The sequence below is a fragment of the Cupressus sempervirens genome, chromosome 3 (assembly GCF_028749045.1).
Source record: "Cupressus sempervirens isolate cs-2001-9-10 chromosome 3, ASM2874904v1, whole genome shotgun sequence".
Taxonomy (NCBI): domain Eukaryota; kingdom Viridiplantae; phylum Streptophyta; class Pinopsida; order Cupressales; family Cupressaceae; genus Cupressus; species Cupressus sempervirens.
In genome coordinates, this window is record NC_143120.1 from 476,679,132 (window position 1) to 476,751,220 (window position 72,089).

Consider the following 72,089-nt stretch of genomic DNA (forward strand, 5'->3'; position numbering starts at 1 on the left):
GACTTAACTCCCATCCTTAGAAATCCCTGTAAAACCAAAAGGGTCTCCTACGATACTCATTAGTCCACCTGTAAACAATGAGATGTGTTATCCTATCTGTACTCCATGGCGCTACTTTATCGTGATATTATATAATGTGTTTTTAGCCGCAAGTCTGTATTCTATCAATTGGGTATGTACGACTACCACCCAAAGACTTACGCACACTCTTCTTGTTGCAATGTTGACTATTTGTAGTCTCAGACTATTAGTTAGATAGGTTATAATAACCCTCATCTAAATTTAGGCTAAAGCATAAAATAGTTGATTACCTTGGACAGTTTTCTTGTTGAATTAGATCAGGTCTCAGAAGACCATTTTTGCCATTCATAGCAGAGTCACAAACCTGTTTGCGAAGAATACACAGTCTGATTCAGAGTAAGTGTTTATAGCATTGAAGGAGTTGATGCAGAATAGGAATTCGTAACTTAAAGATGAATTTTGGCATAATAGAGAAGATAAGAGGAAATTGCTTGATTTTATGTATGATAGCAAACCTTAAATAGAAAGGCTGCTTAGTTGTCATCTTAGTCAGAAAAGATGAAGATGTATAGATTCAAATTAATTAATTCATTATTCTTTTAAGTGGAATAGACTTTATCAGCTATGTGGATTTAAGATGATAAAATGATTCAATTTTAGTTCATTGGTTTTGTGAACTCAATTATAACTCTCCCTATAGGAAGGATAATTTGCATTGGAAACCTGTGTTGATGTGCAAATTAAATTAGCCACTTAATGTTTTTATTGTTCTAAATGATCGCCATATATTTGTCATTGGCTCCAAGATATTTTCGTGAATAGATTTCACAATTTCTGATTAGTAAAATCAAGCAAAATCATAAATCGTACAATAGGAAAAAGTTGATATGTTTTGTAATGTTTTTCTGAGAAGGTAATTGAAGTTTTCAAATTTCTTTTGCATGGGCAGCTGAAAGGTAATCTTGCACGTAGCAGACTGGTGTAGGCCATTAGAAATAGATATTATATTACTAAGCCAACTTTTGAATTGCATGTAAGTTGTTTGCAAGGCCCTTTTAGTTTGTTTTTGTTGCTGCCTTTTTTTGAGGCATGGAGCCTATTTTTGGTGTGCTTTAGTGTTTAGTAGTGAAGTTGGGGTCTAATAATTTATAAGATTTTGTTGGGCCTAGGAGTTTCAAATTTAAGAAATGGGATTAAGATTTTTTTTTTACACAGTTTTTGCTCTATAGTTGAATGGAAGAGATGGAGAATATAAAGAAGTTTTTGAATTATGTTCAACTATTTTCTTGTTTCTTCTTGTTGTTCTTGGAACTGTGTTAGATCTGATTTGTAGGGCAGAGGCCTTTATCTGCATTGAGTAAGAATATATTCATTCACAAGGCAAGACACGCCTTGTATGGTGTTCGATAGGGTTTGAAGTTGCAAAAAGAAGAACATTGCTCTTATCGGTCATCAATCATGAATCATTCAAAATAGACCCTTCATCCATCAACAATTAATCACTCATTAAATCATCCCAAAAATCAATCAGCAAGAATAATATATAAATTATAACATATTAGTAAATTGTAAAAATTCAATAGCTACTTCTAAGTTTCTTTAAAAATTAAAAAAAATTAAATCTAAATGTTGTACTATTGTACTATTGCCATTGCAGCCTGATATGTCAAATTACTTTATAATCTTTTTGATTTTTTATTTGCCTTTTTTTTTTCATTTTCCAGTTTTTCAACTTACTAGCCTCTTAGTTTCATTCACCTGCATGCAGAAATTTTTGTTTTGTATGACATCCTGTTATGTCTTTCTTTGACTTGGTGTGTATTGTGTCATCATGTCAGACCTGTATGAGGTTTGCAACTTTAGGTTGATCTTATTTATGTGCCTCCATTGGTAATTTGTTTAATCCCTTATTCCTAGTTGTGACAACCATTATCTTGTGGCTAGTTGTATACCAAATTTGTGACATCTTGGTTTCAGTTTGGATGCTTTTTGTTTCTCCTACATGATCAGTTGAGCTGATCATATGATTTGCTAATTTGGTGATAATTCTTCATGTTATGTGATTATAGTGGCACTATGAGATGCATCAGTTCAATTTAGTCTTGTGCTTCTTCGAAGATTACTACCATGTTCATGGTGACATTTTTCTTATGAAGACATGATTTGATGGTTCCGCTGACTTATGTGTCAGTGGCTTCCTGATTATGATCATTTATCATGTTTATATGTTATCTAATTCAAGGATCATTATGTTTGTCTCGTAATGTTATTATTCCATGATTATCTGTGTTATTTGATCCCATGGTTGCACTATGTAATGCATTCAATTACCATACTTTATTTTGGTTAATAGCACTTGTGATTAAAACAATTGATTTTGCAGCATCATCTCCTTCTCAAACCATGTACACTAAAGAGATTAATTGGAGTGATGGGTTGAAGCCATTTGTTGGGTTTAATATACTAGTCTTCCTAGTAGCCTTTTGATTCACCTTATTTTGATCTAAACAGATCCTGCTATATTATTTTCATTGATTTTTAACTCCATCTTATAAAGTTTATTATAGATCAAAAAACAAACTCTTCTGCAGCAATTTAGTTCAGATATATAAATTTCTTCTACAACAGTTCAGTTTAGTTTGTTTAGTATTTCAATCATTTAATTCAATAGATTCTAGATTGTTTTAGAATAAAGATATAGATAAAGAATAAATATTAAATATTAGTTACGAGAAAGAGATGAATAATATTAAATATTAATTATTTAATAGCATTAATAAGCTTAAGACATTTCTACAATCTATAATGATGTGAGTTTTTAAAAGTTTTTAAAAGGATTGAAGGTCCTACTGTAGCTGGACAAGGATGTTGTAGATGGACAAGGAGGCTCACCATTTGAAGAACTTATTATTTTAGTTTGTTTTAGTAGTTAGAGGGATTGTTTACTCAAAATGAAGGAATAAGTAGATCTTTTAAAAAATGAATTCATAGAGATGAAGAAAATTAAGTTGAAGTGAAAACCATTTTAGAAAAAGTAAACAAAAAACGTAAATTTAAATATGAAAATTGTAGAGTTTGAAAAGAGAAAGTAATGTTATTTAATAAGATTATAAGGACTAGAAGGAATGAGGATTTAAAATAAATAGCAAATTTGTTTGATGGTTTATAAGCTAAATAAAATATATTAAAAGAGCACAATGCTTTTATGACTAAAGGATATTAAAGACGAGGAGGGAAATCAAAGTTTAAAAATAATTAGTAGCATATAATCAATATATGAAGTAAATTCAATTGGTGTATCGTGTTTTATGAGTCAAACTATTTTGAGATGGAGATAAACATGTTAATTATCTTGAAAATCTTGTTAGATGTGATGCTAATGTGTTTGATTATTTAAAATTTTCTTGTGCAATAGGCTTCTTTTCAACTTTGTAGTTGTTCTCTGTTGCTTCTGGCATTCTCCATGAAAATTTCAAATGTTAGTAAATGTAGCTTTCTCATTCTTTATTGGTTCTCAGGAAACTGATTACTTCCACTTAATATAGAGACCTTATCTTCTTTCTTGGATCTATGGATGTTTTGGCATTGTTTTTTGAATAAGAGTAAGTCTTATTCACCCACCAAAACAGGCTATATGTTATTTAAAATCATAGTAACAGAAAGTACATTTGCAAGCTTTGAAATGGCTTTCCTCACTTCTTCAGTGTTTGTAAATTCTAGATCGAATTCATTTCTAGCAATGAAGATTACACCCATTAAAATGACTCCTATTTTGAAGACTATTCCAAGAACAATTATCACTGCAAATCTTGCAGCTCTTGGATGCCCAGCTCCCAATTCATTGGCAACTCTTACGCTAAAGAATCATTTAAAAAATGGGTTTCTTAAATTCCTTTGCTTTGTAGTCCACATGATATTTAATATTATAATTGCTTATTTGAAGTACATACAACACATTATTTTACATACATAAATCCATGTAAAACTAATGAGAGCATAGCTGATGGCAATATTTATCATGGTTTCCCATCCCATTAGATTCAAACTACATTGAGGAAAAAATAGCAAGGCCTGCCAAATGCCAAAGCTTTCCTTGAGGAGGCCTCTCCATCCCTCAATGGCTGCAAGATCTGCGCCATTGTGAATAGATTTTCTTGCATCTAAAAGAAAAATGATGTAAATGTGTTTTGTGATCTCCATATAAGCATATTACATGTATAAATAAAATAAATAATCAGTTATGTACATTTTTATTTGCATGCTTGTATTATATAAGGATTTCATGCTATTGTCTTTGATTATTGAAAGAAAAATATGAAGTTTATGTTTTACTTTGATCTACTTGCATTGTTTTTATTTGGCTATCTTACTATGGTTTTAAACCCTGAAACATATACAATAGTGCAGTATCTAGCTTTATGAACAATCTGTGTATCTTAATAATGTGCATTTATAGTTCGTCATTGCTATTTACACCATCTTCAACAACAATAGCAACAAGGAGGAGTGTAATGTTGTTATATCCCCTAGCTCCATCCAGAGATTTGCAGCTGTTGTAGCCAGTGGAAGATAATCTTCCTCTCCTTCTGCTATTAACACTCAATCTCCTAGTACTAGTACCTCTAAGTCTTCTTCTCCTATTAGTATTAGTGCTGATACACAATCTGATGAAACAGTTAGCCTTAATATTAGTCCCAATACATAATCTGATGAAACTATTAGCCCCCCAATTCAGAGCCCCCCTGAATTACAGAATGTTGTTCCTGAATCAGACATATGTTCATGGCTTAGACCATGGTGATCTGATATCGATGCCCAACCACACCCAAATCTTGATGATAGTGACTATGCAATCACAAAATCCATCGTTCATATGTCTTGGATCCCCACATATTTTGTGGTTTTCTGTATAGATTATTAATAGTTTTGGTTTTCTTATTAATAGATTTTCAATAAAATTTTGGATTGGAATGCTCATTCAATTTGTGGTAAATATTTTATTTAATTTTCAATTTTTTAAAATGTTAAGGTCCTTGGATTTGATTGTGTAATATTTGTGGTTTTATGCCTTCTTTTTATGATTTTAAACAACAATGTTGGTTGGCATGGGTTTTTTGTGCTAGACAAAAGAATCATATTCATATAAATCATTTATTTCTATCATTGTAGGCATAACTGTTGATGGTGTTGAATATGAGTCAGTCCCAATTTAATTGGAGTTCAGATATCTCCAAAACATTCTCCTCTAGTGCTGGAAATTGACATGGATTTAAATTATCCCAAAATGAAGGAAGACAACTTTGTTGATGTTAGTGCTATAAAGGCTACTGATCTTCTATTATTTGAGAGAACTTAATTACTATTATATTCTTGTTATCTGATATCTTATTTCAATTATAGTACTCTACTATTGTAACTGAATGAGAACACTATTATGAAGAGTTATAATTTTTATCAATTTGTGAATAGAAAAATTTAGTCCATAGACCATTATAAATTCTATTTGTTAACTGTAACATGAAAGAATTGTTGCTCCAAGAAAACTGTTAGCATAAAATTCTATATGCTGCTCCATCAGTCATATGTCGTGGATCCGACCCACCCCTGGTAGATGATAGCCATATGATACAGGCTACCAATGACACAACTAAATCTTCATCGCAGTAGCTATGCAGCCATGAAATCCATGAATCATATCTAGTAGAATACTTAGCTTAGTTTTTTCTTTGGAAAAGTTGTGAATTGTCTTATAACAAAAGCCAAGTTTATCAGATTTCATTGCTTTAACTACGTCATACTGGTGAAAGAATCTTATGCTCATATGCAACATTTAATATGTAAAGATTGACCAAAGTACGTCAAGCAACTTCCATGGAATGAATATTTTTTCAGTCCTTGCACTTGTACCTGAAGCAGTGTTAGCTAGCACTCATGCTCCTATTCTAAATGGGAAAACAAACTCATGAATAGTTATAAAATCCTTCAAAGAAACTGAATTGGGATAAGGCGACAAAGTTCAAAGTATTAAAGATTCAAGGCTTTATAAGTTCATAGGATTATCAAAAAAGCCACAGCATAAGGATAAGATTGTTGAAGAAAGTTCACTCACTCAAAAGCTGAATACCTTGTACATATAAAAATTCCCAAGTGATAATTGTTTTCAAAAATTACATGCCAGTTCAAAAATTGAATAGAAACTTAGATTTAAAAACCAAAGTATATCAGTTCTAGAATATGTTTTTATCAAGAGAATGTAAGCCTGCTGTGCAATGTCAGTTATAGAATGGCTTTCATATTTTTAGCACCAGCATTGAAAGCAAGCCATAGCTAAAGGATTTTCCAAAAAGCCTCTTTTTAATTTGTATAGATAAATCAAAAGAATCAACTCCATGTACAAAAATCTCAGTTTAAGTCTGAATATAAACATAAAAATAAATTTGATGAGTACATGAACAAACATTTTTCAATGCTTTCTAATTCTAACTCTAGAAGCTGAAATTTTAACATTGTTCAATGTATTTCATAATATTTTATTCATTGTTTGATACTGTATCTGACACTCTTATGTAATATAAAATTATTAGGTCCTACTTGCACTTGATATTGCTGCCTCCTATATCGCTTGCGACCTCAAATTGGCGTCTGATAAGGTAAATTCATAGTCATACCTTCTTCTTATCGATGGATATGTATTAAGGTTTGATTTGTAAGATGTTTATATATATTCAATTTCCATACAAACTAGTGAATGTCTTTGATAGATACCTTCACAAATTAAATGAAGTAGATGCTTAATACAATTTATGTTGTTTGCTATTTTGGTTCAAATGGATCAACATTTGCTCTTGTCTCTCTCTTGGTGTCTTTTCTATTTATTTTTCTTGTTCTGTAATTGAGTAGTTTGCCTGATGTATTGTCGAAATAGATTAATCACCTCATATATGTTGCTAGCACTAAATGTTGACGATCTGTATGTATACTTTATGGTTACTAGCACTACCTTCCTTCACAGGAGTGAAGTTTTTAACTTCTTTTTAAACAATGAAAGACTATGGATGTCCATAAGTCATCTTCTGCAACCATGATTCTGAGAAATTTGCAACAAGAGATTGATACATCTTTCTTATCTCTTTTGAGCTTTGTAAAAGAAACTTTTTCTCTCACCTTGATTATTTCAATAGTCTCCCAATAATCTATAGTCACGTCCATAAAGTAAAGCATCATCATCATTCTTAATTGGACTTGTGCCAATCATCACATGACAAACTTGAAGCTGACCATGAACAACAATCAATTTAAGAAGAAGCAAGAATAAGATAAGCTCAAACAATGAATTTCATTGGGTGCAACAACTGCCATAGAACAAGATACACTCAAGGATAGTCATTAGGAATCAAGCACTAGACAACTTCGTAGACACATATATTAAAAGCAATTATTGTGCTTGCATTGATTCTTTTGCAGCTTGTTTGTTACATGATTGAAGTACAACATAGCTAAAGGATTTTCTTTTAAAGAAGTATATTTATTAGTATTATTTTCCAAATGGAAATTTTTGACATTTATATACTAGAAAAATTAGAGTTTGGCTTAGACAGATCTAGGAAAAAAATTGAAGAACTTGTTCTGTGGTCAATATGTTAAAGAAGCTTAATCAAAGTTATAAGGAAACATTAGATTTTAATTATTGTCTTCTTCTTCTTTTAATTTTCTTATGGATATAATTAAGATACATATAAATGAGTATAACTAAATTGCATACAAATCAGTCCATCCGTATAATATGCTAAATGAGTATTTATTTACAACATAAGTATCTTTCAACTTATCTGTCATAATTACAAGATCCATTCCCTTGAATCACAACTAAAGATATAATAGGATTGAGACTACTTATTAATAGTCATTTTGAGTGCTAGCTGTTAGCAGGCTGAAATTATCTCACACCGAAAAAAATGATGGGCAAATGGTCCCCAATCGTTGCATAAAAGTTTACAGTATGTGCAAATAAGCAGTAAAATCAGTGGTGTACATTGCAAAGCATTAATGAGGTGTATGGGCTCATATCATGAGACTTTTACTTATTGCTCTTTTCAGTGAATTTAATAAATCCTTCCTTTAATTGATCTGATATGTCATATATCACTGGCTCTGTAGTGTTTAGGGCTAAAAAGCATATCGCCCATCTTGGTAATCAAATGTATTTTGCGTGTTTTGCAAGTTTCAAAATTCTAAATTGTTTGTACTTTTTGTTAAATGTAGAACTATTGTGGTTTGGATTAATAATCAAACAAGTTCAAGAAAAATGGGGGTATCCTTCAGAAGTGGTCAATACAAAGAAAATAAATGAATGATGCACCCGTAGCAATGGAGACTAGCAATTTCATAATGTTTTGATTGAGGAATTAATCTATTGTTTATAATTATAGTAATACTTTTATATATGATGAAAATATTATTGTTATAATGACTATTATAATAGGTCACAATGATTATATAATTTTATTATTTTTCTTCAAATGTTATATAATTATAATATTTTTTTAATGTTTTGAGTTTTTTTTAAAAACTAGTAATGTTAATTAGAAAACTTATTTATTATTAATTTAAAAATTTAGATCTTTTTTAACTAGTAAATATTTTAGATTGATTGTAGAAAGAATCTTTCATGTGTGAAACTCGCTTTATATTGCAAATTACATTAACATTATCATGGAATGTATATTTTTATTTTAGACAATAGCATTGCTTCGTATCTTGTCTTTCCATTCTTAGCATTCATAGCCTCTTTTGCGAATTATCTTGCAGCGGCTACTTTGGGAGGACTAGACCTAAGCAATTTCTTGTCATATTTTGATCTAGATCTTAGATTTTGTTGCTATCCTGGTACAACAACATTTTTCACTTGCCAACTCATTGTTATTATTATCAAATGCTAGAACGCACCATTTACTTATCTTGAACAAACTACCAATTCATTTTTCCTTTCTGACTAAAACAATGGACAGATACATAGCCACACCACATACATCAGGGCAGTCATCAAAAAACCCAATAATAGCAGAGACATACAAATCAAATGACCTATTTCAAACTGGATCAATTGATGATGCTCTTGAAAATGTTCATTGCTTTCGAATGAACTCTTTTAACTTCAATATTGGTGATTTTTTTTTGACACTATACAAGTCTTGCTTCATTGTTGTTATACATCTACTGAACTTTGTAATGGACTTGTTGACTCCTTCTTGCACTCTCTAAATCATGGATCTGATGTAGCTTCAACTTCTTTGCAACATGAGCTACATCCTACCTTGCTTTATGATTTGCATAAAGTCACCGACCAAGCCACATACTTGTGAAGAATGCGAGTCTCTGCAATTGAAACCAATACTCAAGGTGAAATAGGTCTTTGGGGTGACACATTTTGTATTCATTGATTGTCTCTTTGGCTAAACATACCCATATGTATTTGGTCATTCACATGCAAAAAACCATACCTCCACTTTAATAGAAATGTAGCACATCCTACAATATCAATTCTTTTCCATGATGCTAACCCATTGGCTGGGCACTATGAACCTATTCTTTCAAGAAAGAGTACCTGCAATATGATGCAAATTATGGATCAACTAATGCCCCCTTTATCATCTCCTACAATATATGTCCCACATATAATTGAAGAAGAACTTGCCCGTCTTGGTCTAAAACAAGTCCCTGCATTTACTTTGCCATATGGTGAAAGCATGTTTGCAGCTATTGCCTTCTTGGTTGACGATCGGTTCGACGCTATTGCTTTGCGCTTGTTCATGGCCCAGTCATTGGCCAACGCATTAAAAACAAATAAAATTTTTGCATTGGATTGCTTCCATATGTATAGACAATTTACAATGTCAGATGCTGAACTGCTTTTACAAGCACATGCACTAATCAGCAAAATTGGAATACAATACGTTGATAGCCACTTGGAAGGCACTAAATTTTGCTTCTTATGACTTTCATACATCTTCCATATAGCTATACACATTTGGCAACCAAATCCATTATCTAAAGTTCACGTCCATTGCAATTCCATCCAACCAAGAACAAGTATTAATTTGCTTTGTTACAAAGATGACACAAGTCATTGCCACTATACACTGCTACAAGCAATAGAACAAAGCTTGATTCAACCCACAGTAAATGGCCACAATTTTTTTCAAGTTGCAAATATTGCAACAACACCGAATGAAACAAGACCATCTCTTGTAGAAGTCTCAAACATTGCAAACCTTGAAACTACACCTACCCAGACTTTAAAGTTGTGTTCGTCTTTGAGACACTTGAAAGCAATGATTTGTAATAGGGAAAGAACTTCACCAAACATGCTCATCAATCAACAAATTGCTACCAACAATAGAGCCAAAAATGAACACAAATCTACATTTGATAAGAAAAGATATGTCTTTCGAAAGCCACGTACGATACAGCAAGTGACAAGTTATCCATATCAATCTGCATTGAACAAAAGACAACAAAAATCAATTAGGCTTTATCTACAAGAAATCAACGATACACCAATTGAAGCATGTACACTCTATGAAATGTTATGCTTCAAAAAACACATCTACAAAGTTACTAATGCATTTGTCAATGCTTTCTCTTCGCTCTCTATTCAAATGAATGACAAAATAATTGTCGCAAACCAAATGATTTGCAAACACTGTGTAAATGCCATTGTACATGCCAATCTCCCTGCTTATGCTGCTCCATGGAACATTAGGCAAAATAAACTAATCCCTGTTGTTCAAAACTTGACTAGCCTAGAAGAAAGACTTGTGTCTTTGCGTATTGCTTTTGCACAAATCAGACAATTGGGATACAAAAGAGCACAATATGGCTTGAATGGTACAATTATAAATGTTCCTGTCAATTTCGATAAAGTGCAACATGCATTGCCTAGAGACATAGATGAGACAAATACTATTGCAGTTAGACTAAAATGAAAACTTCAATATGAAAATGTGTATGCATAAGGAAATGTTAGACCCGCCCATGTTATGAATGCTTTATCAATCTTGTCTACGACACCACTATATACAAAGGAAAAGGTCTCAATAAATGAAGAGTGGCAGTTACTATTTGCAAATAAAAGAGCAGAAAATGAAACAGATAGCACCATAGATGCCGAGCTAAATGCAAAAGACATTGGCAATGAAGATGACGATGAACCTGAACAAGAATCACTAATACATTGGTTTAACGAATCACATTCAGTCAATGATCTTTGTACATCAATTCTTGAAATTGCACTAGCTGAAGGCTTCAAACCTCTTGGCATTTTCCAAGATACTTATTCAGAAGAAATGAACTTTCCAACATTGTTTTTTGGATCCCCACGAGCAGAAGACATCACAAAGAAATTTACATTCCAAAAAAATTTTAAGTGGGAGCTCATGCATAAAGACAATGACTTTTCAAGACATATAACCGACATATTTTTTAAAGCCATTAAAATAATTATTCAACAAATATCGTCAATCACATGGGTTTGTATAAGGAAAGCTGAACTAAAAGGTGCAAAACTATATGCTAAGGATGTGCGCAACCCTAGAAACCTTGAACAAATATTGAAATCTCCAATAGGTTTTAGATCTTTAAAGAGTATTCGAACATCTCCAGATTATTTGCAGAATACAAGGAAAAACATATTTGCAATGATTCGTCAACTTGGTCCTCCAACTTTTTTCGTTACACTGACAAGTGTTGAACACTTGTGGCAGCCATTGTGCAATGCAATTCAAAAAATTTCAAAAATGCAACAACATAGACAAAGTGAAAGTTTACAGGATAGAGAGCTAGACTTTGAAATTAGGGCAAATCCAGTCCTTTGTAGTCGCTATTTCAATCATAGACTCAACGCATTTAGGAAGATGATGCTAAAAAATGATACCCTCTTTGGAAAAGTATCTGATTATTTTTTTGTTACAGAATTTCAAAACCAAGGTAATGAACATGTCCACTTCATGCTATGGATCATGGATGCACTTGTCTTCGGACATTGCAAAAACAGTGACATAGAGGCATTCATTGACAAGTACATTTCGTGTGACTCTGCACTGCTAGATCAAAATCTTGTCAAAATGCAAACACACCACCACACAAAAACATGCAAAAAGTTTAAAACATCCAATTGCAGATTTAATTTTCCGTTACCTCCTATGAGACAAACAACAATATTGGAGCCATTGATAAATACTGATCCTCGAATCAAGGACAAAGTAAAAGTTTTTTTTAGACAATTACAAGCCAAATCTTACATGAAGGATTTCACATTTGAAAATTTCTTGTATGAATTCAAACTTGAAGAAGTTGATTACATTTCCATTTTGCAAGCAACATTGACCCAAAAAATTGTCTTCCTAAAAAGAGAACCGGCTAACATATGGATAAATGCATTCGCTAAAAAGGTTCCTGCGCTATGGTATGCAAATACAGATACACAATTTATCCTAGATGCATATGCTGCTACATCATATTGTAGCTCATACATGACAAAAGAAGATAGAACCTTGTCACATGCATTCAATGAAGTACAAAAACAATGCACTTATGCTTGTAATGAAAAGACACATTTCATACGAAAACTAGGCAATGCATTGCTAAACTACCAACAAATGTCCAGTCGTCAAGCAGTACATATTGACCTATCCCTACCATTACGCAAAAGTTCAAAAAGCACTATCTTCATCAATACCTCACTGCTTGAAAGTAGAATTGTTATGCTAAAGAGCCCTAAGCTATTAGAGAAAGAAAAAGATGACTCCAAGAATATCATGTATGCAACAGCAATAGACAAGTATTTAGAATGACCAAAATTATTTGAGAAAATGTCATTGGCAGAATACATATCTTCTTACTCAAAAAACTCATCGAAGCTCTAGAAAAGAAGGAAACCATGAATCATACGTTATGTCAGATATAATCCACATATTGATCATGAAAATTATTGTAGAGAACAACTCATGCTTTATGTACCTTTTAGAGATAATGAGAATTCATTAATGGTAGGGCATGAAACATGGAGTGCAGCATTTCAAGCACACAAAGTACAAATTTCCCAAATTGAAAAAATGTTCACCTCAGAAACAAATAGTAGATGGGGTGACATTGACAAAGCCGCAATAGAAACTATGAACAATAACCAACCAACAATAGACCTCAATACTGAACATGGATCTACAAAAGAAACGGATCAAATAGAGAAATATGATATTATAACTAATATCAAACATATAACAAACTCAAAAAAAATACGTGATTCTACATCATCACTCTTCTTAGAACTTGCCCATCCATTCCTTCTTAGAAATGAAGAATACTTTACCTTGCGCCGACAACTAAATGAAGAACAACAATCTATAGTTAAACATTTCCTCGTAAAAAAAAGAGCTGCACTTGATAGACCACTATACTTGTTCTTGACAGGAGGTGTTGGCACTGGCAAGACCTTTATAGCAAAAGTCGTATTCCAAGCTATGATTTGAAGCTATGATAGGGAACTAAATAGTGACCCGTACAAGCCAAAAGGCATTATTGTGGCTTCCATAGGAAAAGCTACATTTAATGCAGGCAGTGTCATTGCACATTCTATTTTCCAATTGCCATGTAACTCTTCGAAGATGTTGCCATTGGACTCAAACACTCTTGACAATCTAAGCAAGAGAATGGATCAACTACAAGTCTTGCTTATTAATGAAATCTCCTTAATAGGTTCAAGAATTCTATATTACATTGATAGAAGGCTTCGACAAATAAAACATACACCAACAAAACCATTTGGCAATGTTGACATCATATTTTGTGGTGACTTATACCAAGCACAACCTGTTTGCGACAATTGGATATTTGAAGAGCCAACAATAAATAGTTAGAAAATTCCGTACACATTTTAGCTAGAACATGTCTTGTGTTTTGAATTACATAATGTTGTTAGACAAACAAATAAAAACTTCATTTCTGTTCTAAACTGTGCAAGAACTGGTCACCAAAATGATGTAGATCTTAGCTACTTGAACACAACGTGTTACCGGACACCTCCTGCTGATCCAAAATTCCCATACTTGTTCCATAGAAATGTAGCTGTTGCCGACCACAACAAAAGAATGTTAGACTTGTTGCCTACTAAGCTTTATATATTCGAAGCTCTCGATGAAACAGATTCACATATTGACAATGTCCAATACCAAGTGCAAAAAACATCATTGCCTACTGTACTCTATCTTAAGCCAGGAATTCTAGTAGAGTTAATAGCAAGCAACCTTGACATGCATGATGGACTAGTTAATGGCATTGATGGAGTCTTCCAACTTCATACAACTCATGATGAAGACATTGTATGGATTCAATTCAATGACCCTACAATTCGCATGTCACGACGCACAAAAATGCAAAGCTTCTACACAAGTTCTATTCCACCTTCTTGGACCCCAATAACGAAAATAGCTAGGAAAATGAGAGTTGTTACTAAATATATTACGCATAAACAATTCCCTCTTCAACTAGCATCTGCAAGAACTATCCATAGAGCACAAGGTCTGACAATGGATGGACTTTCTTTTGATCCTCATCTAGTATACCAACATGGTCTTGCCTATACAGCTCTATCTCGTGTCAAAGCCATTGAAACATTATATTTAATGCACAAAGTACAACATCGTAATTTCACAGTCTCACATAAAGTGAACAAGGAAATGGATCGACTCCGTAATCAAGCACAGTGGAAACTTCAACATAGCCTTCCTTTCCCATCATCAGTAGATTTTATTCTATGCTCTTTGAATACTCGAAGTCTTCCATTGCATGCAGAGGAAATTATCCATGACCATGACTTGCTCAAAGCAACTGTGCTATGCTTCCAAGAAACAAGAGACAAGACACATGTACATCTTCAACTGCTAAATGAAATATACAATTGCTATTCTTCACTTGCAATTCATGGTATATTGACTTGCTGTTCAAAAACAACTACAGTATTAAATACGAATTCTTTTGCAACAAATTATCTAGAATCAACCACCATCGATATATTGCATTTTGGTCATGCTATACGAATCACTAATGTTTATATCACACCAACAGCAACAATCAATCACATTTCGCTTCTGATACTAAACATCTTCACATCATTGCCAACAAATTCCAAAATCATAATTACTGGGGACTTCAACATTGACATGCTACATGCTAGTAAAAAACAAAGAATGCTTGTAGAACTCATGCAACAATACAACTTTTCTTTAATAGTTGACAAAGCAACAACATTTGCAAGCACTTTATTAGATTACTTTTGGATATACAATATTAATCACGAATTTGCAAAATTATTAATATTAGATATATATTGGTCAAATCATTTGACAATATCTCTACAACTCCAGTTCTAAATTCCACATCTATAGCTTGACAGAATGGAAACATCTCAGCGAGTTAGATCCACATGCCACTCTAGAATACTGTTATGAAGGATGCTTTCAGAAAAGCATACATCTTTGACTTCTACCTATTCAGGTAACTATTACTCTTTCTAAGATTTGCACTTTCCATCATAAGTTTTCCATTATTCTTATTCTTCTTCACCATTTTATGTTTTCTTAATTATCTTTGTTTTGATTTATGCTTTCTACACACTTGAGAGAAATATTTGCAAATGTTTCAAATCATCCTTGTAATCTTCCCTTATTGGAGTCACTAACCAATCACTTTTCTAAATCTGTGATCCAAGCAGCCATTTATCTATGTGGCTTAGAGATAACAAAAGTTGCATTTTGCTGTACCATTCCATGTATATTTATAAATATTTCCTATCACAAGATCTTCCCTTATTGGAGTATACACATCTGATCCAATCACTCTTCTAAATCTTTTCTTTCATTTTCTAGATTTAAAATAGAACCTATTTATTCTAAAAAACCTACATTAAATAAATATGTTTAAGTCAAATTAATGGACTTGGACTTTCTCCAGTGGTTGCTAACTACTGGTTTCAAATAGTCATACCCTCATGCCCACTCACAAACAGTAATTGGAAAAAAACACAAAACAATCGCTAAAAACAAATTGCAGATATTATTTAAAAACATACTCTAGTTTTTGTGGGAACCAAGTCCAAAATTAGCTTAAAAAATCCAACTCTGAATCCTATGGTCTCAACACTTGTTTCCATCCACATCCAAATTATGTAAATGTCTCACGTTCTCATCCTGTCTCGAATTTGATATCCGGTAACACAGAAATAGATTTTGTTACTTCTGCATTTAGTTCATAGCATAGGCAAGCATATCGATATACGAGCCCATATTTGGACTCTATAAAAAATGTATGCTTATGGTCCAGTGCCCTATCCAGTTTTGGACTATAAAACAAACATTGAATAATTTCAAATGAAATAGTCACCAAATATATTAACTAGACAAAAAATAATTATTAGGCTCAAATTTACAAACTTGTAATGGCCTTGCGGTTCGCAAATGGCAAAAAATAGATTTGGTTATTTCTCTGTATCTCATCCTCCCTTCCTATTTCCTTTTTTCTGTAGTGCATCTGTACAATCTAACTAGCTTATGGTTGTTATCTATGTGATATTGATTAATAATTATTACACAAGCCATCTGATCTAGTCACATTTTGCACAACAACAATATCAACTAACTTCATTGCTTTGTCCTCAGTAGTAAATAGTTTACCTTCTCTGGCTTAAGGTTATCAATATGGTACAGGTCAGATTACAGATTATGTAATTTAGGCGCATATTACAAATCACTCATTTCAGCCAATGTTGTTGACTTTATAAATCTATTTGTAGTATCTTGTTTTTGTTATCTATTTCATGTTGGTAGTATGCAACCTGTCTAACCATGGAACTTGTTGCACATTAATTACCTCTTCTTTGGTTGTCATCTATATGGTAGTAGCCACTTTACAGGTAATTTAACACTATATGCAGTTCTCTGGATTTCCCACTGATAAGCTCATGTGTGTGTATATATATATATATATATATACACTCTCTTTCTTGTCTGTTGGTATTGATCAGCCTGGCAACTCCAACTTTCAATCATATGGCCTTAACACTTACCATCATCCACATTCAAATTCTGCAAATGTCTTCCATTTTCAATCTGTTCTAAATTTGATTTATTTTGGTTCAAAGTTTCCATACATTGGTAATGGGCAGGATTTGCAAGAGCTTGATCCAAATTGGATTTATCTCACTACAGTAAAGTTGGTCCATCGGTCTAGCACGTATTCATTGACATTGTGCCATAATGACTTCAACTTCACTCTTGTTTTCAAATCTTGAGAATGTCACTCAATTCTGTATCCGATTACTTTAAAAAGTGTTTCATAACCTTGTCTTACAATTATCAAGGCACAAGGATTTCAATTATTATGCACAGCATCGTCCTCATAGTTTCTGTGCACCTTATAGTATACTGTAATTGGCCAAAATGGGATTTAGAGCTAAATAATTTTATTCTATGTAAGGTCATATTTTTGTCTTTGTTTGAGGATCAATTAAAATATATACCTCAACTTTTTTGTTAAAATTTTGTAGGAAGTTGTTAATTGACTTATGCTTTATCAAGAAGCTGAACAAAACCATCGAAAGAAACATGCCCAAAAAAGAAACAGGACATAAAACCTAGTTCTATCTGGATATATATATCTAGACAAAAAACAAGACGTAAATGAATTTGACTAATCTCAAAGTGGACTAAGTAGTTGGGTAGGATTTGAAGATTCTTTTACAGCAGCTAGTCTAGAAGTCTGACAATTATAAGATTAACTTAATCTAGGAAGGGATAGAAGTAAAGAAGAGGCACTGAATTCACTCTTACCATGCCAAAATTTCTGTGACGTTTATGTAGCTGCAATTGATTTTCTTCTTTGATCACTAAAATATCCATTAAACCCTTTACCACCTTGACACTATATAAAAATACAACATTTTAACAATCATTGAAAATAAATTGTAGATATATTTTTAAAATATGTTCAAGTTTTTGCCAGAACTAAGCCTAAAGGTAGCTTGACAACTCCAACTCTCAATCCTATGGTCTGAATGCTTGTCGCCATCCATATCCAAATTTTGCAAATGTCTTTCGTTGTCAACATGTTTTCAATTGGATTTATTTTGGTTCAAGATTTATATTCTAGTCGCATAGGAATGAAAACACCAGAAGACAGCCATCAAGAACAGCTTATATATATGTTTTACAAAAAATATTCAAGTTTTTGTCAAAACACAGGCCAAAATCACTGTAACAAGTCCAAATCTCAATCCTATGGCCTGACCACTTATCGTCATCCATATTCAAATTGTGCAAATGTCTTCCATTTTCAATCTATTGTGAATTTGTTTTAGTTTGGTTGAAAGTTTCTATTGTAGTGGCAATGAGGAGCCCTATCCAAGTTTTGATATATCTCACTACAGTAAACTCAGTCCATCACTGTAGGAGATATTCATTGACATTGTGCCATAACAACTTCAGCTTGGTCATTGTTTTCAAATCTTCAAATTGTAGCTTGAATTTTGAACTCGATAACTTTAACAACTATCTTTAACCTTGTCTATGAATGATCAAGGATTAAGGAATTCAATTATTATGCACATCGTCCTCTTCATAGTTTTTGTGCAACTTATAGTAAAATGTGATTGGCCAAAATGAGATTTAGTGCTAAATAACTTTACTCTATGTGAGGCCATTTTTTTTTATCTTCTTGAGATTGAATTAAAATATATATAGCAACTTTTCAATTAAATATTTATAGAAACTTCTGCATTGAGCTACCCTTTAGGGAGAAGTTGAACAACAAACTCTGGAAAGCAAGATGCTCAACCATTTTTCTCTAATGCGGTTGGGATTCTAGAAGATTGACCTCAAATATCACAAAAGAAAGAAGATGTAAGACCTAGTTCTATCTACAGATATCTGTACAGATAAGAAAAGGACGTAAATGAATTTGATTAGTCTCAAAAACAATTGACTAGTTTCATAGGATTTGAACAGTTTTTTATAGCAAATAGTCCAGAAGTCTGATAGTTATAAACATAACTTAATTTAGGAAGGAATAAAAGTAGAGAAGAGAGATTGAATCCATTCTTACAAAGCCAAAATGTCTCTGGTATTTATTTAACTGCAATGCATAGTCCTTTTTTTATTCATTGGTAATTTTATATTTTTTTTATTAATAAAAGGATAAGTATGTTGCATTTTTCCTCAAAATTAATAAAAGGATACATATGTTTGCAGGGACTATAGTACATATATATAAGTTTTCTTCCTTTGCATTGCATAAGAAACATAACCAGCTCGGTTAATTGTCTTTTTTGTCAAACTCATTTGCGTATTTATCTTCTGTCCAAAACAAAAATTTGTCCAATTTTCCTATCAACAGATTTACTATGGACTCATCTAGAAAAAAAATAGAATGAACCTAAAAGAAGCGCTGATACAAACCAGCTGCAAATGCAAAGTTCAACACCCACAAAAAGGTATTCGCATTATATACTTGATATTACATACTTTTCCATACATCCATTGCTATTTTTTATAGATTTTGTTTCTTTACTAATTTCAGCTTTTAATACATTGTCTAGATCTCTATTCACCTCCTTGTCTCGCCAGCAAAACATTGCGAGCGATAGCACTGGCTCTGATGGCAGACAACCAGCAAAAAGGTATAAAATATTTCTTAGTTCTTAGACTTTTCAGTTCATTTTAATCTCATTGCATAGCCTTAAACAATATTTCATTCTTTTCACAGGCACATAATGGAAGAAAACAATGTATCTAGTATCGCAGACATCTGTACTACACAAACAACTACTCTTTTTGAAGGTGATGTCCTTGTCACATATGGTCTTGCTTATGCCAAAAATTCGACAAGCCCAGCAAAAGCGCCTATAGTTCATGCTGATCCCATTGACAGCGATGGACACATGACCATAACAGTAATCATTACTAACCAATTAATCGACAGGTTCATGAAAAAGGTTTTTCCTGGAGCAAGTGTCCGCATTAAAAACTTCTCCCTAAAGAAGAAAACACATTATGAAAGAGGCGATGCTGATTTTTGCATCCAGTTCACAGCTCAGACATCCATTGAAACCATTGACCAGGTCTGTCACCACCAAAAATTGATGCCCGATACAAGAATATTCCAACTTATCCACTCACCTAATAACTACTCAATTGGCACATTGGGTGTTATAGTAGCAGCACATAAGCAGACACCAAAGGAGTACGAGCTCCATGTCAATGATGGGGAATCTATTTCAGACACATCCATTGTAATCTTCTCATTCTTTATCTAACTCCAACCTTGATGCTTTTTATCAAAGTACAATCACTTATTATACTAATTGTCACATTCATCTTCTTTGCAGGTGACCGTGCTTGAATTCCATGCTCAAGCTTATACAACACTAGATGAAATCCTACATTCCACCACAACACCGCTTCTGCTTCTCAAAAATGTAGTCCGTAGTGGGCCAAGAGGAACAAATAGCATAAAAACAACACCATCAACATATGTTGCTCGCCTCAATGATGAAATTACAATAAAAGCACTAAAAAACATTCTCTCCTCCAGTACCCAGGTAAGTAACACAACAATACCACCTATCAAATACAAATGCAATCATAGTCTACATAATAGACATTCCATACTCATAACTGAATCTTCTTTCACATACTAGGTTACAGGTACCTTGACAGCAAAAAATGCTTATTTGCAACCTTACCAGCTGCTGTGCGTAACATGCAACCAGCCAACTTCATTGGCGCCATCCTCAACCACTAGAAATCGCCAATGTATTGCATGTGGAAAAAACACAGATTTTGCTTATGGACCCTTTCTACAATGTACTATAGAAACTGAAGATCAAATTGTTGACTGTACCATGAGTGGGAAGATTCTTCAACAGTACTTGTTGCAGCTTGCAAACATACCTTTTGACACCTACAAACAAAATATGTCAACAGTTCTCTACTTGCTTCGAACATTTGAGATACACGGGACTTTCTCTATTGCAATGAATGACAATATCATCTCCATAATGGGAGAAACTAGCAATGTAAGATAAACTTAATTCATTTTTCTCTTCCTTTTCTTTTATCAAATTTTGATTCTTCTTCCAACTCTTTGCACTTAACAACTCCATATTCCAATGTGTTGCAGATCCATTGAACCTACCACACTGAAGTTAACTACTTTTTGTTGCTTGAAGGCTTCAATCCACCTCAGCATGTTCAACATATTGGAGCCCTTACAGATGTAACAGCAAGAATATTTTCCCTCCATATGACATATACTATCAAATTTTGTCATATATAGGCACGTTATGATGAATAATATTAGCCTCGATTCATCTACTCGTCTAGAACTATATAATAAATAATATTTTTTGCTCTCCACCATTCCGAACACATAGATCTTGTGTTTATGTTTTTGACAAAACTGTGTACAATGACTAGAAATTTGTCTCCTCTCTTGGTGAACAAACAAAAAACATGTTATGAACATCATTATGTCTAATATTTTTCTATTTAATGAAAACTAGTATTTGAACTCAGTTTTGAGATGTTATTATGTTTGTTATCCCTTCATACTGTTCTCATCTGGTTCTAGGGAAAGGCTGCTCTAATACCATGACTGATCTAAAAACCATATGTTCCTCAACGAACCGAAGTATCATAGAATTCTTTAATTTCAGGGCATGCTCAAAATTTCTTCATGCACAGATTGATCTGATACAGTCAATGCAAATATTATCATTTAGGTGAACCCTAAGTGATCTGTTCACTTTTTTTGACATTAAATTCATATGATTATAAATTTGACAAATTGTTATGGGCTTTATATAGAGTACACAACAACGTTTTCTAGCTAAACAATTCTCTTTTAATTGATGATTAGAGGCAAAAAGAAATTTGATGCCTTATTGATTTTAGGGATTTTTTTAGTTGTTCAACCATTTGGCGTAGAGAAATGCTATCTTCGTCTCAACTTGGCAACTGTTGTAACCATCTGCCTCCATTCAAAATACATTCCAGTTGCCTGGACTGAATAAAATTACCAAATAAAAAGCCCTTACTATCAAAACAATTCCCTCCACTACTGACCAAAAACTTGTAGCAATAGTTCCATGTCTATTGACTGCTTCACCATTTGTAGAAAAATTTCTAAGAGTCTTCTGATTCAGAAAACTTATTTCATGCTCACCAAGCTTGCCCAATTATCAGAGGCAAGATTCGGGGGGCAAGATATGATCGCAAACAAGCCAAGCTTACTGCACAAGCAATCCTATTTATAGGTAAAAATGTAGCACCCTTCTAGCAACAAATCAGCGAGAGTCTCCTCCATGCAGCTTGAGCATTGTAAGCAACACCTGGGCTTTCTGTCGTTCAAAAAAATGCTTTAGAATTCACTTGCCACAAATGCTTTTTCCTAAATTTTGAAGACCGTAGAAGAGATGGGATGAAATATGCAAATTTAGCATTCTCCTGCATACATCCATATCTCTCATCTATCCTAGACCAATATAATTTGTATTCTGAATGATAAAATCTTAAATGATTCCACAGAATTGCAGCTAACCCCGGTGAAGATGGATTTCCATGTATCCATTCTGCTATTCCATGCAAAGTTTGAGTTGAGAGACCATGTCCTGCTTTCTCAATGGACCCATACGCAAAGTACCTACACCCAAAGTAGCTCACTTATTTACTTCTCTCTCTCTAGTATCTATATCTATCACAGAAACACATAAATGCATAGACAACATATTTCATCCTTTCTGGAACACTTGCAATTCATTCAATGATTAGACCTTATGTGGAGCAACCTTAAATTTCTTCAAAACTTGCAATTCGTTGAATGATTAGACCTTACATGGAGCAACCTAATGGGTCATTTTTCTTTTATACTAGTCCAAAGCGACATTCTGTTGGTTCATCAGATCAACCATGGACAAGGGCAAGTATCGATTGTTGGCATCTATGCACACGCTGCAAAAGAACTACTTCAACTGTAGACATTCGTTAGCTTTTGTTACATTTATATGGCTGTAAGACATGGGCGTAGTATTAAAAAACTATAACTATATTATTACTTAATTTAAATAATATTTATTTTAAATCCAACCTAGGACAGTGTACAAATATAATTTGAAATTTGTCTTTGCTTTAGATAGTAGAATAACTGATGAATCATAAACAATTTTTCCTGAATGTTATTGTGATCAGAAATAATTACAAAATAACGTACAATTTTCAGAAATCAGCAGCCAGACACTTTCTTTATGTATTTGAGGCTATCATTAGTTTCTCATACCAATGTTGTAAGTCTAAATGGCTCATTTGGTATTTTTGTGAGTTAAGTACTCTATCCAAGCTTATGTAAAAGTCTTTCAGTTACTTTCCATCTTCCACTTTGCATTCTGAAGAGGAGACGGCTACTATTTGGGGTGACTGGAAGAACATTTTGTTAAACTGCTGACCAAACATTGTATCAGACTTCACTCATTGCTCAAATTTCATGGAATTAGGAACCTTGCTTAGGTTAGCTGGAGTTTTTTCACTCTTTTAAAATTGGACTTTTTTTTTGCTTACTTTTAATAGTTCTCTTCGAACAGATCACATTGATATCTCATTTCATGTTTATAGATGATGCAGCATGTGAACTTCAAAAAAAAGTCAGTTCTAGTCATAATTTTGTTTATGACTTTTGACAAATCTTAAAATATGTGTTTTTCTTTGCTTCTATATCGAATGGATTTAATTTACAAATATTGATATTCTTTTAAATATATTATCTTTAAATTGTTTAATGAGAATTTCATATATCATATTTACTTAAAATATTAAATAATTATTTTATTTTTTATTTGAAAGAGTTTTAAAAAATAATCATTTTAAATACATCAAGTAAATTTTAATATTATATAACATTAATTTTAAAATTGTGTTTTGCTTGCTTTTGTAGTAGGTGTGGGTTCTTTCCACCAAATATTACTTGAAAAGCTACGATTCCAACCAAATTCGATCCATGTTGGAGTCTAGAATGACATTTATTTTTCCATTTTCATGTCCATACCTAACACATTTCATTGGCAAAGTATGAGTTGCAAAATGGTGTAAAAAGTTTCTCACTAAAATGATAACACATTTTACTTTTAAAAAGACTGAAAAATCATAAAAATTGTTGTTTTGGGTGGTGTAAAAGCGAAGACACACAAATAGTAGAGGAATCTGCACTAGATATGACCATCATGAAGATATTGGTAATTGATCATTATCACTAAAAAAAGAAAAAAAATAGCACATTTTGCTTTAAATTTCTAATGTCGAGGAGTAAATTGCTCCTTTTATGTCAATTTCCTTACTTCTAGGAATAAACTGCCGCCATCTAGTCTTCCTTTACACCCGTCGGATCATGTGTCCAGTCTTCGATGAGCTCTAATCATGAGCTGAGAGGTTGACCTCCTTCTAAGACTAGTAATTCTTCTGGTTGTGAATGGAATTTTAGACATCCCTTTATTCCTTTGACCTTGTCTTTAGTTGGTGTCAACAATATCCATATGTTGTGTACGCTCAATTGATAAAAATAAATTTTAGTATCTTAACAGACCTCATGATAGAAGCTATGGAGATGGATCATAGTGTAATAGACACTTGAGAACTACCCAATTGGCATATTTCCATCCAATAGATTTTAATTGTTTTGTTGAAAGTTGGGTGGAGTCTTCGTTATTAAAGTTGGCTGCAGTTGGGGTCAGAAAAAGTAAATTGAGGGCATAGATTTTGGACATGGGGGAAAAATCTTTCATCTAACATGAATAAGGCAAAATAGTGGTATAGGAATTGATCTTTTTTCCATGGTTTATGGCTTGTTTAAATCACCAAGCAGTAATTTATGCACATTTCTACTATTAGCAATACCAAAGATGAAAGCATGCATGGAGTAGATATACTAGGCATCAATATAGGAGTAAGATATTAGAATGAGAACATCATGGAGTATTCTGTATTATTGTGGCAAGTATAACTTCTTGCTGAGAAAGTGCAACTGATTCATCGTAGTATCTTAGGTGTTCTTAACGTTTTTGTAATTCTAGAGGCACAGACGTTGGTCCCATATCTTGGCAACTGGAAATCATTGTGCTCATTGTCCTCTAGACCTCCTAGGCTCATGCGTTTCAATTTGTAGCATTCAGTGTCTTCTAACTGTCTTTGGAACTGTTAGCAGAAAAGCTTTTCTACACTTGTTCATATTAGGTCTTAACTCATTATATTTGGCATTCCTTGTGCAAAGTTAGAGCCTGTAGCGTTTCACTCTCTTTGACATTTAGTTTTAAGGTAGGATTAAATATAAAATTGATCAAAAACATTGATCATCATAGCAAACGTTATATGCACAGTTAATGTTTTGTTTAATATTTTAGAATTTTTATGTATTTCTGTTCAAATTCCTACTGTCAAAATCTCGATAATTAGCTAGACTGAACCAGACTAAAAATAACCAAAAAAGTAAATAACAAATCGAGTTGCAACGAGTAAGTAGAGGGAAGAATGTTTTCCATCGCTGCAAGACGAAGCCCCTATAATATCAAGGACAACGAGAACTCGGCCCTTATTCTTCATCCTAATAGCATCCCGTTCCGGCTTAAACATCACATTTTGCTAAACCTAATTCTTACCCTAGTATGCAATATTTGTTTATCTCTAGTCACATTCTGAAGAATACAACCTTAGTCATTTCCTCATAATCTCAATTCAATTAATTGGTGTGATGCAATGCAAAACTTTAGCTCTGACAGGTGCTGATTTTGGATAGCTGATTTTGGATCGCTGAATTTGAACTGATATTGCTGCACTTTTACGAGCTACTATGGTATCTTCCCACTGGAGAAATTCTTAAAGAGTTCAACTCTCATAGACTTTGTGTGGTTATGATGCTGAGGCTTATTGAGACTAATATGACTTTGAAGTGAGGGCTATATGAACTACATGCACTTCAAAGTTGACGAAGATAGAGCTCGCCAAGCTTTTCAATTTTCCAATCATCATGTAGATATAGCTATCTAAGATGGCCACAACTCCTGTCAATAACTGCAGCTTTTCAAAATTTGTCATTGGAATTTGTATTAAGAACTGGTTTTCAAAAAAAAGAAATGAAGGAGGATTACATGTTCATATTTTATCATATTTTATTTTTAGACTAGCGGTCTGATAAATTATAAAAAGTAAATTGGTTTTCAATATTGCTTTTGAATTTTAAAAGAACTTTGTTGTTTAAGAAATATAAAACCTCTCCACAATTAATAATTCTTTTCAAATATATAAATCCAAAAATAGATTAACATAGATAAAAAAATATATTCATAAAAATTTATTTTTTCTTACTAAATTACTAATATAATTTCTTCTCATAAATATTTGTTGATGCCGAAATCTAGACATACATGAATGTAAAATACATCATATTGTTAATAATTTTAACTACTTCATAGTCAACATTTGTGAATTTTTTTTTAAAAGTCATTAAAAATCATTATAATATTTACATAATAATAAGATAATTAAACATATTCAAACAAAAAATATTTCTCCATCAAATTATTAACATAACAATTAAATCAATTAATCAAATTTAAATTCAATAACTTAATATGATGAAATTTATTAACAATATACGTTAAATATAAAAGATGGATTCATATCAATCACTTAAATTTCCACTACTATGACCAACTACATACTAAATGTAAATTTCTACTTTTACTAGTTAAATTAATCATCTTTTCTAATTTCTTCACAATTTGTTGAACTACAATTTAGCTTTCAAATTCGAAAGAAAACTAATAGTTAATGTAGTTAAGATTTTATAAAAATCTTGATGAAGAAGGAGATTCATTCTAAAAATCTATTTCCATTCACAACTATAGACTATTTAGAAATAAGCATCTTTTGATATAATTACTAGGTGTTGCTTATGACAATGACCAATTCTACAATTTTAAATCACCCTAACCAATGAACAAATGACCAAGTCAGAAGTTTCCCTGCATGGAAATGCACTTGGACAAGACATTCGGCTATCGTTAATTTGATGAGCCACTTTTTTAAACAAAAACTAAGCTTCCTTGTTGCAGTCTGCTCTTGCAAATATATGAAATCTTTTTTTGTATTCAAATACAAATTAGGCAGGGACTCTAGCTCCCTCTGAGCCCTTGTTTACCATTGAAAATATAAATTATTTATTCCCAATCTTCTTTGGGAACTGTACATTGACCGTTCTCACACTAAATGATGAGATTCAATTATCAAATATGCAACAAAATGTCTAATCTTTCGCTTATTACAACCCTTAATAATCTTTTTCATTGTGCTCCCTTTGCAGTATACATTTTTGACAAATTGTGCCTATTTTAATCAATTTGTGTTTTTACATGGTAGTCTAATTTTTTTCTCACGCATAATTTGTTATCTATTCAGATCTACATCTACGATGATGCATTTGCCATGTTTATTTTTTTAATACACTTTTACAACATAATTCCAAATATCCACATAACACGATGATATTAAAGTTTTTTATCCTAGGTTACTCTCCAACATGTATTGTCAATCTTGCACTACAAAGAATTGACTCAATTTTTTAAATTCAAATCTTTATTTATTCTCATAAATTCCTAGCCATTATGAGAAACTTGATAAAACATGGTACACATTTAGTGTGATTTATTGCTATGGATTAGTATTTAAATACATGTCAAGTGTATTTATTATCATCAATTATCAAGGTTAAAACCATTCTAGGAACATTTTTCTTTGGTGCATCAAAGGGAAACTATTATGTTTATCGAGTTGTTCTATGATACATAAATGGATAAAGTTTAGACTTTGATCACTTGCATGACTGAAGTATGTTCAATCAAAGATCTAGGAGAACTTGACCATTATGATTTAACAATTTCTCTTAAGTATTTTTGGATACTATTAACTCAATAGTCAACCAAAAGTAAAGATCGTGGAGATGTAGTTGTATCTGTTGGTGTAAATAATTATTCACTATTTACACTTACTTAAGTTTACTTAGGTTAATGCATTTTATTATTATTTATTTACTAGCCACCTAGGAGTATGTGCACTCTTGTGATTTTTCATGTTGACAACACAGGAGTCTGCACCTCTTTTATTCACATGGTGTCTACAACACTGGAGTTCACACCTCTTTTATGCACATGGTGTCTACAACACAAAAGTTAGCACACTAATTAAGCACATGGTGTCTACAACCTCATCATTCTTATCCACTCATCTAGAATGATGGATAAGGCATGTGCTTAGTTGTCATGATGCTTATCTTATCTCTTGGTTCTTTCTAGAGACATTCTAGGTACTTCTTGAGAGGCCTTTATATATAGGCACTCCTAGTGTGTTTGCACATCACATCATATACTGAACAGAGCAATGTATTAGGACATACTCTGATTAATTGATCATATCCATTTTTGGTCTATAGTTGTGCTTGTGTTTGAGTTCTTAGTTCCTGGGAGAATTTTGCCCTTAGGCAAATTCTTACATGGTATCAGAGCTATACCAAATTCTTACATGGTATCATAGCTATACCAAATTTTTACATAGTATTAGAGCTTGGAGATTTTCTCATCACATAGCCATTTGAGACCATTGATTACTTCAGCACCTTAGCCTGAGTTTGGAGTACTGCAAAAATTGGGAGTGTCTAGAGCCAGATCTAACCTCGCCATTATGTCTGGAACACTAACTCAGTGAAAATTGGCTATAAAGTTGCCTAACCTAGGCCAAAGTCGATTGTGAGGCAAAAAAATTTGCTAACCAGCACCCAAAGGACCGATTTGCAACATTGGTATGATCGTTTTAGATTTGTACATTTAATTTTCAATTCTGCATTTTTTTTCATCTGCATCTCTGCTATTATTTTCGGATCTGCATTATTTTCTGGAAATTTTTTGGCCATATAGCCATAGGAGAGATTTTTTACAGGTGAAGATTGAAGCTTGCTGGTGCAAATCAAATATTTGCATCACATTTAGAAGGTCAAAAAACCCCTAGATTGGATTTTGTTTCATCCATATCAGCCATCTGAGGCAAAATCTAGAGCCATTTGATTTTTGGAGGTGCGGCGGCGATTCAAAAAAAAATAACGGTAGCAGTGATTTTCAAACAGCAATATCTCCCTCATACGACCTCCTTTTTGCGAGCAATTTTTTTTGTTTTGGGTAGAATTTTGTGATCTACACATTGGTGCAGGTGGTTTGAGATCTTTGTTTCTAAATTTTTTTGTAACTCACAAATCTCAAATTTTGCCACTTAAATACTTAGTACAAGCTCATCTGGAATCCAAATCAGGTTCTATTTTTTTTAAAGTGCATATTTTTTTGTCTAATTTCCAGATCTGCAATCAGATTATATGTTCTATGGATAGAAATACTGCTTTCAGAAATACGCCCTAAATTGGCAAGTGGCTACCAAGTGCCTAAATCATACATTAGGGGGGGTTCTTTGATTCATTATTCTTTGATTCTTTGGGGGGTTCATTGATTGGTCCATCATGGAAGAGGAGTATTGTACCACATGTCGGCATGGCATTAGACCCAGGTTGACAAAAAGAAACTATCACACATGGAGTGATACACTCTTTGATCATCTTAGAAGAGAGCATAAGGAAATATTTCTTTATTTATGTTCCAACGACTTGATCAATGATGAATCACAGGAACTTGTTGGTAGACTAATCATTATCATTCTTACCAGTCTCTCTTCTTCTAATTATTATAAGCTGGTTGCCAAGATATGGCCACCACATGATTATTGGATGTATCTTTGGTAGAAGTATGGAGATCCAAACATTCCTCCATTCCCAGAAGATATCTTACCTCCAGTTGTTGTTGCATCCTCTTCAGATGAGATCACACCTCCAGCTCTTGTTGTTCCTACTGATCTTGTTCCAGCCACAGATGCTTCAGATTCAGTGTAGCTGGACCATTTATGTCCTCCTACTCTACCTTCATACGATGACTTCCTTTCAAACATTGCATAGTTGCTCATGGAGTCTCACATTGAAGATGTGGGAGACATTATTGATGGCATTCATCTTTTTTTTAGGCGAATACTTCATCCTTTGCCGTAGTGACAAATTCATGTACTTCAGCACAACAAGGTACACATGGTCTTCTAGTTCCAGGTGATGACTTCTTACTAGACATTTTAGCTCTATTTGTAGAATCACACACAACCGATTTGGAAGAATTCTTTGATGATCTACCGCTTCTCTTTGTTGCAGATGATCCTTCTACAGTTGTTGCGAGGATCCACTCTGACCCTCATGTCCATTCTCTACATGATCAGTCTTTTCGGGCTGATTTGATTGTGGATACTTATGTACAGAATCTGCAGCAGGTCTCTTTGACACTAAAGAAGACTATTGGTTTTTTGAAACAGGTTCTACATGACTCCTTGTTCGATCTACACTTCTTCCCAGTAGTTTTGGAGAAAGCCATCATCAGCATTGACACAGGGACACTTGAACAAGTTTCAAAGACACTGTTCATCTTAGAAATTCCTTCTCCACATAGGGGATGCATCTCACAGGTACCCTTGCCATTGTTTCTTCCAAAGGAGAGGAATGTCATTCAACGGTCATGGATCAACTTCTTCATTGGAGCATTTCTCACTGGTCAACATAATACCTTTAGGGGTGGGGGGGACTACCTCGTCTCCTTCTTCTCCTTTTTGGGAGGGACTTTTTCCTCTTAGGGGGTTTCGTCCTTCTCCATTTTTTTCTTGTATATACTGGATGTATGTCGTAATGGGGACTCCATCCATCCATGCATCACTTTTTATCTCTCTTTTTGGGGGAGGGTTTTTCCCATGAGGTTTTCCCTCTTTCTCTGCTTTATGAGAGACTGCATTTCATTATGTACATGGGTACCTAACATGACCTCGTAGTTGGGACCCATCATGCATTTCATCCTAGTTTTCATAAGCTTAAGGGCATTCTCCTAAGTTGCACTTAAGGGGGGGTGTTAGTGTAAATAATTATTCACTATTTACACTTACTTAAGTTTACTTAGGTATATGCATATGTTTTATTATTTATTTATTAGCCACCTAGGAGCATGTGCACTCTTGTGAGTTTTCATGTTGACAACACAGGAGTCTGCACCTTTTTTATGCACATGATGTCTACAACACAGGAGTTAACACACTAATTAAGCACATGGTGTCTACAACCTTGTCATTCTTATCCGCTCATCTAGAATGATGGATAAGGCATGTGCTTAGTTGTCATGATGCTTATCTTATCTCTTAGTTCTTTCTAGAGACATTCTAGGTGCTTCCTGAGAGATCTTTATATACAGGCACTCCTAGTGTGTTTGCACATCACATCATATATTGAAAAGAGCAATGTATTAGGACATACTCTGATTAATTGATCATATCCATTTTTGGTCTACAATTGTGCTTGTGTTTGAGTTCTTAGTTCCTGGGTGAATTTTTCCCTTAGGCAAATTCTTACACGGTATCAGAGCTATACCAAATTCTTATAGTATCAATCCACAATCTAAAATTTTATTGTCAAAAGTTGCAAATCGGCTCTACATGTCAAGATAGTCGTATAATTAACAAAATAAACCTATTAGATTCTACAACAAGCAAGAACGAAGCTAGATATTGACTTTCAAGTCATAAATCACATGCAACTCCACTTAATAGGTAATAAAAAATGGTAGAATGAAGAGAAATTAAAATAAGAGATTAGTGAAGGTGAGAAGAGAGTGTTGCGTATATAGAAAGAATAAGGGCACATACATCAAAGAGGTGTGTTAACTCCCACTTCTTATAAAAGGTGGGAGGTTTGACCTACTTGTTAAATGCCAAGACATGCATAATCTCCAAAGGTGAAGACAAGAAAGGGATTATGAAGGAGACTTGTTAATTCAAAAGAGTGTGATAAATCCAAATATCACACAAAGTACTTAAGTAAAGACAAAATATCAAAATATTGATTATGAGATGTGACACAACAATCCAAAAGAACATGTGTGACTGAAATACCCATTTGTGTGCGAAAGAGAGAGTGATATCTAGCTGAACTATTTTTCCACATGTACTCATATCAACCACTCCTAACAATTCAAGTAAAATAATATTAATATGTGTAGGAAAAATAAGTGTCCTATAACATAAGGAAAATTTAAAAATTTACAGTAACACATCTCCCCCAAAAGAATATCTTAGATGATTGAAAAAGATGGGTTGCGACAAATGAATCCATGTTGGGTACTCATACATAGAAATTATCATGCCTTGAAAAGAAGAAGCCCACATAAGAAGAATAACCCCCTAATTAATTGAGAGACAAAATGCCCTACACCAAGTAGAGAAAGAAATGGACTAAGGAGACCCTCTTGAATTAGAAATCTTTTGTAGCATTGTAAAATCTTGCATATAGATGAACTTGCTTTTGGTGAAGATGTTTACAATTTGCTCTTAAGATCAATAATGTCTTCCCAGCTCAACTCTTAATATTGTAGCATACTAATAGAATTGATATAAATTTGAGAGAAATTGTATGTTATGACGTTATGGGACATAGTAAGAGGCGTTGTGTTAACTGGGACTGGCATTGTGAACCAAGGACCATTAGGGGTCTAGGTATCGAAGATATTAAAGCTTGTGACATTGCTATAGCTTCTAAATGTATTTTTAGGGCTCTTCATGGTTGCAAGTCGTGGAAATTTTTTAATTGGAAACGACCTTGTAAGGTCTTCTATTAAGAAGGGTAAGAAATGGAAGGATATTCCACTAATTGACATTATGATGGGTAATTTTAATTTGAAGATTTTTGGCTCAAGTGTGTTTGCCTCTTTCTAAAAGGTATGGTCTTAGGTAAGGTGTTTTCTTTCTTCTAAAGAGGCTATAGGGGGGCTCCTACTTATGTTGTTGTTCATAAATCTACTGATAGGGGGTGTGTCTGAACATTAAACCCTTGCTCTAACTCAAAGTTGCTCTGCAAAAAATTGGAATGAAAAAGGTATCTCCTTAAATGAAAATGTTTCATTTGATCATCAAATAGGGTTTTGGGATGAGATTAGCCCAAAATATGGGATCCCCCCTTATCAAAAGAAAACATAGTCTCTTATTGCTAAAGTTGTTGGATGTTTCTGACCTGGCAAAATTTTGAATTATGATTCTTTTATTAACTAGATATAATGAAAGGATGACTCTTCTTTCTTGGATATATAATTAAACATATATATATAAGATGTTGAAATATTATTGCTCTACTTTCAATTGAGTCAACCAATACTAGACCTTGATTAGTCTATCTCTAAGAGGCACTTTGTTTTTGACCTTTTTCTAGCACTCTCCAACTGAATCTAAGAAGTCTTGTTTTAGGTGGGTCCTCTTTTTTATTGTGAGTTTGTTCATAGTGTATGGTTTTTATTTCATGGCTCCCCTATTGTTTGGAATAGTCACCCAAGTCCTTCTTGGAGTGAGATTCTTGTTGGTTGTGTAGAGTCTTTTGATCTCAATATGAATCATTTTTGGTTTGTGTTATCCTATGAAATATTATGGTTTCTCTGGAAGGAAAGAAATGGAGATGTCTGTCAAAACAAAAGGAAGATACTTGTTGGGTTTAATTGTACAATCATACATTGCTCTTATGTCACAAGTTTCAACTATTTTGGAGATTTCTAAAGCTAGGGTCATGATCCTTGTGCGAGAGGGGTCTATCCAAATTCGTAAGGAGGATATCCGATATGTCCAATACTTCAATCAACATTTGGGCATGCTAGAACCAAATGATATTGATATGTTGAACCAATATAATAAAGATCTTCACCTTGTCTTTTGCTAGTGATCCTAGTATTGGCACTCATTAGAATGAGGAAAGCTTTGATTGTTGGTGATGTTACCAAACTGATGTTTTAATGCAAAAGTTCATGTTCAAATTGAATCAAGTTATAGAACAAGATTCCTGGGGTTGTTAAAGCTATGGACAATCATATAATGGTTATAAACTTTTTGTATATGTCACAGATTGTATATCGACATAAGTGTTAATTCTAAGCATAGACAAGCCATTTTGTAATTGTATCTAATGTTGACATGTATATGATGTTATAAGGTACAATGTGCAAATCTTCTAAGAGTGATATATTCTATAACGACCCAACTCTAAATGTACAAATCTTTTTTAACTACCTTAATAAAAACAAAGCTTTAAAAATGTGCTCAACTACTAGAGTCTTTCCCCTATAACTTTCCTGCGTTCTCTAGCAAAAATGTCTAATATGAAACACTCCAAATTTGGTTAAAGACAGTGAGCAAGGGAGCTATTTGTCTTGTCTAAGGTAGGGGTCCCATGGGAGGGGTTTGGGCTCTATTTTTGTGGATCGGGTGACCCCATGATAACATTTTAAGGGGGGCTAAAGGTTTATTTAGAATTGTTTCCTATAAAATAGGAGCCTCGACTTTTTAGCCCTCTCAGTTTAAGAGGATGAAAATGGGGTGGGGTTGGAATTAGCCCCACCAACTTAGGGAAGGATTTTGTCATTTGTCAAAAAACTCTTCAACTTCCCACCAAAATGAATTAATCTCTTTAATTTTAAAATTTATGAGACAACTAGATTCCTTTATTTTAGAAGCTGAGTTTTTAAAGAGGATTTAATTAAAAAAAATTCATGAGACCGCTTCCCTCTAAATATTCCTAAAAACTCTCAGCAGCCCCTGCTCTATTTTTAAGGAAGTGGGTGCCAATGGGACCCCAGCTAAAAGTAAACTCCAATCTTAAAAGTTATGACTGGGTGCTATATCTCTAGATTCGAGGACATGTTTGCATTGGATAATGTTGTGGTACTACTTGTACAGACCCATTGTATTCACAATTACCATTTGAATGGTATGCTACAGGAAGATGACTATACAACATTTCCAAGCTTTATCTTCAACACCGGAGTGGACGATCCCAATAAATCTAATGAAGAATCTGTTCACAACTAAGGAAGATGACTATACAACATTTCCAAGCTTTATCTTCAAAACTAGAGTGGACGATCCCAATAAATCTAATGACTTATGAGGAATCTGTTCACAACTAAAGAATTCTTGAGGCTATGATCTATTGATTATTTAATTTTAAATGCTCCTAATGGGTGAGTTAAAATGCTTAGAAAATATAGTTCTCAATGATGAAAGAAGTGAAGGGTAGATGTCACTAATTTGTACTTGATTAAGACATCGTTGGTTAAAAAATGGTTGACCATATCGAACAAAATGATAAAACCAACATCCGCTTTTATAATAAAAAGAAAGACAATATGTTAATGAAGAAGATGGACTAGTTGATTGATTGTAGGGCAGATTAATTCCATAGTTTATGTGATAAGGTCTGAGACTGAACTGTTATTTTTTTTCCCCTTCTGATTGAAATTCCCATCCTTCATCTTTCGTTGTAATACAATGAGCAGAATGAATATCAGAGAAAACCTTCTTCCTAAACCATTTCAAATAAGCCTTCACAAATTCCAAGTAACAAGAGCTTACAATAGGTTTTATTGGTCATGTCACCAATGAAAGCTCACTTTACGAAGCAGTTAACTGAATAATATATCTTGAGGCCCATGCAGATTGTGAATGAGAATGAAGATTGTTTAACATGATAATCCTACTGTAAAAGATCTACAAAATATATCATTTTTTTCAGATTTGAGCTCAGGTTTTGATTCAATAGCTCTGGTTTCGATTTAACTCCTTGAAAACAATTTGACAATTCATCAATGTACCAAAAATCAATGCATTTAGAAAACATAAAAGAGTAAACATCTGTCATATGACACTCAAAACTTTCAAATTTGAAATGTGAATCACACTGTAGTTCTTGTAAAATCTCAATGTGTAATCAACCTTCACCCTGCTTGCCATAATACACTTAATAATAACAAGATTCTAATATAATATATAGGAATTCCTATTCTATCATATCCACAATAGAAAACAGCGAAGAACTATTTGCCATTGAAACATCCAAGGAGTTTGTATCAGAAGAAAAAACCAAACAGCACAAATATCAAGTTTATTTTAATTTTCTAAAATAAATCCACATCAAAAGATCAAATGCTCATCACAAACATCAACATTCATAGACACCCATATAAATAATCACTGTTCATAATGATTTCCATGCAGTAAGGTCCTGTCATCAATCATACCATGGATTAAGATCCTAGGGTCATTTACTTCACTCACAGCCTTCTGCAGATGATTATATGATTTACTTAACCATAATATTTTTGAAATCCAAAGATTACTATGCGATTGTGGCTTCATTAATTTAAAAAATCAGATCAAATCTCAAAATAACTATATAATGCATTTAATGACCAGGTCTCAACCAGTATCCCTTGCACACCTTGTAATCTTAGTGCATGGTCTTCTGTAAGGATTGGCCTGTTTACCAGCACAGCTGTAATAAGATCTGCCCCTCCTACCGCATGGAACACTATCACGAACCAGAGCACCATAACTGATGTAACTCCTCCTCCTCCTCAGATTCCTCCTGTTAATTTCACTGTCCATCAACATCTCTTCCTCTGGAAAACAATCTCCAATCCTTCCATTGCACTTTGTAGAAAAAGTATTGAATGCATTCCATACATCCATCACTTTGTTCATATCATCTTGACTCCACATAAATCCATCAGTGCTCACCGTGGTCTCCATTGCAGACAAGAAAACAGCCAGCAGCAGGCCAGCTGCAAGAAGATTTGAAGCAGCCACCATCACTGAACAAATTCTTCAGAAGCAGAAACCCTAATTAGGTTACTTTTCTCACAAATGAGGGTATCGTATATCCTAAAGAAAACTATGAGAAAGAGAGTTATCCCCTGTTTTGAGACGACTAAGAGAAAGAGACTTATCCCCAGTTTGAAGTAGCCACCATTACTGAACAAATTGTTCAGAAGCAGAACCCCAGGTAGGTTATTTCATCTTGAAATGACGTTATGCATATCTTTAAGAAGTCCATGAGATAGAGATTTGCCCCCTGTTTTAAGTGGGCGTTTGATTAATTTGAAGGCATATGAATAGGAACAAACTCCATGTTTGGAGCCGTGATCATAACGGCATACCTATTTTGAAGTCGGAACCGTTACACAAACTTTAACAGCATTAAATGCGAATCCGTGGATTTGGACGGTCACTTATTTTGTAGATTGACCTTCAAATGCAGCAAGGCGCGGATTTGAGAAGCCCTGCTGTAGTTGTATGCTATTTTTTTGCATTTTTTTGCTGTAACGTAGATTTTCGACTTCTTTGTAGGTCATTGCGTACCTGTCCGCCATAGAATTTGCACCCATGTGTTTCCTCTGCGCCCTTTGTCTACACTCTATTTTGATACCCATGATTATTAATGGTTAACCCACAAATTCTATGGGTTGAACAATTTAGACTTCATATACCAACAATCTCTCCGGGGAAGTTCAACTGGGGCGACCATACTTCCTGTTTGATCTACATCAAAACCAGGCCTCCAAAAGAGGTGGCCAATTTCTGGTCAAAGAAATTCAAATTTAATTTAGAAATACTATTAAAATTTACATATATTTTAATTCACAATAAATCTTCTATTTATATGCATCTTTCAAAGAATATCAAAACACATCAAATTTATAAGTAGGAGATAATTCCACAGCAAGCTTTGGGTTTAACCATCGAGAAAACTCTGCAGTTAAGGGCACTCAAGCCGGAGTAGTAGTGGGATGGGTGACCTCTCAGGAAGTCCCGATGCTTCACCCCCGTGAGTAGATCCAAAATCACATCTAAAATCAAACAGTTAAATCCTCCTGATAGCAACATCAAATTTAATCTAGCAGCATACTAAAATATTAAAAAAATAACATATAAATTTAATTTAAAATATATTAAAATTTATATATCAAAATCAGCTTATAAACGTACTAAATTGAAAAAAAAATTAGTTAATTAAATAAATAGTGTAAAGCTTTGTAAAATTATATGATAATTAGAATAGAAATTCTATTTTTAGGTGTTAACGCCTTATGAAGTTAAAGAGTATCATTTTTACTAACTAATTTAACTTAGGTATATAATCAATAGCCACTATTACATTTTCTATTTTAGTTTTGAAAATTTTATAATCTTAACAATTTAACAAAAAGTCTTCTTTAAAAAGAAAAATTTAAATTTTTTTAAAGAAATGAATTTTATGTTTTTAAGGATATAGAGAGTTATAATACTTCGACCATAACAAAATCATCTATATATCTCAACTTATTTTACAAAAAAATAAATCAAAATTTTAGATATGCTAGTTTAAATTCTTTGTAGTATGGGGTCTCATCATCCTCCTATTTTTTAAGAATATTTTAGAGCTAGCACTCTCATTAAATTTTAAGACAAAATAGCTTTTATATTTCATGCATAAAAAATAAGTAGGAAATTATTTCTTTTATAAAATAAAAAAAATTGAAAATCAAAATGTTTTGACAAGTGGCAAAAATAACTCTTAAGTTGGCGGGACAATTTGTAGCCCCACTCCTTTTCCATAATAGGTTACAAGTTCAAATTATAGTGGAGACAAAGATATGTGTGTCTCTTTAAAAGAGTAGAGATAGTCATATATTGTTGTCACTATGTGTAAACCCAAAAATACATGATCGTTATTGTGAACACCCTCCTGTCTATAGTTGTAGGGTTAGATACCCAGATAGACTTGGTCAGGCTCAAATTGGTTCATTAGAGTCTATAGCGCCTAAAATGGTTTACGGTAGGGCTTGACAACCTATAGACTTGACCCTACTATTCTATGCATAGCGTGAAGACTAGAGCACCATAGACTCAGAATTTAAGGTTCGTTTGGTTCTTGGAAGATGACAGGAATTGACTTTTTCAAAATCCATATTTGAATTTTTTTGCATTTGTTTCAAAATTGGCAAAATGGAATTAGCATACCAGTTCTCCAATTTTGCCTCAAAACCAGGTTTTCCAACTTCCTACTAGCAAGTAGGAATTGAAAATCAAAACTTGGTTATGTTTTTTAAGGAGTGTAAAAACAATAGATTGCACTAACTTTTGAATTTTGCCTTCAACTCCAAGCTTACACATAAAAATGTGTCTTCACATGCATCTTCCGAGTGAAACAAACGATTCAAGTAAAATCCCAAAAATCGGAATGAAGATTTGCAAAACCTTGATTTGGCTAAACCAAGGTTTGTAGAAATCCTAGTTTTAAAATTCCACGAACCAAACAGACCCAAGGGATTCACCTTTTCCCACATAGAATATTTTCTTTTTCTTTTTTAAGAAATATTATCGATACCAATAATGTTAAGAGAAGGTGAGGTGACATTCTTAGTCATCTATCTAAAAATTAGTGTGAATGAGTTGGTAAAGTTGTATGTAGATTTTAATGAACTGATGTTCATCTATTAATTTCAATCAAAAGTATATTAAATTAAAGAATGGATAGAATTATTTATATTCTAAAACCATAGAAAATATGAGGTAAAATAATTAGGAATTGAATTGTTATATATAATATATAGAACATGATATATAATAATAGATAGGGTTTGTCTATTAATGCTACATGTAAGAGATATTATTGTATATTAAATTATAAAATAGAATATAATATATATTATACTGTAATATTTGTAATATAATATTATTTTATTGTATACACAATATTACTGATTACGTAGATTATAGGCTTTGTTAGGGTTTTGCATGTTGTATGACTCTCATTATGAGTCCATCTCTATGTTTTGCATCTACATTGCATTTATTGTGGTATTTTAGGGGTTTTATTATGGCTCTGACCAACTTTGGCACAATAGTTGATGTTGGCACTGGAGTAACTACGATAGATGCTCATGGTACCTCCTCCAAACAAAAACCCTCACAAGTTTGTTATGAAAGTGTTTCACAAGGTAATCTCTCTCCTAATATTGTGCTTAATATTCAAGAGTTTGATAGTGCTTGTGAATGGTTGGAGAAGCATACTTTGATAGGATATTTTGTGGGCAGAACTCCACCTAAAAGCATGATGAAAGAATGGATTGCCAAAGCCTGGACTCCTCATGGAGTTTGACTTGATGGCATTCAAAGCCTCACCAAGTTTAGTTTATTTTTTGGGAACCCTATCTAGCCCAACATGGTTTTTACTTATGGGCCCTAGACAAATAGGTTTTCACTGCTAGTTTTCCAATATTGGTCTCGAGACTTTACAATCGCAAATGACAAGAAGCTAAGAGTCCATATTTGGGTTGAGTTTTTGGGTCTTTCCTTACCTTGTTGGTCGCTCATTCAAGCCATTACTCAAACCCTTGGTAAGGTGGTGTGCATGGAGCATGATAGGTCTTTCAATGCTTGTCCTCAAAATAGGGTTTGTGTTGAGGGTGATCTTTCACACAACCTTAAATAAATGGTTGATATCCAAGTTGCACACCTTCATCCAAAAGGTGCTTTATTTGAATCAACCTAACACCTTTTATAGGTGTCAATCAATTGAGAAAATGATCAAGAATTTCCCATTATTTGTGCTTCTTTAAAAGTCTCCTCCTAAGGAGGCTCCTGCTAAACCTATCGAGGGTGCAAAAAAAGATGAATGGACTACTATGGTACATAAGGGTAAAACCTCCTCAACACCCAAGTAAGCCACTTTAGCTTTGGCTCATCCATCTTTGGAACTCACCTTGGTGGTTCTAATTTTGATTCCAATTACTCTTGTGGTGCCTCTTCTACTACCACTTATTTTAATCCTACTTCACAGGGAATGAATGTGTTTGTGAATATTTCTCGGCCTAGATGGGTTCACACTCTGTAAGCAACTTCCATGATTGTGTCTCAATATTTGCAACTATCCCATAATCCAAATGGTCATTTTGAGGACCCATATGAAAATTTGGAGAAGCGGAGAATCGTCTCTAGAAGAGATTCTTCTTCTAGCTTCAAAACCAGTTCAACTTTCTTGCACAATAGCTTCTCCTCTCTTGGGGATACAGATGACATGCAATAATTGTTATCATGAATTTTATCTCATAGAATGTTTGAGGTTTCACAAACCTCCCTAGAAAATATTTTGTGTGTGATACCAGAGGCAGGCTTAGTACCCTAGATATTCTTTGTGTCTAGGAGGTTAAATTTTTTGGGTTTACGCTCAATGCAGCTTGCCATGTTATTTGGCCAGATAGCACTATGTTTTCTTCACATGATGAAATTTTTTGATGTGGTGTTCTTACATTCTCTCCCCTCATTTAATTTCTTTTGTTATTTTGTATGGTTTTGACCCCATGTAGAGAATTGTTTGGATTTTGTTGTCATTCAACAATAATTCTTTTGGCATAGTTAATGTTTATACTCCCAATGATGTTGTTGAAAGATTACATATGTGGTGTTAGATGGCAGATCATCTTCCACCACCCATGTGGGTTATGCATAGGGACTTCAATATGGCTAAGTTGGCTTCTAACAAAGATGGGATTTTACATTTAAGATGGACAATTGAGGAAAGAGAAGCATGGTACTACATGCGTAATAAATTGGGCCTTTTTAATCCCAATCTTGACCATCACCACCCTCGTGGGATTTGGAATACTTGGTTCAATTTTAGAGATGGATTTGAGAAGATTTTCAAGTAGTTTGATCATGCCATGATTATTTCTTAATATTTTTTCTCTTTCTTTGAAGATAGGGAATTACCTGTCATTTCTTTATTTGATGCAACTTTGTCAAACCAATGTCCCATCTTACTTACTATTATCTAGAAAACAAGTAAAAAAAATCCTTCCAAATTGCATTTTCCCCTCAATACGTCACTTCTAGTGGATCAAGAAATCACTACAACCCATATTTTGTGTTCTAGAATTTAGAGCCCCATCCCCACAACCACTATGGTTAGATTTAGTGGTGGAATAATGTCATCACCCTTGTGGAAAGGTTTCTTTACATTTATGGTAGACACTTTTCCATGTACCATTGACCATCATATGACACAACTACCAAAGATATTTGTGTTTATTTGTTATAGAAAATTATGTCACTAGGGGAGCTTAGATTAAGGCTTGCCTTCACCAAGCTTCCAAAGAGTTTTTTTCAAATTGTCACAACTCACCATACCTATGTGGGGATCAAAATAATCAAGGAAGGTCAACATATTCTCTTCAAACTTCTTGACATTCTTCAATATTTTTTCTAACACTATGAGAAGGTGTTCAAAACGTAGGGAATTCAGCTATTAGAGACCAAGCTTTGAAGGATTACATTGCTACTACTCCAAATCAACTTGTGGTTGAGAAACATGCTTTCTCCGAGAAAATTCTCACCATCAATGACCTCAAAGAATCTATCTTTTCCATGGCAGATGACAAGGGTCCTAGGTGTGATGGTTTTATGTGTGAGTTCTATAAAACTCTATGGTACTCCATTGGCCCTAACCTACATATGGTCTACTTTGAAGCTTTTCATTTCAAATCTTTAGGCAATATAATCAACAAAGAAAACATCAAGTTCATACCTAAAGCTAGGGACCTTGAGGATATTTGCAATTGGATACCTATCACTCTATTGAATGTCTCTTACAAGATCATTGCTAAAGCTTTGGCTCTCAAAATTCACCATCTCTTGCCCTTTATTATGCACCCTGAGTAAACCATATTTATCAAATCCAAATATATTATGGATAATATTATTGTGGTTTGGGAAGCTATGGAATGGGCTTGAAAGTCTAAGAAACACACCATTTTCCTTGAAATTGATTTCACCAAAGCTTATGACCATATTGGATGGCCCTTCATCCTGGTGATGTTTCAAGCTCTTAGGTTTGATTTCATTTTTCTTCAATCGGTCTAGATTCTCTTTGGGGACACTTCTGCCTTTATCACCATTAATGGTAGAAAATCTAAAGCTTTTGGCCTTTTCAAATACATCTTTTATGGTTGTCCTTTGGCTCTCACTCTTTATGTGCTTGTTGTAGAAGGATTTTGGTAACTACTTTCCAACTCCATCTCTTTCAACCTTGTTAAAGGTATTTCCCTACCAGAATCACCTACTCAATTAGTCAGTGGGTACTTTGTCAATGATTCCTTTCTCACTCTCATTGAGGATAAGGATAATATCTCCAATCCTCTATAATGCCTTGACACTTCTGTGTTTGGCATATAGTTCAACTATTTAATTTCACAAGACTCTTTGCTACCATGAGTCTTTTCTTCCTACCCCCCATGGTTTTCCAAGTATGAATGGAGATGGATTCAACACAAAGAGGTCTTTTTCTTTCTTGTTGTTCCTTTTTCATTTTAAGCTTCACTCGCGAAGCTTTGAAATGATGTTCTTATCAACATTGAGAAGAAGCTTGACTACTAGATTACCAGCCTCTCTCCTTGGCTAGTAAGTTCCAAATTTTATCCAACATGTTGGAGAATTCCCATGTTTACTATTCTTCATGTTGGGACCCGTTTAAGGCCTCTTACATGAAACTGGACAAACTTCTTAGGGATTTTGTCTAGGCTTCTAAAGCCAATCATCATGGTTTTTATAGAGTTGCCTGGGAGTACTATTGTCTTCCCAAGGAATTTGGAGATCTTGGTCTTATTTCTACTCAAAGATATGGCATTTCTTTATGTATCACATGCATTATCAACTTATTTATGCCCTCACAAAAGATGAGTCTTATAATACTCTTCTCAAGCATTACATTTCTCCTAGTTTCCTAGTGAATAGACTGGCTTCGAAGGGGATTGGCTTTCAAACCCTTCTTGTCACTCCTAAACCAGTGCAAATCCATGGCACTTGTGTTGTTAAAAGCATTTGTAAATCCAATGAATCCACCAATTCATGGATTCATCAGGCCAAGGATGGATTTTTTTATGGGCTTTCTATTAACTAATGTAACATTTGATTGTCTCCCCTCTTTAATGTTTAAGGTGTCTTTCTTGCTAAGGTTTGTGTGTTAGAATGATTAGAATAATATAGAGAGAGGGGTGGTGGGTGGGGGGGTGAATCAGTTATCCTCGAGTCTAGATGTACCAATTCAACTTTTACTAACTTCAAACAGCTTATTCAAACTCATAAAACTACTCAGTCAATATAGCAACTTATCATCAACTTAACTTATTCATTCATCACTTAGCCCTATGTTTTGTATATGTTGACTAATTGGAATAAAACAATAATAAATAGCATGTATCATGAAATAACGTTCACACATATGACACCAAGATTTAATGCGAAAACCCAATTTGGGAAAAACTGCCAAGTAACACGCTACCACTTTTCACTCTTTTGAAGTGAGCTCGATTAAGAGCTAACCTTGTAAAAGGTTACAAAACACACTATTAGGTGTGACCCTATTAAAGGATTTAATCACCATGTTAGGAGTGGCCTCATTAGAGGTCTTTAGATCACTCCTTTATAATGTCACCTTGATTAAAGGATTTACAAATGACTATTAGGTCACCCTTGATTAAAGGATTTTACTACCACAATGGTTAGAAAGAAACAATTAGGTTTGATATGTTAAGTTACAACTCACTTTGCAAATTTAGATCTTCATTCGGCTCTTTGTTGGTTCATTGACTAGACTTCATTATGTACTCCATCTCATATGCTTGGCAACCCTTCAAGAAATCACACTTCACCAATCTTCTCACTTTTTCTCTTCTACTATGTTCTTCATAGGTTCTCCATAAAATTGCCAATCAACAACAAACCAATCTTACAAAACATCCCTTATGCCTCCTTAAATAGGTATCTTTGATATTTCACCTCTTAAACATCACCATAGATCTTAGGGTTTGTTTAGATTCATTGAATCTATCCATCATTTTTTCCTTCTATTCTTTTATATAAAATTCTATTTAAATACTTGTATTTGATCACTTAACAAACTCAATTCATGCATTAAATATGTCAGCTCATCAATCCTTATCATTTGCACATTTTGACCAATCCAAAAATTCAACTATGTCGACCTCAAACATGATTCTTTCACAAAATGTTATTTTTCTAACACTTAGTCATCGTTGTGTTCTTCTACTCGGACAACACTATGTAGCTCGATCTCTAATATTTTTTCTAACTCATCTTACACTATCTCACTTGATCTTCACTATTCTCGGCCACTACTACATTTTTTCTTCTTCTTGCTCAACTATAATTATCACTCGGTTGATACTATTTTCTCAGTTATCTCTTAAGTTCCTTAATCTTCTACATCATTGACCTAGTAAAACTATCACTTGGTCAAGCTCAGTCTTTTACTCAAATTTTTGATTTCTCTTCTACACATCAACTCAATTGTCAGATTCACTTCATATAATTATTAAACAATACATTATTTTGTGAAAGACTAACTGACCAAGTGCCCATTATAATGCCAACCTGCTTTCTCCTCTTTACTCAACAACTTCACTAGTTCATCTAGTTATCTCTCTTTTCAAATCCTCTTCATCAATCAACTAATATGGCACTCTACACTGTTAGTAAATATCTTACTAGCAAGGTTTGACATCAACAACAATACAACAATTATTCCAATTGTAGTTTCCAACAATCTCCCTCTTTGGCATTGATGGAAACACCTTTAGTTACCATGCAAATGTAAAACACTTTCTCATGATTTATCATTATCAGCTCCCTATGTGATTTGATACAAATCTTCATTAATATCCTTAGTTTTATTATAATTCTCATCCATGCACTCTCCAATATGCTTCCTCTTTTCCTTTATTTCACTTCTCCTTCTATGATACCAATTGCAGATTCTTCAATTCTAACACCAATTTTAATGACTCCCTCTTTGAAAACAATGCCAAAGATATGATCCACTTACATACACATCATCTACTTGATCACTGTCTGATTGATATTGCAATATCACTCCCTCTTTCATCTTTACCTTGACTCCTTTTAGCCCCATTGCCCATGCTTCTATCTATTTTTTCACAACTTTAGGCAACTCCTAAAGTATGACCTCATGCATCAATGTGTAAGATATTATGATCATAACAATTGATGCAATGTTGCATCACTTCTCATTTTTCTTTAGATAGGGGAATAACCCCTAACTTACCTCTTAGATACACATATGCATCCTTAGGTAATCCCTTAATGAATATATTAGTTATCTATTCCTAGGTTGTGTTTACATAATTCAATCTTCTTTGTCTTGAACTAACTCTCTCAAGTAACGATACTTGATTCCAATGTGTTTGGTCTTTGTGTACATCATATGATTCTTGGATATGTTTATAGCACTTGTATTATCAGACTATATCACAAGAGGTTCAATAATATCTTCTTTCATACCTTTCAACAATTGTTTGATTCACATAATGTTAGAACAATTAACTATTGTATCAACATATTCAACCTATGCTATGGATTGAGAAATACACTTTTGTTTCCTCCTTATCCACGAAATCAATATCCTGCCTAGAATGAAAGTGCCTCCACTTGTACTCTTTCTATCATCAATGTTTCCATCCCAATCAACATGTGTGTATACCTTCAGCTCAAACTTGTCAATCTTTTATACCATAAACCATAGTAGTTTGTTCCTTTCATATATCTCAATATCTTTTTCACAACCATCATGTGATTTTTTCTAGGATTAGCAGAAAATCTTGTAACAATACCAACAACTAATGCAATGTCGGGTCTTCTATGTACAACATATTATAATTTTTCAATCACTGACATGTATAATAATTGATTTACTTCAGCAAAAACATCATTCTTTGAAAGTTTGTGACCAATGACCATAGGTGTTCCAACTGGTCTTGAATCTTTCATTCTAAAGGTCTTCAATATCTCCTTGATATACTTTGATTGTCTAATGTTAATACTTCATCTAATATACTTGCAAACCAACAAAGATCTTGATCTCTCCAACCATTGACATCTCAAATTATTTCTTCATATCATTAAAAAATGATTTGCACAATAAATCATGCCCTCTAAATATGATATCATCAATAGAAAATTCAGCTAGCAATATTGTGTTCTCATATTCACTTATCAAGTATAGGTTATTATTGTCATTAGTTCTTGCAAAACCAATTTTCACTAAATAATTATATAACCTTTCATACCATGTTCTAGGGGCTTTTTTCAAACCATATAATGCTTTGTGCAATTTTCATATCATACTCTTCTTGCTAGGATAAAAAATCCTTCAAGTTTTTTAATGTAGACTTCTTCTTCCAAGATTCCATTCAGAAATGTAGATTTGACATCCATTTGATATACATTGAAGCCTTTTTAAGTTTTATACACAAGCAAATTTCTTACTCCTTCTCACCTTGCAACTAGGGAAAATATCTCTCCGTAGTCAATTCCTTCCTCTTGTGCATATCCCTTACAAACTAGTCTTTCTTTGTTCGTTGTGACTTCACCTTTCTCATTCAACTTGTTTCTCAATATCCACTTTGTTCCATTCACATTTTTATCCTTTGGTCTTGGTACCAATGTCTATGTCTTGTTCTTCTCTATTTGATCAAGTTCCACATTCATTTCTTTAATCCAGTCTTCATTACCCAAAGCATATTTGACTGATCTATGCTCAACTTCACATAGTAAACATGTATCATTCTTTAAATTGCTTCTTTTCATGACTCCTGAATCTTTGTCCCCAATAATTTGATCATGTGTATGCTTCCTTCTTACATATTTTGATACAATAGGTTTAGGTCACCTCTCTTATTTTTGTATTTTACTTGTTTGAGCTTGTTCTTCTTCTTCAGGTATCTTTGGCCACAACTTGATATTGTTTGTCTAGTGTTCAATTTCCTCTCTCTGATGTTTGGCTTCTTCTCTCTGTGACTTGGCTCCTACAACATGATGCTCAACAAAATGTTGATGCTTGGAAGCCTCTTTCTCTAGTTCAAGTAGTGTACTTGGTTCTTCTTCATAGATGTTGTCAATTTTTTTGTCATCTTCAGGTTCTTTCTTGCATTCTTCTTCATTCTTTTATGTAAATTCATCAATTCTAACATTTGCATTTTTTGTAATTTTGTTAGTGTTAGAATTAAAACACTTATATGTCTTTCTCTTAATGGAATATCATATGAATATATCTCATCACTCTTTGCATCAAGTTTTCTTTTCCTTACATCTTTCAATATGTAACACTTGCTTCCAAAAACTTTGAAATAATTGACATTAGGTGCATAACCATACCAAAGATTCAAAAGAGGTTTTCTGTGTACCTTTCTTGACTTGAATTCGATTCAATGTGTAAATTGTAGTACTTACAAGTTCTCTCTAATATTTTTGTGAAACATTCGTTTCCATCATCAATGTTCTTTCATAGTCCATGATTGGTATATTCCTTCTTTCAATTATTCTATTATGTGGTAGAGTCCTTGGTGCACTCATTTGTCTCTTTATTCCTTTTTCATTATAGAATATATTGAACTCATCTAATATGAATTCACCTCCTCTATCTAATCTCAAGCACTTCAAACTCTTTCCTATTTCATTTTCAACTCTAGCCAAGTACCACTTAAACATTTGAAAAGCATCAATTTTTTCTTTAAGAAACATCACAATCATCATTCTAGAGAAATCATGAACAAATACAATAAAGTATTTATCACCATAATAGTTTTGCACTCCAATAGGACCACATAAATCAATATGAACCAACTCCAAAATATCATCAGAACAATAGGTCTTTCTCAGTCTTGAAACTAAACTTTTTCATTTTTTCCATTTGACATTGTTTGTACATCACTCTGTCAACTCTGCTTAGTCTTGGTAACCCTCTTACACTTTTAATCTTACTAATGTTTACCAAATTATCAAATTTTACCTAGCATAACTTCTTATGCCATAACCAAACATCTTCAAATTCTACAAATAGACAACTATCTTCAGAAAGGTCTAGATAGAACACGTTACCCCTTGTTTGATCTCCACTTCCAATTAGTTCACCAGTAGCACCATAAATTTTTCCTTCTTGTTTTCAAATTCAACTCGATAGGTTGAACTTTTCAACTCTGCCACACTCAACAAGTTATATTTCAAACCATCAACCCAATATGCATTGTCACATTCAATCTTTCTATTCAATATAATTGATTCTTTACCTTTTAGATAATATGGTGCATCATTTCCAAACTTAACACCACTTCCATTATAATGTTCTAGTTTTTAAAATTTACTTGTATCACTAATCATATGATGTGAACAACCACTACCAATTATCCATCTATCACTTTTATTCACATGTAAAATTAAAGTAGTTTTCTTATCTTTTTTATATTCATCTTTCATTGCAATATAAATAACTTTTTCATCATTTTCATCAAAATCACTATCAAAACCATCTTTTTCAAAAATGTAACAAGATTTCTTACCTTTACCTCTGTAGTCTTTGTTACCTTGGTTGTCTCTATTGTCTCTGCTTCCTCGATAATTTTTTATATTTCCTTTCTTCCTTCTCATCTCTATCAAGACATCTTGTATTAAATGACCAACTTTATTACATGTAAAATAGATAATAGGGAGTTTACCTTTGTATTTTCATTTTCCCCTTGGTAGCCTTCTTTCCAATAATGCCTCTATCTCATCAAGCTCATCATCTAATTCATTGTCACTATCCACATGCTTATTCTTTTTCTTTATTTTAGACCCATCCAAGGTTAGTTCATACTTGAAAGCACTTTCAACACTAGAAGGTGTATAGTTATCCAAATTTGACAATTCAAATGCAATGAGTCTACCAATTAGACTATCCAAGGTCAGATCATTACCAAGTGTACATCTCAGTTCTTGAATTGTAGATACTCTAATTGCATAGATAGGAAATAAAGTCCTCAATGCCTTTCTTATCACAGCCTCATCAGATATCTCCTCTGATAGCTTTTACAAACTCCTTGATTTGGCCATAATACTATGCAACAATTTCTCCTTCTTTCATTCTCATGTCATCAAGCTTGCCTCTCAAACTTTCTACTTTAGCCCTTAACACATTTTTATCTCCTCCATGAATTTGTGCCAACTTTTTCCATGTTTCCTTTGTATTAGTGCCCTTTACACTAGCAAATTTAGCATAACTCAGGGAAGATGCTAGATCTATCATACTTTGATTATGGTCCTACTTCTCCTTTATTTTCTCAACTTTCATGGGTCTAGGCACTTCAATGTATTCATTTTCTAAGTAGTATAGTACAAAATCTCCAACTCTAGATACATGTAATTTCATCAATTGATACCATGCTGGGAAGTTCTCTTTTTTCAGCTTGGGTACCTCTATCTTGTACATTTTGATCTTTAACTTAAGTCCCTTCAAAATTTCCTTTCAAATACCAAAGCTCTAATTCCAATTGTTAGAATGATTAGAATAACTGGGGGTGGGTGGGGGTGGTGAATCAAGTATGCTTAGGTCTAGATGTATCAATTCAACTTTCACTAACTTCAAACAACTTATTCAAACTCATGAAACCACTTAGCCAGTATAGCAACTCAATAGCAACTTAACTTATTCATTCATCACTTAGCTCTTTGTTTTGTATATGCTAACTAACAGTAATAAAACAATAGTAAACAACATGCATCATTAAAATAACATTTAGATATATATGACACCAGGAGTTAACATGGAAACCCAATTTGGGGACAACCACCAAGTAACATGATACCACTTTTCACTCTTTTGAAGTGAGCTCAGTTAAGAGCCAACCTTGTTAAAGGTTACAAAACTATTAGCTCTCATATGGTCCCCCCATATGGTTACAAATAAAGGAAAGGACTTAGAACTTCCTTGAACTTGGTTCATACCAGTTCTAAGAATCAAGGAGGTTAATGAGTATATGTTGGTGCATTTGAGTTTAAAGTGGTTCAGACCAGTTCATAATAGTTCAAAGAGGCTCACGGGTTCAATAAGGCCAAAAGTTCAATAATATGAATGTATAATTTCAAATTGAAAGTTCAGATGTAATGGTTCAAAAATGTAGACTCAAAGTGTGAAATTTCTATCGGCTACCTAGTTTAATGATATAGTTCAACAATTCAAACTAGTTCAGTAGTTCAAACCAATTCAAATGGTTCAAAGAACTTCACATGGTTCAGCAAGTCTAGCCAAGTACATGTAGGTACATTATGGTTCAACATATCTCCATAAGGTTCAAAATGGTCCATACAAGTTGAAAAAGGTTCGAAGGGTTCATATTAGTTCAAATAGGTTCAAAACAGTATATATTGGTTCAGGATGGTCTAAATAAATTCATTAGTTCAAAGGCTCAACTTCAAGGTTCCAAGTTCACAATTTTAAATTCAAAATTTCAATATATTTGGAGTTCTCATATTTTCATGTTAAAATGAATTCAATTTGGCAAAAGCATTCCAGTGACCCTCCCATGTGCAAGAATGATCTTCCCAAATCATTAACACTTTTATCATTATAAAAGTGGGTTGACATAGTTGACTATTGTTGAAAAAAGGAAATGAATTTTGATAGATGGTCATTCTCTTATGCAAGAAAGGTATCTAAAATGGTCTCCAAATAAAAATTACAACATTATTTTTGGAAAGTTGGTGAATTCACAGACTTCAGATGCAATTCCATATGTAGAGCAACAATAATACCATGCACAATCAGGTTGATGATTAACCAGTTTTTGGTATGAGAAATATTACAAAGTTTTATCTTTTTAGAGGATTGTGAAATATATCTAGAATTGACTCAAATTATCTCTTAAGAGCATCTCAAAATGAAAGTATGGACATGAAGAATATTCATAGTTTTTAATGTAGCCAACAACCATAAATTTTATGAATCCTGAAAAATACAGTCATGTTGTGGGGGACATAATTTTTAATGTGACTATTGGATCAAGTTGAATTTTGGATATGTTTGGGAAAACCTAATTCTCCAAATCCTCTCCAAAAAAAAAAAAATCATATTTATTACGGATCAAAAGTTAGGGATTTCTAAGTACAACACAATTAAAACTATAAATGACAATCACAAAATGATGACAACACTTCATCAACAACCAATGCCACCTATCCAAATATACTTATAAAATTAATAAAATAATATTTATAAAATATTAATTATAATTTTTATAAATTCTTTATGTTATAAAAAGGAAATGGGGAAAGGAAAGACACTAAAGATAGTGACCACATAAACATAAATACATATTTAATTAACAATATTTTTCAAGATTCAATTATAAAGTTGATTGGTATCACCATGAAGTTGATTTATTGTAAAGAACTTGAGAAAAAGGGGGTCTTTCTGGCTTAAATCTTGGGTGCTACAGTCAGAGAGGATTCTTTTTATTTTTTGATTGTAATGCAGAGGGAAAAATGAATAATTTGGGAATTTCAAAAAATGATTTGTATGCAGGGGCAAGAAGATCTTTGCTATATTTTTGTGTGTTTAGAGAAAGGAGACATTTATATTCCTAATTTTGAATTTGTATTGTTTGTATTTTTATTGAGATTAATCTTTGAATTAATTCAATTTCTCTGGATGTAAATAGATTTCATTTGATTATGTATGTGTTTATCACTTGGTGTTTGAACCTTGGTTATTTACATACTTGGAAAGATCAATATACCTTTCTCCCTTTGCTTTCTTTGTAATGTAAGGTCTAAATAAATGGACGTTGTGTCATTTATCTATTGTTCTTAGTTGTTCATTTTCTTTTGCATCTATTCGATGTTTATAGGTAGATTTTTGTGTATCTTTCTTCGTTTTGGGCTAAAAGAATTTTTGTTTGTAGTATAATGAATTCATTGGAAATATCACATGGGGAGATATACCCAGGATAATTTAGAGGGAATATAATAATCACATATCTTACCCAATTGCTAGTCACAGATTGTGTCTTCTTGATTGGGCATTCAAGACTCAGTTTGTAAGGGTTTTTGCTAAAAGACAAATATGTTTACTAACAGATTTTTAGCGACTCTACTGGGGATTTGGAAATGAATATTAGTGTAGCATTAGATATACTTAGTTTTTTTTTATTCATGCAAAATTGGACATGGTATATTTTAGTTTGCATAATCTTTGATTCAAAATTTCTATGGCTTCAATTGCAACACAATTATGGGGGCCTTGCATTGGGCCTTTTGTTTTGTCTCAGTATTTATCTTTACCAAGGGTTCAAGAGAAATCATCCCAAAATTTGATGGAGGAAAAATACATGATCTGTTGATCTCAGATTGGTTTTGACAATTGAGTGGACCAACACACTTAAGTTATTTACTTAGTTCATTTCGAACTAGTAGTAAATGTCGAGCACAACATGTATATATTAGACCATGTCAAGTCATAGTGAGTGTCAAGCCACTCATGTGCTGAGTCACTCAAGTGCCAAGTAAACAGTGGATGCCAAGAAATATAGGTGTCCAGTCATAGCAAAGAGATTAGTGCATGTTGAGCATTAGAGACTTCAGATGTCGAGTAAGATAGTTTTGACATATTTGTTTGTAAAGGCACAAACAACTATGTAAATCATTTTTTAGCTGACTTAAGATTGAATTTTGATATTTTGGAGATAAGGATGAATCTCAAGTTGGATTCCCTATGCAATTGCATGTAGCCAATCAAAAAATGGGAAGGATTAAGTGGCAAAATGTCCATGAATCTCAGTTGTAAATTCATACCTAACCCTAAGTCACTAAGTCTTCTTAATGAGGACAAAACCTAAACTCTTTAGAGAGAGAGAGAGATAGAGAGAAAGTGTGTAAGGAATTGAAGGAGAGAAGAGAGAAGTTTGCATGTGCAAACAAAGTATTCATGGTGGCTTAGAAGTTATGAAGTGAAACTACATTACAAAATCAGTTAGAGTAGAATATAGGATAGAGAAAAGGATACAAAAAAGAGACATTTGATCAAGAAGGATTAAGAAGGCATTGTTCAGAGGTGATATATTATCAAGAAAGCAAGTTTTAACCACATAATCAAAGTTGAGACATTCTAATAGGTGATTTCAATCTAAATCTCTTAACAGAGTAGTCCTAACAGGCTATATGAAGTCATTTAACAAGGTGCTTACTTAGTTTAACGGGGTGTTGAAATCCTCTAGCAAGGTGAGACCTAACAATCTTTGTAAGCCTTTAACAGCGTAGATCATGTTTCATGGTCAAAACATTGTAACCTTCATTGGATACACTTTATTATTGCAGTAGTGAAGATTTGTGGGTGTCATCCCCACCCTAGTTTTACCTTCTCATTGGAAGGTTTTTGGGTGATTATATCTAGTGTCATATGCTTATGATTGCTTATGTGTTTACATGATTTAGATGTACATGCTTTACATGTTATTTTAGTTTACTCATTGAATGTATGAGATGGATGTATGGTGAAATTTTTATGGGTACAATTTTAAACTACTAATTCACCCCCCCCCCACCCCCTTCTTAGAAGTTTACATTTTTTATTGTAATTCCAACACTTGGTATTAGAGCCTTGTTCTCTAAAAGAGAAGCTTTGCAGCTTTGAAGAAAGATCTTGAAATGGAATTCTACAAGTTGGGAAAGACTATTGAGAATTAGGGAATTGAAATACAACTCATTCTACATCAATTAAATGAAGCAAGAGAAGAACTAAAGAAATCTTTGAAGAGAAGGAAGGAAATTTCTATTGCAGAGAATGACACACAATACAAAGAGATAGACACTACTAAGCTATTTTCAGATGGAGACTCAAATGAATTTGATGCAGTAGTTGGAGATCTAATGGAAAAGAATAGAGCCCAAGCTAAGGAAATCAGAAATGTCAAGTTAGAGCAAGAATCACAAGCTATACTACTATGTGAAGTGACTGAACAGAAGAAGAAATCCATAGAAGAAAAATCCATGATTGAAGAGGAAAAAATAATTTCGGCCAATAGACTGGAAGAGAAGCCAACAAAGCTAAGCAAGATTTCCAACATGCAATTGGATACTCTAAGTCAAATGATGAATGCCAATTATGAATTGAATGTCAAGGATATTAAGATAACTACATTGAGACTGTAGAATGAACAATTGTAGAGTGACCTAAAGAGAGAAAAGAAATTTGCTGAAATTTTCAACAAGCCAAATGAAGTCATCAAATACTTTGAGAAACTATTGAGATCCCCTAGATCCAATAATGATACATCTAGACTGCGATACACAAGTACTAAAGAAGGAGAATCATCCAAAATTGTAGAAGAAAGGAACAACAAAGGTAAGAACTCTAAACCTACTTGTCATAATTGTGGTAAGGAAGGACATACTGCTAATGTGTGCAGGAGCAAGACTGTAAATCAAAATGTCAAGCCTAGGAACATGGTTCACTGGCATAAGTGCAACAAGCAAGGTCATTAGGCATGTGAATGTAGCACTAGGACCATGCATACACAAAGATTTGAGGGATATTGTTACAACTATTAGAAGTATGGACATAGAGCTTTTGAATGCAAATCCAAACCCATGCGGTCATCAAATAAGCAAGCAAAGGTAAGGAACAATGGCAACTCTTATAACTGGGATTATAATACAAGATATAGCTGTCATTATTATCAAGAATATGGACATGTTCCTAATAATTGTATTAGGACACACTTCGGTGGTAACTACAAAAGGTGGTTAAGTCAAACCACATATTTTAACTGTTTGAAGACTGGTCACATTAGTAGGTATTGTCCAAGTAGGTCAAAAGCACCAAGTTGTGAATTTGAAAAAGGAAAAGGCAAGGCAAATATTGAACACATCAGAGATGAGATGAACAATACATGGAAGAGAAATGATGATTACAATACATCAAATGGAGAAGGGACCACTTCACCCAATGGGTCAGGTGATCACACCTCATCAAACTAGGCAATCAAAAGGTATGTGGGACTAATATTTAAAGGCTATATCATACATTAATTCCAAAGGAATCTAGTACTAAAAAGATTACATTAGCATGAATAAAGATGCAAGTTGTTATTAGAAATTCAAGATAAATCTTTAAGCTTTTCATGTTGCTACCGAGCATGAAATATTTCCTATGTGTGCTGAGTGAAATGTTAGAAGATGTCAAGCTTACAGACTAGCTAGTTGATCTTGAGCTCATAGTGGTTGTCGAGTGATTGAAATGTCCATGGATGTTGAGTGAGCCTAAAATTGGTTGAAGCCAACCTTATAGTTGTGTAAGCACTCAACACTTATTGCAATGTTTTCAAAGGGTATTTGATCAATTTTAGCTCATTTTTCATCACCTTAAATTTGAGAAAAGAGCGAGCAGAGCAGAAGGTGATTTAGAAATCCATTCCAAGTAGTTGCAGAAGATTTGAGGGGTGATTCTTCACCATTTCATCAAATTTCACAAGGTATTTATCAAGAGTCAAGCTACACAGTTTAAATTTTGTAAACCCTAGTTTTACATTATGGCATCTAGTTTGAAGAATGTAGAGGGGAAGGAAGTTTTGAATGTTTAGTTAGTGAGTAATGAGGTCAAGAAACTTGTTTTCAAAGCTATTCTTGATATTGCATACAAGAAAGAGCCTTCTGGTGCATTGTCAATGATTCCATTGAATGTGATAATGGTACAAGATGTAAGAAAATGCTACAATTGTAAGATAGGAAGTATTGGTGATATGGAGATTAGGGAAGCATACAAAAAACTCTATGATAATCGTGTTTTGAAAGAAGAATTCAAAATTATTGAGAGGAAGGGATTAACACGAGCCCTAGATTTTTTTAATTTGTTTAAGATAGAGTGGATAAGGATAATGCTTAGCCGAATTCATGACAGTTCATTATGGATGGAATATTGACCTATCAAAATTACTAAGAGAATGATTCATAGGGCTACTAGTTACCCAACCCTAGATCGGCCTAAGACACTGAAAAGTGGTTCTAAGGAAGTGATTGAGAAGAGTGATGGAGCTATCTAGAACAAAAGAGGCATGATAATTGATACAATTATTGATCCAATGATTGACTTCGTTGTAAGGGTGATTTCACACAAGTTATACCAATCTAGTAGATTGAACAGTACACCCTGTATAGCTATGGATGTGGGATACAAAATTGTAAAGAAAGATCACACATATGATCTAACAGAGCTACAATTGCAACAATTGATGGAGAACCTTGGAGCAATCAAAAAGACAAAGAGTGCACAATATAAATTTGGTTCCATACTAATTTGTATATTCTTTTATGTGCAAAACACATGCACCTCATTTGGCATTGTGGGATGGAAAACCAACAGATCAGTAGCAGTACAGATTGGTGAGTACATTGAGCAATTAGGAGAGAATTTTGAATCTTTGATGACAAGTTATTTTGAAGACTTGAAGAAGTCATTAAAGGAAAGATTGAGAATACCAATATCCTTAGTTGAGAAACACTATGGTGATGTATGTTTTCTTGTGGATGTTGATTATACATTTGTACAAGCTACTACACCAAGGGTGAGATGGTTGAGACCCTTAGGTTACGAAATAAATGTGGATGAAGCCTTTGCAACTATAACAGCATTACTGGTAGAAGAGGTAGATAAAATTGCAAAGGTATTTAGAAATTATGAAATGGTAAAGTCCAAAATTACCATGGAATTAAAGACTGATTGTACCATGAAGAAAAGCAGAAGATAGTGAAGAAACTAAAAGCTAAGTTTGGATAGGATGCTGAGGAGGACAAGGAAGAAGAAGAAGAAGAAGAAGAAGAAGAAGAGGATGAAGAGGAAGAAGAAACCCAAGCACAAGCACCACTTGCATTAACTCAAGGTATGGGAGAAGAATGAGAAGAGAAGGAAACTGAAGGCACTGAGGGAGAAGAAGCCAAGAAAGTACCTACTCCTACCGAGCCAAAGAAGAGAAAGGCTAAGACTCAACTAGTGACTAAAGCTAAGAAGGTAGCTAAGCCAAGTTAGCCCAAGCCTACTACACCTACAACAAGAGCTAGTACACGTGCAACAACTCAAAAGGCCAAGGAAAAGAAAAAATGAGTAGAGCAAGGAGGAGAAGAGCAGAAGAGACCAAGAAGAAAGTATGTGGCACAAGAAAAGTTAGATGAAGAGAAAACATAATCAGATGACAACAACCAATTTAAGGTGGTGAGTCATAATCCTTTGTCAAATCTTGAAAATTTATGTGAAAATGTTAAGAATAGTGTAGACCTATCAGGATTTACACATGTTGATTTTGATAAATTGGGTAAAGTAGAGAAAAATAAAGTGGAGAAGATCATATATGTCATGATGACAAAATTCAAGACAACCCCAATAGAGATTACCAACTCAATGCCAAAGAGTCTATATGATAGAGTTGAGTAGAAATGGCACTATTGTCTAGACTTGGAGAAACAAATTAGAGAAACATCTCTAGCCCAAGTGATGCCTAAACTTACTAAGGCATAGATGCTAAGCTTGTAAAGAAATATGCAGTTAGGTTCACACCTAAATATAGAGCCTTTAGCATCTTGCAAAATAATATTGAGGATGTTGTTAAAAATTCCAAACAGATGTGGAAGCTCACTTATGGGTTGACTATAATTAAGGAAGGAGAACAAGCACCCATTGAAGTGAACGATGATGAAGAAGATGGTGAAAAAGTTGACACTATCGAAGGAGGAATAGAAAAGCAAGAAGATGACAAGGCAATAGTTGAGGAAGAGCAACAAGAAGAACAGAGTGTGTAAGACACACAATTTTTGAGTGTCAGTCCTCCACATGTCACAAGTGAGACTACTGAGATAGTATCTGTCAAGGATGTTTATGATCTATCAGCTTAGAACATCAATCCCCTTACTAAAGATGATTTGAAGAAGATATTAGAGTAGTCTACACTACAGGCCAAACTTTGTGATAATCCTATTTTGGTCAATATGGATGAGCTACAAAAGTTAGTGACTGATGTTGCAAGGGAAAAGGTGAATCCACAAGAACCACCTTCTATCATCCCTCTAGTCACTAATGTATAACCTTTGGTCCAAATGCCAGAAGATCTATCTAACAAGGTTGATACAATTGCCAAGATTGATATTGAAGAGAAGACCATAGTGGAAACATAAGTTGCTACTGTAGAAATAGGTTAGATAGACTTATCTACACCTACAACACAAGGACAAGGTGCAAGTTGGATCATTGTGGCAACATAGGGCAAGCCTGAAGAGAGTGAGATGACACCATAACTGAAGGAGTAGACTGCCATCCAAGCCCCAGTAACCTTACCAGTACCTGGCACTCCATCAAGTCATACTCTTTAGAAGCTGAGCATAAATGCTACACCATTGCAGATCTTAGTGTTGAGCCTGAGTTCATCAATGATAGAAGAAGTGATCCAATACAAAGATGTGAGCTTTGATGAAGATATCATTTTGCCTAAGTATGATTATGATACCATGACTATAGAACAAACGGGTATATTGCATCAAGACCTAGCAAGGAAAAAGCATCAAGAAATGCTTAGAAGGGAGCACATGCAAAAGCAAGTCCTACAAGATATTAAAGACATCTTTTTAGATGTATTTAGTTTGCCAACTCCGGATGAGACAAAGCCACCAATGGAACAACTAACAGATATAGTGGAGAAGGTTAGTAATGAAGACCTAGATACTAATGTAAAATTGTTAGAATGGTCAGAAAAGAAGTTCCAAAACAAAGTCAATGAGAAAATATCAAGTGATATAGCACTAACAAAAGTTGCATTGGCAACTAAGGTTGAGGATGTGAAGAAGGTAGCTGAGAACATATTTTCATTATACACTAAATTATGTAATCCATCACCTTTCACCCAAGAGACCAGAAGTCACATTCTAAGTCTGGAGAGCCTAATTACTGCATCAAGTGCAAAACTACCAATGAATCTAGCTCAAAGTGAGAAGCATTTTAGGACATTGCTTCAAACACAGAGTCAGTTAGCTATATTAATAGCAGATGATGCCAACATAAGGGCCAAACTAACTAGCATCTAGGTAACTCACCCCCCATATAGAAATTTTGCACAAGGAGCTAGGCTATGTTGAAACCTTAATGAAGAAAGACCCAAATCTTTCTACCTTAGATGGTCTAGTTCACCTTGTTGTCGAGCTAGCAATCCAAATCAAGTCATTGGATGTAGCATGTGAGAACTAGGATGCAACTCTTAAGATGATATTGGATGTCCACAAATCTTTTCTAGACAAACATACAATAAGTGTATAGCCCATTTGACATAAGTGTCAAAAATGGGGAGAATAAGATAAAGGGGGAGACATATTTTTGGAGGAGAAATGAAATAAAGAAAAGAAGGAGAATGAAATAAAAGAATGGGGGAGATATTACTTTTGGGAGTAATAAATAATAAGAATTTTGGGGAGATACAAGAAGAGTAAGAAAGATCAAGCATCAAAACATATCAAAACTATCAAATGAAAGAGTATCAACAAATAGTGCATGAAGTCAAAGTGTATCAGTAGAGACACATTTACTCAGCAGGAGCACAAAATAGACATATTAACTCAGAGGGAGTTATCAAATTTTGAGGTATCTAAGTGATTACAAAATTTTGACATTTTGAAGTTTTTTATATAAGTCGAGTTAAGATATGTTATGCTCGTGAGATCAAGGATATTGATGTGCATTCAAGTGTTTTTGACACTCATGTCCAAGGGGGGAGATTGTTGATCTCATATTGTTTTTGACAAGTGAGTGTCAACACACTTAAGTTATTTATTTATTTCATGTCAAACTAGTAGTACATGTCGAGCACAACATATACATATATATATATATATATATATATATATATATATATATATATATATATATATATATATATTAGAGTCATAGTGAGTGCCGAGCCACTCATGTGCCGAGTCACTCAAGTGCCAAGTAAACAATGGATGTCAAGCAATACAGGTGTCGAGTCATAGCAGAGAGATTAGTGTATGCCGAGCATCAAAGATTTCAAATGTCAAGTAAGATAGTTTTGACATTTTTTTTGTAAAGGCACAAACAACTATGTAAACCATTTTTGAGATGACTTAAGATTGAACTTCGATATTTTGGAGATAAGGACGAATCTCAAGTTGGCTTCCCTATGCAATTACATGTAGCCAATCAAAAAATGGGAAGGATTAAGTGGAAAAATGGATGAATCTTAGCCATAGATTCATACCTAACCCTAAGTCCCTAAGTCTTCTTAAGGAGGAAAAACCCTAAACTCTTTAGAGAGAGAGAGACAAAGAGCGAGTGTGTAAGGAATTGAAGAAGCGAAGAGAAAAGTTTGCATGTGAAAACAGAGCATTCATAGTGGCTTAGAAGTTATGAAGTGAAACTACATTGCAGAATCTTAGAGCATAACAGAGGATAGAGAAAAGGATACAACAAAGAGACATCTGATGAGGAAGGATCAAGAAGACATTGTTTAGAGGTGATCTGTTATCAAGCAAGCAAGTGTTAACTGCATGATCAAAGCTGAGTCATTCTAACAGGTTATTTTAGTCTAAATCTCTTAACATAGTAGTCCTAACAGGCTATATGAAATCTTTTAATAGGGTGCTTACTTAGTTGTGAGTTAAAGTCCTTTAGCAAGGCACACTTCTAACAGGATGTTGAAATCCTCTAACAAGGTGAGACCTAATAGTATTTGTAAGCCTTTAACAGGGCATACCTTTCACAGGGTAGATCATGTTTCATGGTCAAAACATTGTAACCTTCATTGGATACACTTTATTATTATAGTAGTGAAGATTTGTGGGTGTCATCCCCACCCCAGTTTTACCTTCTCATTGGAGGGTTTCTAGGTAATCATATCTAGTGTCATATGTGTATGATTGCTTATCTATTTACATGATTTAGATATACATGATCTACATGTTAGTTTAGTTTACTCATTGAATGTATGAGATGGATGTATGGTGAAATTTTTACAGGTTCAAGTTTAAACTATTGATTCACCACCCCCCTCTCAGAAGTTTACCTTTCCTATTGTAATTCCAACATGATCTAGATGAAAACATCAAAGAAATTACAATTACATGTGGGATTCTTGGCGTTCAAGAAGAAACTGTCTTTGTTAGACTATTTTTGAGGAGCCTCATTGGAAGTGCTACGGTTGGTTTCAAAACTTGTAGGATGGTTGTATCACTTGTTGGAATGATCTTGAGGTAATATTTCTTTAAACATTTAAACATGCAATTAAGGTTGGAAAGTTATTAATAAATTCATTTCAAATTCAAATGATCATTTCACATCCAAATTAAGGAGAGTGAAATTAAGAGGGATTTGTGTAAAGATTCAATAGATGTCTTGGTAAAATTCCTCTAGCCTATCAACCAACTGAAAACAATTAGTTATGTATCTTCATTTCTTCTTTAGAAACTTAAATTAAATTCCTATTAAATCTCAAGAAGATGCAAATTTTAGAAGATGCTCAAAAGGAATCTCTTAGAGATAGATGATGCTATGTTGTTAAGCAGAATGAAATGTAAAAGTACAAGGTATGTGAAGGCACCACAATCTGAAACTTATTTCCATGATCAAAATATTTTTCCCGAGAAGAGGCCTTTACAAAATAGGGTTGTAATGAAAGAAGAAAAGTCATCATTCCTTATTTCTTGTCATCATCAAAAATTAACTATTTTTAACAATGAAGATTTTCTAATACCTCATGTGATTGTAAATAATTATCCTAACATGATAGGATCTTATCATTTACATGTTGAGTATGTTAATGAGCATATCTCACAAACAACTAATTCGTTGACTTGCATTGATGTTCCTCCTATTGAGAAGGGACTTGGCGATAATAAGATTAATGAAAGTTCATCAATGGTTGTCTCTTTTCCATAATTTTATTCCTTTGCATTTAAAGTTTCTATTGTCATTCTAGCTCTTGATGTTAACCCAATAAACTTGATGGATCATCATAAGAAAAAAAGAATTAATGGTGAAGAAATAAAAGACATCCCTTATTTGAATGAATAGGTAGAATATGAGACTTTTTCTTTTGATTTCATGTCACATCAAGACGAATGAATCCAACCTAAACTAATGAAGGATCATGTAATTGTTCAAAAGGAAAAAGAGGAAAATTTATTCATTCCTATATTATCACCTAAACAAGCTGAAATGGGGGTATTCTAATTTGGTTGTGAAGGCGAGTTACTCAATAATTATCCCATGATTGAAGTATTTTATTTTGAAGATGAACTTGATGATGCATTCTTTGGGGACAATTTATCAGCTAGGAAAATTTTAGATTTTGACAAGAACATATTTGCAATGTATTTCAACTCCTCTCCTATCAAATGTCTTACTTATTTTTAAAATTTGGGGAATCTTTGTGTTTGTGATACAAACCAACTCATCCAAGATGATGATGCATTTTTGCAGCAAGAATTCTATGATGACAATTGGCTCTTTGGGTCTGGTATATTTTTAAAGAATCCTATGCAATGTATTTTTATTGGGTTTCTTCTCATGATTATTGCAAGATGGTTGCTAAAAATGATGTGTCTCACATGTCAACCCCTTTTTTGCATCAGCATATATTTCTCTCAATCAATCAATGGTTTTGCATGAATGATTAGGTATATTCTTGGAGGTATGGGTTGCTTGTCCTATCCTTTGTAAATAAATTTGTTGTTGTGCTTAGGTGTAGTTTGTTCAGTTAGTTTCTTTTTTGGCTTGTTGGTTCAGTCATGCTCCCCTCCACCCATCTGCATACAGCTTCCTACACTCCATTGTCTTAAAATCTAATGCCCAATAATTCTTGGTACTGATCTCTTTTGACCAGAGATGTTAGAGTTCTCTACTTTTTGTATGAAAAAGTAGTCCCTTAGTTAGAGCCAATGGCATCTCTCATATGACTCCCCCATTAAAAAAAATCTCCAAAGTCAAATTATCCCACTTGTATGTCATGCCTTAGAATGTATCTCCTTTCTAATTTGAAATAAATAAAGGAAAGAACTTAGAACTTCCTTGAACTTCGTTTAGACTAGTTCAAAGGTTCAATAAGGTTTGTGAGTATAGACAAGTGCATTCGAGTTTAAGTGGTTGAACCCATTTCATAACAATTTATGGAGGCTTACAAGTTCAACAAGTCCAAAAGTTTAATAATTTGAAGATATAAGTTCAAAGTGTAGGTTTAGATTCAAGATTCAGATGCAATGGTTAAAAAATGTAGACTCAAAGTGTGAAATTTCCATCGGCTAGTTGGTTTAATTATATAGTTTAGCAGTTCAAATGGTTGAAAGAGCAATTCCCATAGTCCGACAAGTTTAGGCAAGTACTTGCAAGTAAATTATGGTTCAACATGGCTCCATAAGGTTCAAAATGGTCCATACAAGATGAACAAGGTTTGAAGGGTTCATATTGCTTCAAACAGGTTTAGACTAGTATATACTAGTTCAGGATGGTCTGAACAGGTTCATCATTTTAGAGGTTCACCTTCAAGGTTCCAAGTTCACAAATTCAAATTCAAAATTTCAAGCTATTTGGAGTTTTCAAATCTGCATGTTAAAAGTCATTCATGTTGGCAAAGTCATTCCAACAAACCTCCCATGTGCAAGAATGATCGTCCCAAATCATTAACATTTTTATCATTGTAAACATGGGTTGACATAGTTTACTGTTGTTGAAAAAAGGGAACAAAATTTGATAAATGGCCACTCTTTTATGCAAGAAAGGTATCCAAAATGGTCTCCACATCCATATTACAAAAATCATTTTTGGAAGGTTGGTGAATTCATGGACTTCAAATACAATTCCATATGTAGAGCAATAACAATACCATGCACAATCAAGCTGATGATTAACTAGTTTTTGTTATGAGAAATATTATGAAGTTTTAACTTTTAAAAGGATTGTAAAATACATTTAGAATTGAATCAAATTTTATCTTAAGAGCAGCTCAAAATGAAGGTATGGACATGAATAATGTTCATATTTTTCAATGCAACACCTTGTAAAAGGTTACGAAACACACTTTTAGGTGTAACGTATTGAAGTTGATGAAAGATCAACCCCATAGCTCCCAAGAATCACCTACATGCAAACACTTATCACAAAAAGAGAGAAGCAAAAGCTATGGAGGTTGAAATTGCCAGATCCATAGATGAGACATTCTTGATGAGAAAAAAGAGAGATTGCTATTATCAAAAGTAAATGAATAAATTACAAAGAGATCAATCCTTATAAAAGGAGATCAAAACCCTAACAGGGTAAAACCTAGGTTGCATTATAATAATTAATAAAAGGAATAATTATTATATGCCTAAAGTTTAACTTAAGTGAACTAGGAATAATGAATGACTTAATAATTAAATCAAAATGATTTAATTAATAAGGAAATATTTTATTACTCTAACACCCCCCCTTAAGATAAACTTAGGGAGTAGCTAAAAACCTAAAAATTACTACTGAAAATAAATTTGGGTCCCGGTAACAAGGCCTGATGAGGTACCCAAGCACAACCAAATCTTTGTAAAGAGGAGAAATAGAGAAAAACACATGGGAAAAACCCTACTCCAAAAAGAGATGGAAAGAATGTTCCAAAAGATAGGAACAAAAGAGATGATCATGAAGAACACTACTAAAGCATGAAGCTGCAAACACTATCAAATTGTTGATCTGAAGAACCTCCACTATATAGAACATGACCAGGTAGAGAAGACTGAGTTTGAAGAGCTTTTCAATCGAAGATGGAAGGTATCTTCATGGCCTCCAAAATAAGGAATGAAAGAATGTCTATATGGTAAATGATTCATCTCATAGAAATGCATAGGTATCCAACCATTGCAATTGCCTAGTACATAGGATCAAATACTAAATACATAGTTCACTCCATCAAAACAAGAAAGCAATAGAACCAACATAATCCCCTTATAATGTTGTGAGGTAAGACATGAACATTGAAACTCAATGCAATATCTCCTGTAAAAAAAATGACCAGGAACATCGAGAGTGCAAAAGAAGTACAAACAACTATAATGGCACGTGTCATCGACACATCATGGGGCTAATGTCAGGGAAGGAACACTGACTTGACAAAGGAATATGGTGAATATGGCCAACATGAAACCCCCCAAGGCACTTTATAATGTAGTGCAAATGAAACAAAACACAAAGATGTGCAAGATCCTAAAATGCAATAGAGTGACACTTTATCTTAGTGCGTTTGCAAAAATACTACAAAATGATGTCAACAAAGATCAAAAGGAGACATAAGGCCGATGCAATAGATAGTACAACCCATGAAAAATCATTAGAAAAACATAATCAATCCCTGGACTTGAAACAACCAAGATATCCATCAGAATGCAAAAAAAGAAAAAGAGTTAAATGGGATGTGCCTGGAGCAAAATCTAGAAAATAGAATGTCTCAAGAATGTCTCTGGGAGTGCAAAATAGAACTTCTAACTTTGACAGCCAAAAATAGGCCACCAACTAGCATCAAAAATCCAAATATACTATACCATCATGACAGGCCTGGGATCATCTTTCTGACACTTCTTTTAGATCAAAAAACAGAGTCCAAATGAGCAAGTTATGGCCAAAAAACCACATGCAGGTCAAAAAAGCATTGGAAAAGCAAAAAACAAAAGTTATCGCCTCAGGATCCGTACCAAAATGTCTCAAAAAGTGTGTCCAATAGTACTAGAAATTGCCTTAGGAAGCGCACTAGTTTCGCACCAAAAAATCTCAATTTTTTGTGCCAAAAATCACAAAATCGTTGCCTCGGGCAATGTGCCAAAAATCTTGATTTTAAAAAAAAACTTGATTTGTGTGCCCCAAAATCTCAATTTTTGTGCCAAAAACTAAAAAATCACCACCTTGGGAAAGGTGCCAAAAAATCTCTATTTTCAAAAAATCTTGATTTGTGTGCAAAATTTAAAGAATTACTAATCATCGCTTTAGGAAATGTGCCAAAAAATCTCTATTTTTAGAAAATCTCAATTCGTGTGCAAAATTTAAAGAATTACTGCCTTGGGTAACATGCCAAAAATCTTGATTTTCAAACAAAAAATCTCAATTTGTGTGCTAGAAAATATAAAATTATTGCCTCGAGAAACATGCCAAAAATTAGAAAATCGTAGCCTTGGGAAACATGTCTAATTTGGAGCAAAATTTTTTGCCTCAAATTCCAACTATCTCCAAATTGGACAAATTTTATATGAAAATAGGAGTTTTTGGGCACTCTGAGCTCAACGATGATATCCGTTTAGGGTCAAAGTGCACTAAAAAATGGTGGCCCCCCAGATTCAATACAAAAAACCTCTGAAAAATGAAACCCTCTAACAAAAAGCACAGCTCTGAAAGCCAAGACAAACTTCTCATAAACAAAATAAGGGCATGAAGATCTAGAGCTCTAATACCATGTTGAAGTTGATGAAATATCAAAGCCATAGCTCCCAAGTATCATCTACATACAAACACATGTCACAGAAAGAGATACACAAAAATTATGGAAGCTTGAATAGCCAGATATTCATTCATTGTTGATAATAGCAATCTCTTTTTGGCTCATCAAGAATGTCTCATTTATGGATTTGGCAATTCCTACCTCCATAGATTTTACTTCTCTCTTTCTATGATAGATGTTTGCAAACATGGTATCAAAGCTCCAAATCTTCATGCCCCTATTTTGTTTATGAGAAGCTTGTCTTGGCTTTCAGATCTATGTTTTTTGTTCAGAGGGTTTCATTTTTCAAATTTTTTGTATTAAATCTAGGTTATGACCATTTTTTGTTGTGCTTTCAGCCCAAATGGACATCATCGTTGAGCTCAGAAGCCCAAAAACCCCTATTTTCATATAAAATTTATCCAATTTGGACACGATTGGAATTTGAGGATTAAAAATATTGCTCCTAGATTAGGCACATTGCCCAAGGCAATGATTCTCTATTTTTTTGCACGTTTCCTGAGGCAATGAGTTTCTAGTTTTTTAGCATGCAAATTGAGATTTTTATTCAAAAATCAAGATTTGTTGCACATTTCTCGAGGTGTCAATTTTCTAAATTTTGCACGCACATCAAGATTTTTTGCAAATCAAGATTTTTTTGACATGTTTCCTGATCCAGTGATTTTTTGAAATTTATTTGCACAAAAATGAAGATTTTGGGGCATGCAAATCTAGATTTTTGGCATGCAAATCCAGATTTTTGGCATACAAATCAAGATTTTTTGCACGAAAATCAAGACTTTGGGGTGTACAAATTGAGATAGTTTTAGTATGGAATTGACACACTTCTTGAGACAATTTTTGATACTGGTGGACACACTTTTTGAGACATTTGGCATGGATCCTAAGGTAATAATTTTTTATTTTCCAACACTTTTTTGACATACATGTGGTTTTTTGGCCATAACTTGCTCATCCAGACTTTATTTTTCGATCCAAAAGAAGCGTCAGAAAGTTGATTCTGAGTATGTCATTATTGTGTAGTTTATTTGGATTTTTTATGTTGTTTGGTGGCCTATTTTGTCTGTCAAAGTTAGAAGTTATATTTTGCACTCTGAGAGACATATTTTGAGACATTCTATTTTCCAGATTTTGCTCAAGGTACGTCCCATTCAGTTTTTTGCTTTCTTGCATTTTGATGGATATCTTAGTTGTTTCAAGTCTAGGGATCGATTTTGCTATTTTAGATAATTTTTCATGGGTTACTATCTATTTTATCAGCCTTATGTCTCTTTTGATCTTTGTTGATGTCCTTTTGTAGTATTTTTGCAAACATACTAAGATAAAGTGCCACTCTATTGCATTTTAGGATCTTGGACATCTTTGTGTTTTATTGTACTTACACTACATTATAAAGTGCCTTGGGGGATTTTATGTTGGCCATATTCGCCATCTTCCTTTTTCAAGTGAGTGTTCCTTCCACAATATTAGCCTCATAATGTGTCAATGACACATGCCAGTATAGGTGTTTGTACTTCTTTTGCACTCTCAATGTTCCTAGTTCTTCTTTCTGCATGAGATATTGCATTCAATTTCAGTGTTCATGTCTTACCTCTTAGCAATAGAGGGGGATTATGTTGATTCTATTGCTTTCTTGGTTTGATGGAGTGAGCTATGTATTCAATATTTGATCCTATGTATTGGGCGATTGCAGTGGCTGGATACCTATGCATTTTGGTAAGATGGATCATATAAGGAGATCAAAACCCTAACAGGGTAAAATCTAGGTTGCACGATAATAATTACTAAAAGAATTAATTATATATGCCTAAATTTTAGCTTAAGTAAAATAGAGATAATAAGTGACTTAATAATTAAATCAAAATGATTTAATTAATAAGGTGATATCTTATTACTCTAACATAACCATGTTAAAGGATTTAACCACCATGCTAGGAGTGGCCTCGTTAGAGGTCTTTAGATCATTCCTTTAGAATATCACCTTGATTAAAGGATTTTACTACCACAATGGTTAGAAAGTAACAACTAGGCTTGGTCTATTAAGATACAACTCACTTTGCAAATTTAGATCTCCATTTGGCTCATTTGTTGGTCCATTGACTAGACTTCATTATGTTCTCCATCTCTAATTTGCTTGGCAACCCTTTAAGAAATCACACATCAACAATCTCCTCACTTTTCCTCTTCTACTATGTTCTTCACATATTCTCAATGAAATTTCTAATAAATAATAGAGCAACCTTACAAAATATCCCTTATGCCTCCTTAAATAGGTATTTTTGATCTTTTTCCAGTTAAACATCACTGTAGATCTTAAGGTTTGATCTAATTCATTGAATATATCCATCATTTTTTCCTTCTACTCCTTTCTAGAAAATTCTCTTTGAATCATTTCCTTTGATCACTTAAAAAAGTTAGTTCATGCATTAAATATGCCAAATCATCAATCCTTATCATTCACGCATTTTGACCAATCCAAAAATTCAACTATGTCAGCCTCAAACTTGATTCTTTAAAAAATTATTGTTTTGTTGACATTCAATCATCGCAGTGTTCTTTTTCTCAGTCAACACTGTGTAGCTCAGTCTCTACTGTTATGTCTCGCTCAACTTACATTGGCTTGCTCGGTCTTCACTACAATCGGTCACTACTACATTTTGCCTTTCTCTTTCTCCTCCATAACTACCCCTCAACTGATACTATTTGATCAACTATCTCTTAAGTTCCTTAATCTTCTACTTCATTGACCTCGTAAAACTATCACTGAGTCAAGCTTAGCATTTTACTCAACTTATTGACTTCTCTTCTACACATCAACTCAATTGTTTGCTTCACTTCATATAATGACTAAAAATACATTATCTTGTCAAAGACTAACTAATCAAGTGTCCATTATAATGCGAACATACTTGCTCCTCTTTACTCAACAACTTCACTAGTTCATCTAGTTATCTCTCTTTTCACATCCTCTTTATCAATCAATTGATATGTCACTCTACACTGTTACTAAATGTCTTACTAGTAAGGTTTGGCATCAATGACAACATAACAATTTTTTCAATTGTAGTTTCCAACATCAGGGTGCCAGTGCACTACATTTTTATTAACCTAACATCATGACACCTAAAGATTTATTCTTTAGAGATGTCGTGAGCTTTATAATGTAGGATGCCATGCAAGTTTAGTTGCGGGTGTCTCACCAAGATCGACAAACTTTTGACTTGTTGGTTTTTACTTTGCCTTTGCACATGTTTAACAAGTTGGGTATTCAATCTTTCAAGTCATGGTGGAAAGATAAGAAATGGTATCCATGTACTCCTCTTTCTAGTTACAAGTCCAAGATGGGATACATATGGTTGGTGCCACACTTTCCTATGGTTGATACTGTCAACCAACATTTTCACTTATAGTCTTCTCAAAAAAACTAGAGACTTAGATTTAGCACTATTTTGAGCTCCACCACCAAGTTGAAGATTGCATGGTTTTCTTGGTGTGGTATTTTCCAAGGCTTGCATATGGGTTCTCAACTCAAACATCTGGGAGTTCTTGATCCTTGACATCCCTTTTTTGGATAACTAGAAGCCTTTCTTCATATCTTTAAGTTGTATCAAAGAACTCAAGAGTATTGGCTCTAGATACATGATTTCTTCAAACCCTTTCAGCCTGAGTCTTTTTCTTGGCATATGATTTTGTTGGGTGATTCACCTAGAATCCCCTACAAATGTACTTAGTTTGGCATGCCTTCAGGATGGATATTTTATTTGCTCTTGGAAAGATATTAATTTTGTTCTTTTCACTCATAGGTTTCTTGATATAAATATCTCTATGTACACTGAAGCTTGTACATGCAATAATATAATGATGTAGATTCAAGTATAAGCCAATAAGGTGGCTCTTGAGGTGGCCCACTTGTAGGATTTGCTTAACAAATGGTGCAATACCCCTTGTATAATGGCCTGAGTGACATCAAATTCTATTTTTCCTGACCGCACATTTCCCTATGGCCACCATTGGGGTCACAATTTCACTTCTTTTTGCTCTTAAACTCGTTGGTCCCAAGCTCATTGCTACTCTCCCAACAATGGGAATGATAACCGGCTTGCATCTCTACTCATAGCACAACTTTGACTAGGCCTTGGATGCTCCTAGTTCTCCTTTTATTCTTGTTGTTGGTTGGTCCACTCCAAGTGCTAGCTCTATGTGTCCTAAGGCCATTTTGTCAAAATGGTTGTTCCCTCACCTAGCCTTGGAAATTGTGCCTCCTAAGATTGAAGAGAAAAAATAGAAAGAGAAGGAAGTTGATGATGATGGGTTGTATTTTTCCTGACCCACTTATTAACCCTATTGATGTATGGGGTTTTGATTATAGCCTTGACCCTCCTCCCGTGGTTGGTAAAAATCTTGTAGCCTAAGGGATTTTATTACTATTTTTAACGAATAGTTTATAGCTTTCCAACATTGGCCTGTGTGAACTCTTATTGGGTGATCTTGTATCCCTTGGCCCTTTTTTGTGAATATATAACTTTGATATTTTAGTTAATAGAAAAGGGATTATTCATAAAAAAAAAATGTAGATTATAGGGGAACACCTTGTAGCACAATGGGAAGTGGTGAGCTT

General features: G+C 33.7%; 1 pseudogene; it reads right to left on the reverse strand.

The window, feature by feature from the left end:
• Positions 1–36,180: 36,180 nt before the first annotated feature.
• On the reverse strand, positions 36,181–37,641 carry LOC149567224 (protein RALF-like 19 pseudogene; annotated as a pseudogene).
• Between the last annotated feature and the right edge of the window lie 34,448 nt (positions 37,642–72,089).